Source organism: Plectropomus leopardus, chromosome 1 (assembly GCF_008729295.1).
Source record: "Plectropomus leopardus isolate mb chromosome 1, YSFRI_Pleo_2.0, whole genome shotgun sequence".
Classification (NCBI taxonomy): Eukaryota; Metazoa; Chordata; class Actinopteri; order Perciformes; family Serranidae; genus Plectropomus; species Plectropomus leopardus.
The window spans coordinates 11,101,825-11,173,202 of record NC_056463.1 but is presented as its reverse complement, the minus strand read 5'-3'; the positions used below and the strand labels follow the sequence as shown (position 1 = coordinate 11,173,202).

The window sequence follows — 71,378 nt, the reverse complement described above, 5'->3', positions numbered from 1 at the left end:
TCCATGTGTGTTATGTAACGTTGCCAGTGGTACATGCTGTAATTTATGACTTCATGTTTGCTTAGCACTTCATTAAAATGTAAAAAATGAACACTCACAGAGTTTTATGGGTAAATTATTTACGTGTCATTCCTCTTTCTGTCACTAGGTGATTCCAGATACTCCATACAGCCAGCTGCCAAACTACTAAAAACTGTAAATGAGGAGTAGAAAGGTCCAGTCATGTCCCAACATGGCATTTAAATGTGATGATTGTGAGATGATCAAGGGTATAGGAGAGACAAAAAAAATGCTGTTACACAAACATTTAATTTACCTCCTCAGGCCTCTAACCCTGTAGAACGGAGATTGACATTAGTTTTGTTGACGCCTTAGTAAAAAAAAAATGGTGAAAGATAACAAGAAAGTGACTTGAAAATAAGCTGCAGAGAGATTATTAGGTTTTATCAAAAAAATAGGGGAAAATATGAATAACATATGAAAACATATGAATAATTCTTATAATAATGTATATTTTATGTTATATTTGAAATTATGCTACAGAAAAACACATTTAATTCTATTTTTTTTAGCACTTTCTAAAGGTAATTTTCTCATTTCTTTTTTATTTTTATTTTATTTTATTCCAGAAAATTATTTTAATTGTTTATATATATATATATATATATATATATAATTATTCCGCAGAAAAAACACATAGTCAGCACTTTCTTTAGGTAATGGATGTGAAATCTCATTGGCCCGGAAGTGTCCTCGGGGCGAAGATTGGAGCTGCGTCACAGCTGTCTCCTCCAATCAACGGCTGTGACGCCAAACCCAAAACTTTTCAAACACCTGGACAGTTGTGCTGTCAGGTCCTCACCTTTGCCGTAGAATTGGGATACTTCTGAAGTTTCAGCGCGGGTTTATTTAGATTTTTAAAAAATGTAATATCAGTTCCACCTGTGCTTCTCATACTGTGACAAAGTGGAAATGTCTGCCGTGAGAAGGAAAGGCTTAATACAGAAAAATACAGAAAAATACAGAAAAATACAGTCTCCGCCGCGGCCTCACGAGCCCAACGCAACCGATCTCAACTTTGCTAGCTAGCCCACAGAAGCAAAAACAACAATTAGCTAGCTCGCAGAAACATGACGCTCGTATATGGATTAAGTAAGGGAGGAAATATACTAATGGGTGAAGACAAACAAAAGGAATCTGTAAATAGTTCCTCTTCAAGGATTTTTTCTTGTTTTTATGGCAAGGCAGACAACCTTCACCTCAAACAGGTAAGCGGAAATGATTTAAATGTAGTGATGTTACACATAGACCATTTACACGTGTGTTGTGAGTAAACAGTGGTGGATAAAGTACCTGAAATCCATAATTGAGGAAGAGTTCAGATATCTTACTAGAAAATGACTTTGGTAGAAGTTAAAGTCGCGTATCAGAATGCATTTTATACGCTTCCCATTCTTCTTTTTTTTTGTTTGTTGATTTTTTTTTGTTTATTGTTGATATTTTTGTTCTGTGTTCCTGCATATGACATACATTTTACTGCGGGCAAGCCATTTACACTTCGTCAAGCCGCGGTCCTGCTATCTGCACCTAAAAATCAATTGCGCGTCTCCATTACTTTGTAAGGGAGAGCAGAGAGGGACTTAAATATAAATTCTCAGATATTAAGGTAATGATTTTGAAGTAATTTTACTGCAGTGTCTTCAATACTCTTGAATAGCAAATATGGAAATATGACCCACTTGTGTTGATTTTCAAGTAATTTTACTGCAGCATATAATAGTAATTTAATTTCTTAAGTCATATCTCAGGTGTATAGCGTAAAATCATTATACTTACAAAATCCTTTAAAAATAATATCACATTGTTTTTATTAAACTTTCATTACTCATGATTTTATTTAGGATGTCCCCAGATAACTCTGTGTTGATTTCAAGTAATCTTATGGCAGCATTGTGTACTAACTACATTCTAAAGTCCTATCTCAAAAAATCAATAAAAATATCTAAAAATAATATCACACTTTTTACATCAAACTCCATTGCAGTCTTGGGTATCTATAGGATATCACTTTATAAACTAGTTATTTATGATGCAGTAAAATGACTTGAAAATCGACACAGAAGTACCTGAGGACACCTTGAACAAGATTCTAGTAGAGTTTGCTGAAAACAATTAGACAGTAATTTTTAAGGATTTTTTAAAAAATATTAGAAAACAATAATGAATGAGTACCTATATTATATGACTTTACCATCACATTAGTAATACATCCTGCAGTAAAATTATTTTAAAATCAAGACAGTAGTACCTGTGGCCATGTTGAACAACATCATAGTGAAGTTTGCTGAAAATAATGTGATATTAATATTTAAGATTTTTTAAAATGTTGTAATACAGTAATGTATGTATATAGAATATGACTTTATCATCAAATTATAAATACATGCTGCTGTAAAATTACTTAAAAAACCACCACAGTAGTACCTAGGGTCATGCTGAAAAAGATTGCAGTGGAGTTTGATGTAAAAACTGTGATATTATTTTTAAAGTATAATAAGTCAAACTGTGCGAGTGTGAAATATAAGTTTAGAATGTAGTAAATACACTATGATGCTGTAAAATAACTTAAAAATCAACACAGAGGCAGGTGAGGACATATTTTTAAAGGATTAATTTTAATTAAGCATAAAAAAATAATAATACTGTATGAGTATGAGATATGACAATCAAATCAAATGATTATTTATGCTTATTGCAGTACATTTAGCAATAACAGCCATGTTATCGGAATTAAAAAGCATTGTATGTGGTTTGGCAGTGGCATATTTTGAGCTCTGGTTTTGGGCTACTTTTTGAGGCTCTGCTGGTTTTGGGCTGGTTTGGTTTGGTCATTGGTTTTGTCACACAGACCTGGCAACCAGCATACCTCTTGTTATTTGTCTGTAGTGACCATAGACTTCATGGTGGTGAATTTTTTAATTTGTTCGGAGGTTCTACTTTAACAATTTGTGGAACTGAGCTATGTTAAAAATTGACTACAGACAGCCAGCGTTTCTTTTGTTAGATAAACATGGTTTAGGGATGCTGTTTTAACTGGTATTTTTTCGTTTTCACCAAGCCATTTAGGTCAGAAGGTTTTAATTTCTGCTTTTGAATTTAGAAGTTAGTTTAGTAGCTTTTGTTTTGAAGAGCCTCGTTTTGTTAGATTTACTTCTTCAACCTTTTAAAACCTACTTTGACATCAGTTTTTTGTGCTGCATGCCGAGATGTCTCACAAGCTATCTACTAACCCTTGGAAACCTGAGCAAATTGATGTGATTTCTTTCAAAAGCATGGGTAAAAAGACAAAGACCACATGTTGCAAGAAATTAATAAAAGGTGATGAAAAAAATGACCTGAAAATTAGTTTTTAAAAGTGGGGAGAATTATTACAATATTAACAAAAAACTAGGAAAAAATGTCCAAAAACTATATTCATAATCATTAGAATTGTGTTTCATTTTTTATTGTGCTATTATGTTACAGAACAAAAAAAATATACATTTAGTTTTTAGTTTTTAGTTGTTTTTTTTTTGTTTGTTTGTTTTTTTTTAACTTTTTTTGTGCTTATTTTTGGGTAATTTTCTTGTATGTGTTGTAAAGTTGTTCATTGCTTTCTCCGTATGTTTTTGAAAGAGAAACCAACCTGCTCAGGTTTCAAAGGATTTAACAGCACTCACAAGCATTCTCTGTTGTAGTTTTGCCTCAAATTTTGTTGGTAGTGGTAATTCTAATTTTCTTTGTGAAATAATAACTTTACTTTTCCAGAAACATCTGATTCTTATGTTGCTTCCCTTTCCCATCACAAGCTGGGTTGTAACAGCAGTAGTAAAATATGTATTTGGAAATTTTATGAGTTTAAAGGGACGGTTCACCCCCAAATAAAAAATACATATTTTCCTTTTACCTGTGATGCTTCTTATGAGTCTAGATTATTTTGATATGAGTTGATGAGTGTTGGAGATAAAGCCCACTGAGATTCCTTCCTTCTCTGATGTTTATGAAACAAGCTGGCATGTGGCCTTGAATGCTTTAAATAGATTAAAAAAAACTCAACAGCAATGTCTATTTGCAGAAATCATAACCCAGTTGCTCAAGATAACCCACAGACCTTGTTATGAGCAGTTTCATATAGGAACTATTTTCTATAATTTTGTAAAACAGGAAATTGTTGTAACTTTGGTCTACATTGTCAGATCTACCTGAAACTTCATAGATGAGGGTCCCATCCTGAACACATCTGTATGCCAATATTAACTAGTTGTAATAGCGCCAACTACTGGCAAAAGAAAGTATGCCTTACAAGACAGTTATGTTTTAATATGCATCACCTTTTCATGGTTTGGTCTACAAATGATTTACACCAATATGATGTGAAATTTATGTGCCCTCCAGAGTCATCTAGTGGGCGCTGCAAGTACTACATTATATGAAATATCTCACTCCAGGGTCCAGCTCTTTGCGTGCATTATCTGACATTCACAGAAATAAACCACCGCTTTAGCTGAAGTTCACCAGTACCCCGATTTATGTGGGGGTGCAAGGGCCCTTTCATTGCTGCTTGCAGCTTTAATTTTCATTGTTCTTTAAAATTTGAACTGTGTACTCCTTGCTCTGCCTTCACCGCCACACGAGGGCGCCACAGTGCCAGTCAAGATACTGATTTATTTTTTTTATTGTCTCTGGTTGAAACCGAATTGCCCTTTGGGGTGGATAAAGTTGTTTGGAACTGAGGATTTCTGTTCAGTTTTCTTAAGGTGTTTCTTAGTTTTTAAGCGCTTTGAGCACCACAAACCGAGTGCCATGTGGTTTCATTTTAATGCAAAGAGAACATACATTTCTACAGCTGATATCTCCAACACTCGACAGTTTACACCAAAACAATCTAGATTGATAAATAGACAACTGGTAAGAGAAAAAATATGCATTTTTGATTTTGGGAATTGCGAATTGTCCCTTTAAGATGCCAAAAATGCAGCAAAGTCTTGCGTCCCTCAAATGTGACTAAAACTACTATAAAACACAGCAACACTGTAGTCAGCATTGTCATTTTTGCCTCAGCTGTGTCCTCCTAAATCCTGATGCAAATCTCAGTAATACCACATTATTTTCTTGCTGGATGTTCTCTGTTCTTATTCTGCCAGTGAAAATAACACAGCGCCTCTCTGTCTGCTGAAAGCTGTGTCTCCAGCACAGAGATGAAGTGCTCTTAAATTTCATAATCTGTACATTCATATGAGAAAGGCCCTAGAAACAAGGCCACTTTAGACGGCTGTGAGTGGGCTTTGACGTGGAGAGTGATACACGGAGGCTGTCAGGTGAGTCACCGGGACCTGAGAGCTTCTCCCCGCTGACTGCCCACTTAGACAGCCTTTAAAACAGAAAAAAGAAAAGCAGTTTGAGACAGGTTTTCACCACCCACCAGACACAAAAATGCTCAAAAAACAAGGACAAATAGACAGCACTGACAGTTCTCTGCTCGTACCTGTGTTGTGTAAAAAATGTTTAAAGGACTATAAAAAACACCATAAAGCTCCTTGTAATGTATTCCACTGATACTGAGGCATCAAAGAGACGTGAAGTGTTTTCTTACAGCTATTAGATTACAAATCCATGGCAGTGATTTGTGGTTTTTGGTGTGTTTTCTGCGTGTGTGTGTGTGTGTGAGTAGATAGTAGAAGAATGAGCTGTCTCTCTCTGTTTGAGCTTTCTACTTGAACACTGACAGCAGGGGAGAGGATTTATGCCTCTGCTGCTTTTGACAACCTATGACACATGACTGTACAGGACTGAAGTTCTGCAGAGTCAGACTAACATTGCCATTAGCAAAACAGAGAAAGGCATTTTTTCTCCATATTTCCCATGTAACATAATGCTGTCTCCTCATAATGGCAAATTATTTGATCAAAACAGTTAGCATTGTATTCAAAGTGGTCTTGAATATTAAGCTTCTCAGTATTTGTAACAATTTGTATTTATTTATAGTAACATATATATATATATATATATATATATATATATATATATATATATATATATATATATATATATATATATATAGCCTGATTTACATTTATGATGTGATTTATTGGGTTGCTTGTTGTATATTGGCAAAACCACAGTGGAAAATATTTATGATAATCTGAAAGCAGTGATGCACCTGGATGCTTAACCCTTCGAAACCTGAGCAAATAGAAGAACATAAGAGGAAGGCAATGAAATAAAATAAAATCAGTAAAAATTACTATATATATGGGAACTGAAATAAATGTTTAAATAATTTAGTTGCTTGTTGCCCTTTGTCCATGTTTAAAAAAAAAAAAAGAAAAAGAAATCAAACCAATTTCCTTAGGTTTTAGTGGTTTAGCACTCTGAAACCTGAATTGATATCACTTTTCTTGTGCCGTGTTCAGATGCCTTTGCAAGTATTTAAACCTTTGAAATCTGAGCCAATTAGTTTTGCTTTATTTTGAAAACATTAAAGAAAAGGCAATGAACAACTTGGCCAAGAACTGTTCAGCTAACTGCAAGAAATTAGTAGCTTTGGAAAATTATTTTTAAAAAGACAGGGAAAACATGCAAAAATTATATTTATAATTATATATATATATCTAAATTATCTTGAAGAAATATCATTTTTAAGGTTTTTTTTTTGAGGTAATTTCTTCTTTCTTTTCTCTATTTAAAAAAACTTTTTTCTTCTAGTTTTTTTCTTCTTCTAATTTTTGGTAAGTTTTGTACTTTTTAACTTTTTTTTCTTGATAATTTTTTGGGCCCTTTTTTTCTGAAATTGCTATTTTTTTCTCTCTATGTTTTGGAAAGAAATCAAGCGATTCACTTCAGTTTCAGAGGGTTAAATGCCCTTGAAAGGTGTCTGAATGCTGCACAAGAAATGTCAATCCAGGTTTCAAAGAGTTAACCAGCCAGAAATAATGAGTAAGTATCAAGAAGCAGATTATAGCACTGATTGAACAGATGTAGGCTGAAGTCAGAGCTCATTACGCCTACCCTTCTCACAATCCAAGGAGCATTTCTGAACACCTACACAGTCCAGACAATGAATAAGAAGGGAGTCATGCACATAAAAATATTTATAGAACCTGTGAATGTACCGAGTGGCAACCTGCGAGGCTGAAAAATGAAGCCATTGCCAAAAACTGCACTTCCTTTAAAAGCCACTTGAGGCTGGCTCCAAGAGCAAGTTAATAGGGAATGACAACCATTCTCTAAAAAATTATATTATTCATGAGGCTACAAAGGATAACATAATGGAAGAAATAGGACAACTTGCCAACAAACTGACATATTGCTAGGGCGCACTAGGAAACCACTAGGATGCAGCATTAAACAGAAGCTGCCTGCCGAGTATAGAATTTAAACATTTGCATTATAAGTAAACATGTTGTCTCTTTCAGAATCAGTTTTATTTTAATATTAAACACTTAAGAGACAGCAAAACTTCATCCTACATTTCTATCTTCTTTTCGTCCTCCAGTAGTTATAGTTAATGCAAGTCCTGCCTTTCGGACCTGAGAAATCCACTGTAACAGACTAATCAAGAACTGGATTACAGTACATGTTGTGGCAGTCATCCTGCCTGCCCAAATTGGTGGAGTAACCTTTTAAGATATTACATATAAGTTCATTTAAGGGGTTGTTCATGCCTATTCTATCTCCAGTTATCCTGTGTTAAGTCTAATTGTTTTAAATCACATTATGCGATTTGTGAACTCCTTTTAAAAGATGTTTGTGAAAAGTGATTTGGGTTCGTCCAAGACTGCGGTAAATATGTCATCCTGATGTTTGACTTCAGTGTGCAGCCTCTCCTGCAATTTATAGAATTTAAATAGTCTGTACACATAGTTGGCTTAACACATCTGGAGTGGCTGTATCCATTGTAAACAGGATGCTCTGGTGTGAGTATAGTGAGATCCAGCTCCGTGCATATATATTTGTGTGTGTGTGTCCTACTTGACCAGCTGGTGGGAGTTATGCAATCTGTATCCTAATGATGTAAGACTGTTGGGTAATTAATTACCACGTACATATATAGGGCTAAGCATCACTAACCCCGCGAGCCACTTAAACGCTGGGCGTTTCAGTGACTTTGTTCAGTCAAGTGAAACCGCTAATTTGTGACTTCACTCACTTTATAGTTCCCACAAGGAAAGATAAGAATAATGTTGTTTTTCTCTCTCACTATTAAACATCTAAAAAAAACGAAACAAAACAAAACAAATATACTTTACTTATACTTTGGTGGCCCATTTGCACCTCAAATAGGAAAAAAAAGTTATTCATGTAAACTGACTGTACTCATATTGTACCTTTAACATCTGCTATTTAGATTTTATCCGCTAGTGTTGTTCAAAAGTATTTTACCACCATGAGATGTAGCCTTTCAGCTAACACAGGTGTATTTACATTTATTTTTATTTTGACTAATGTACATTGTCCCCTTTCAAATAAAACATAAGATTAAATTAAATTAAATAAAAGTAAAAATTATGAGAGGTTATGTCAAAATAATGAGAAATTATAAGACCAAATTGTGCTTTTCTTACAATGTCATAATTCTAATTTAGTGGATCTGTTAGACTTAGAAAGTAAAATTTTTGGCTCAACAGGAAGAATTTCATTTTTGATAATTCCTTATTTTTTCATGTGACGTGATATGAAAAATGTGGGGGGGATTCAGAATTCCTTAATGAAGTATGTTAAGGTGGTTTAGTTACCAAGATTGGAGACACCGTGACAAATAATATGAGACACATTCCCTGAGTTTACCTATTTTGAGCCAAAAGTTTCAAAAAGCGACCCTTTGTTCTATTCAAAAAAGAATTTATGCCTGTGCCCTTTGAGTGTGACTTTCATTAATATTCAGCAATGTAAATTTCCAGCGTTCGATCAATGAGGTGCTCTGCAGGGTGTTGATGCGCGTCATCTTGAAGTCTAATTGTAGTCTTGATGGCAGCAAGCACAGAGCAGGCTGAAGAATGGAAATTAAAATTCAATGTTAAACTCTGCTGAATTTAAGAATGGCCCTTCCTTCATACACACAAAAAAAGATGTCTTATTCAGATGACGTGCCAGGCCAGCCCACAGCACTGGTTTGAATTATAGCCATAGATTTAACTGTGGGTGTAATTATAAAGCAGCAAATAGTTACTTGCTGCTATATAAGGGTGTTGAATGTTGAATGTTATACAGCACTTTTGACCCTTAGAAACCTGAGCAAATTAGCTTGATTTCTTTCAAAAACATGGCAAGTGCAATGAGCAAATGTCCCAAATACTAGTAAGATATTAGTAAAACGTTACAAGAAAATTATCTGGAAATGAGAGAAAAAAAAACAAAGAAATTAAAAAAGAGAGAAGAAAATGACCTTAAGAAAGTCCAAATAAATAAGTAAAAAATAGATATATTTTTGTGTAACATTATTTGTATAATATAATTATTATAATAATTACAAATGCAGTTTTCTGGACATTTTTCCTTTTTTTTGGTTAACATTTAACATAGCATAATCCTCCCACAGCAAATTTTAAAGTAATTTTCTTGTCGCTTTTTATTTTTTTGTCAAATTTCTGGACATTTCTTGCCATTTGCTCGTTGCGCTTTTCCCAGGATTTCAAAAGAAATCAAAATCTTTTTCAGGTTCTACAGGTTAAATGCACGTGAAAGGCTTTTGAATGCACCACAACAACTGATATAATCCAGGTTCTGAATGCTCGAGTACATTTTGCAAAAAGTGCTTTTGTGCTTTGAATGCCGAACTTTTAAATAGTATTTTTTTATGTTGTATATTAGTCCTTTTACTCAAGTAAAGGATCTGAGTGCTTTTTCCACGGCAGAAGCCTCCCTGTGTCTTCCTGTGGAGATACAATCAGACTAACGAGCTCCCCGTAGCAGCAGAGTCCACTGTCTTTACATGGATGACCTGAGCGGCCGCATGATTAGCTTATAGAGCACGCAGTTGCATGAGCAGGGGACAAGATGTCATTAAAGGCGGTAACAATTATTAGGGTCTAATCTTAAGTCTTAGTGCATGTATGAGTGCTTGCTCACTATCTGCGCGTGTGTGTACATGTGACGGGGTGCAATTGTGTACAGATTTGTATGTACGATACAAAGCTGAGGGCGTTTATTTTAACAGAAAGAGCGCTCTGCCAGTCACAAACACGTCACACGCTACATGAACACTCCCCACTGTCTGCTGGGGGCTGCTGGCCTGGGCCAACCTTAGCCCCTGCACTCTCCAACACCAGATGTAGGTCGGCGAGTGCTGCAGGGGCTGGGGGATGTGGTGTCAGTGGGTGTGCGTGTGTGAGTGGGGAGGTTGTGGTGTTTTGTGCGAGCACGTGTATGTTTGTGCAGACTTACAAAGGGGGGAGGAGATAGAGTGATGATTGTAGTGGATGAGTTCATCATCAAGGACATGGCCCCCAGCACACTGTCTCCATTGCTGTCACATTGCATCGTCACAAACAGACCACATGAAGCCTGACAGCCCGGCAGACCAGACTGAGAGGACTCTCACTGGTCCTTCACTGTGGCTCTCTATTATTTTTCTTCTCTTGCACTCTCCAAGCCTCACTTTGCATTAACAGCTTATTAATTAAAATGTAATAGGCAATTGGTTTGGGGACATTGTGAGGGTACCTGAGCTCCTCTGCAATGACTCCTTGACTGAAAACAATGTTATAATGTGTTTTTTTTTCCTGATGTCGCAATAAAAAAAATATACTTCCACTCAAATTTAAACGCTGTATGCTCTAACAAGATGAGTGCAATGAATGAGTCAGAGAAACTTAATGCTCTGCGGCACCCAAAGGACCAGATTAAAACGTTGACCCGTGGATAGTCTGGGTAGCTGTGTGAACTTTACACAGGGTCCAGCTCATGAGGATTGTTGATGTGTCTGACTCTAAGGAACAGTTGTTTTCATTTGGACCTCTAATATTAGCTGTACATCAAATTCTGTACTCCATACAAATTCAAAGCAGGTTTTAAGTTTGTTGCATAATCACATGGAAAAGGTGAGAGAGAGTGGTGTGAAGCCTATAGCCCACTGATAAGATAAAATGATAAAATGATATTTTATTCTCATTTGGTTAAGCATATGGGATATCATAGTTATGCATATGATACTCAACTAATGACCCGAGGGCCAAATCTGGCCCACAGTAGGGTGCTGGATGGCCCATCCAATCATTTTCTAAATCACAGTAAAAATATTGATTCATACTGGGAATTGTTTTTGTACTTTTACTATACATGAGGTGCCAGAGTGCATAAAACAGCATTAAAATAGAGCTTGCTCATCAAAAACACAAATTTATTGATCTTTTTGTCAAAATGAGTCAAGTTCTTTTGTGTGAAATTCAACATTTATGATATTGCAAATTAGGGGTTGACAGATTATCTGCCTCGCCGTTTATTGGATCCCACATGGCATTTTGCTGATTATCTGTATTAGCATTTAATTTTAATGATGGTGGCTAAAACTAGTTAATTATAAAGTAGCAAAGAAAGTGTCAGCATGGGAGGAACTGTTATTCTGCAAAACTTCAGGAGCTATTTTTATTTATTCATTTTTTATTTAAATTCTCACTTGACTTTATGAAGCGAAATTGCTGGAAACTTGCTGCATATAATGTTAAAGGTTTCAGTTTTGGTTAAACATTTGCTAAAGGCATTTAAACAAAGTTTTTTTTTTATAATTATATATATATATATATATAATCTGTATGATATATATATATAATATATATGGAGATATATATATATATATATATATATATATATATTCTAAATATTGAAGAAAGATTTTCATTTTTATTGTAAATGCAAATCAGTTCCAAATATCAGTTATCAATCTCATTAACTACTAATCAGTATCGGCCCTGAAAAACAAATATCTGTCGACCCCTATTACAAACCATTAAACCAACCACTAAACCTAATACTATCTTTTTATTTCATATCTGGCAAAATGCAGAGTAACCTAACTCACTCTAATAACAATATTCCTACATAAATCCTGCCTCTACATATATCTATATCCATATACATACTACTTTTAGTGCTTAAAAAAAAAGATTTTGAAAAAAGACTGTTTTTTTGATTTGTCAAAAAAAAAAACAGTCCTAAATTTGGTCAAATCTTATTTTTAAAAGTTCTCAAAAAGCATTAAATTAAAGTATCTGATAGTGCAACAGTTGCATTTTTAGGGGTTTTTTGCCAATAAATCCCTCCTTCACTCTGACTGTTTCCATCTCTGTCTAGTAAATCGCTGCTGTGTGAAGATGCAGTCAGTAGTGAAATTCCTGTAATCTTAACTGATTACAGTGGTGATAGCAGCCATGCTCGCTGCGTGCCAGTTCCAGCACATCCCCCACACACTTTCTCCCTATCCTCCTTCTCCCTCTCTCCCTTATCATCACAGCTGATTGCACTGCTGAAGTCCAAATGAACTGTTAACCCCGTCTTCACCACGGCCATAAATAGAAACCCCAGAATGGCATTCGGGCAGCGATAAAACAATGCATGAGTGTGTCGGCTTGTTTTGTAGATCAGTGGAGTGGACCGATGTGTCCAAAGTCACCATTTGTTACTTAATGGAGATCTGCTGTGAAAGGACTGGGATACACAGGCGCTGACATCTTTAGGCAATGAGCTACATATGCCATAGCCAATGATGCATGTAGCAATAATGTATTAATGATGCACATAAATATTTTAGTTGCTTTTCACAATGTGAACTATTGGTCTTGGGTTTCTGCTGAGCCATTTACTCTGAATGCTGCTTGCCCTCCACACGCACTGCAGTTGTTCAACCATCTGGTTTAATGTGCCATCCATTAGACTGACATTAGAGAAACTACTGCTGAAGTGTGGCTTCAGTTAATTCTTGATAATTACATCTTCTGGGAAAGAATTTAGTGATCTACATTTTTTAATAAAAGAGTTTAACACTCTGGGAGGGTGCCATGGGGCCATCACAGCTTCTATCAGAGCAGTTTTAAAGGTCCAGTGTGTAGAATTTAGGGATATATATTGGCAAGAGTGGAACATAGTGTAATCATGTTTTCTTTAGTGCATAATCACCTGAAAATAAGAATCATTGCGTTTTTGTTATCTCAGAAATATTTACAAAGGGAGCTCGTCCTTGTCCGCAGAGATAGTCATCTTGCATCTCCATGTTTCTGCAATAACTCAGAACAGACAAACCAAGCACTGGCTTAAGGCAGCTTTATTCATAAAGCACATTTTTTACAAGAGGGCAATCCAAAGTACTTTACAGAGCAATAAAATATAAAACATATTAAAGGATGGAGACTTACAATCACGGATGTCCCGATCTGCTTGGAAGGATCATTATGTGGCCCGCTTTGATTGGGATCGGTTATTTTGACCATGTGCCCACTTGATCCTTTGTGTACGTCCACTGTTACATGGGTGTCGTTAACGGAGAGCATGATTGAATGATTCCATTTTTTGCAGCCTTGTCACAAATGGTTACTCCAAAATAAATCAATGTGGAAAAACTAAACTGGAAAAATTGATCTCCTGGGCTGAGTGTAACAATAACATCAGACACAAACCACATCAGACAGGCCCCCGGGCAGTGAATTTAAGATGCCTAATCTGTGTGTCCACGTATAAATCATTTGGGTTTTAAACTATTTGGCTTATAACCCTTAAGAAAAAGAACAGATTTCCACTTGCAATCACTTGTCACAAGTTAAGTCTTGCTCTTTTCTGGTCTGAACATTAGTTGTGAGGAATTCGACCAGAGTGATTTTTTTCATCTGTTTTGATTCAAGTATATTCAGTGGCCTGAAGAGGATCCAATATTTCACAAAAACTTTAAGAAAAGTCAGAAAAAAATCACCATAATTTGGTGTTACAGAGACACATGTGCACAAATGCTTAGAATGCACCAATCCAACTGTGTCTGCTGGAGCTACAACCAATATTTTTTCAGTATAGACTCATCTGCTGATTGTTTTCACAATTTATCAATTAATCGTTTAGTCTATAACGTGAAAAAATATGAAAAATACTCATCCAGTTTCCCCCCAACCCAATGACATCATCAGTTTGCTTCTTTTGTCCAACCAACAGTCCAAAATGCAAAGACCTTTCACTTTCCATCATAAATTACAGAAAAAAGCAGCAAATTCGCACATTTAAGATGCTTGAACCAGCAAATGTTTAACACCTTTGCTTGAAAAATGTTTCAAGCAAAAAAAAAACTATTCAACTAGTTGGCCAATAATTATCTTTAGATCAAGTACTTGAAATGTTGCAGACAGAGCACTGATCCCACACCTGTGCTTGCTTTTCCTCAAATTTAAAATTGGTGTATGTCATTGCTATGAAATGTAACATCAGGTTGAGGATTCTTCTTAAATCTACCTGAGATATCCTAAATAATGTCATCATCAATGCCAATATGTATCTATATATATATATATATATATATATATATATATTTATATGGATCCAAATTCTACACTACTTAATGTTATTGTGCTGACTAGCACTGACACAGTTTTGTTAAACATTAAGCCCCACAACCTTTCAACACAGAAACCACCAATTAAGAAAATACACGTTTATTGAAATCAGTTCAGTTAATCAGTATCCTTATGTAATATTGTGACACAGAAAAATAAAGCTGCATTACAAACAGACTTTCCTGAAATTCTGATACACTGTTTGCAACAATACTGTATTGTATATTTTTTTAACAATCTGATATCAAAGCATGTAAAGATGTAGCTGCAAAACTATCCAAACACAAATCAACTCCCACTTACAATGTAATATTCAAATATTGTTAAAAGCAGCCCTGACATATTAAAAGAGAAATACAAGAGAAAATGCATTATGTTTACAGGGCTGAGCAATATGACACAATATGATAAAAAAAATACAGTGTTTGTGTATAGTAAAAAGGTACGTGGAAGTCCAACAGGAACTGTCAGTTACCACTCACATTTCAGAAATAAATCTGGGAAAAAAATCTGAGTATTTGCTTTGTGTTTTTAATTAGACAATAAAACTGTGTGTTACAATATTAAAAAAAAAATTCCACACAATTACAACAATGAGCAGTATGTCATTAATATTGATATATTGCTCAGCCCGTGCTGATGAGACTGTGGTGGGAAACAGAAAAAAAATCAACAGTTGCACATTGCCACATATTGTATTACAATGCAAATTTTAATGACTGTGAATATTAAAAATACTGACAACACCTGAGAGGTTACATTAGAGGTCAGTAACGGTCATAATGTGGTCTCTGATTATAGGAGTTGTATCCCTGGTTGGAGCTTGGATGGCCTGATTGATACCCGCTCCCATGCCCCCATTGCCTGTCCCTGTCTCGGTCTCTGTCATGCCAGTGTTGCTGCCCGCGATTGTCCCCTCTCCAACCACGGTCTCCTCCCCAGCCACGGCCTCGTCGGTTGTGGTACCTACATGGAGACCGACAGAAATTACCACTCAACCTTGAGCAACAGGTACTGATGCATGCATAACATGGATCACATAAAAACACTAAAAAATGAAATGGCCAAGTTTTTTCTTGAGTAAATCTAGATGTTTCCACTGAATTTCTCTAACTTATCAAACTGAAAAAAAAACAGATTTCTCCTTTACATGACGGTTAAGACAACAGGTTTGTGGACAAAGTCGATAAGAACCGGGTTTTTAATTGCATGTTTTAAGTGCATGTTAAAGCACTTAAGACTAATTTTTGTAGAGTTTTTAGACTTGCCTTTTGGTCTTACTGTTTGCACTTTAATATTCCTGTCTAAATTTTATGACCGTTGCTTTTATCTTTTATCACTAAGCATTGATAATGTCTGCAACAGAAAGGTGCAATAGTAATAAAAGTTTACATTGTAACCTAAACGAGTTGACATCAATAAACCTCAAGTGAAGTGGAAAGAGAAACAATATTTAGATGGTTTTTATCCCCACAATATAACATAATTACACCTTTAAGATATTGAATATAGAGAAACACAATTTTAAACTGTACAGCCAAATGATGGAGTATTTTGGAAAGGAAATAGCTAAGAATTGTTTTGTTTTTTATGGACGAAAATAGAAAAAATATTCTTGTGGCTACATTTAAAATAATGGGAGTACAGCACAGCCTGTGAAAGCAGTGACTCGGGTTCAGCTGGAGCTTTTGTTAAACTCTATATGGATACATCTCTGAAAGCACAAGAAGCCAGGTAACCATACAGGTTGTAAACAAACACTCTGGTTAGTCAGAGTTGTTTGGAATTTAAAACAAAAAAAAGAGAGAGAGAGAGTAGTGGTTAAACTTCAAACAAAACTGGTCAATGTAAAATAGCACTATTCAATTAAAAAAATAATAATTATGAAACCACAGTGTCAATTCAACAGCACTGACTGCTGCTAAGTTGTTATTTGCACGTTTATTCCCATATCAAGACTGGACACTTAACTTAATTAGCACATATCAGTTGGCCCTTTTATCTTTATACCTGTAGTGGGCATTTTTTTTTTAAATAATTTACTTTCTATCAATTTTAGGGACTGTGTTTGTAGGTTTTCTGGTTTGAGGTTTACTGTATGGTGTTTTAGTGCTAGTGTCTTCTAATGATGAAACCTATTCTGCATTTTACACCTGAAATCTGAGAAATGTTTCTCATTATGCCCTGCACAAAAAACATATGGTGAAATGCCAAAAAAAACTTTAATTAAGCTTTAAATACCTATGAGATGCATTACAGTTTTGCCATAATAACATGAGATCACTAGGACTATATCACAATCTTCTTACATATTTAAATCACACTCAATAAGTGCTATATGATAGAGCGTTACTCACTTGCTTCATTATTAGACAGTCACTCCTATTCTCCATTGCTATATCAGCACTAGCCCTAACATTGAGACCTGAAGTTACATTACCTGTCCCTGCCTCTGTGGTTTCCACCTCCACGACTCCTAAAGTCCTCGACGATGGGTGGGGGGTCAGCTGGCCGGTTCAGATACTCCTGGTACTCTTTGTCTTCCGATGTGAATCTGTGGGCAAACAGCTCCTCATAGTTCTGTGGGTTTTCTGTTGTCTCGGCCATACTGCAATGACAGATGAGAAGCTGCAGAAGCACAGCAAATGGACAAAATTCCAAAACTTTTGACAGACTTTTCAAGGACCCATAATAAACACCATGACCATTCACAATGTATAACACAAAAAGATCTGTATAGTATTCTTTACTTCAAACTTTAATTATTGTGTTGAAATTAAACAGCAAGCTTGGCAAAACTCTAATAGCTCAATATGGCCGTACTTTAAATACCTCTATAGGTACTTCTACAGGCTTTAATACATTTGCCTTTTATTAAACAATAGCTTTACAAGCACTTGTATCAGTCTGGCACTACCTTTCAATATTATGGAATATTATTAGGAAAAATTATTGTAACAATTACTTTATTATAGGGTTAGGTAAAGGCTAATATTTAAAGAGCCCAAGATGTAAAACCTTGTTTGTCCTATTTTACCTAATATCCTACAGTACCTGCCTAAACCCGACACAACAAAATTCCATTACTTTCCAAAACTTTCAATGATTTTTGCTAATTCAGTGTCATCTCCAGGCCTGGAAGATTAAAGTGAATTTCCACGACTTTTCCAGGTTTTTAATGACCATCGAAGTCGTGTAATAAGACAGCTAGCATATTCAGACGTTTTATTATATAAAGTGGCAAATAAGTTTGCTTTCATGTGTCTTATTTTTGCTCTCCTGCATGCCTAATCCCCCGTGCGGAACAAAACAAATAAACTGATCTGGATGCGGTATGCTAACGTTAGCCAAACAGGCATACAACACAAAAATCGCAATAAAAGCACTATTGACGTTAGCTTGGAGACATACCTTCAATATCGCTGGATTTAGAAACAAACTGAAAAGCCACAAAACGACTTCAGTGGAGATGTGGGAAGAAGTCTATCGGTAATGGTACGTCGCTGAAACGCTTCCCTCCCGGAACAAACGAATCTATTTTAATGGTTCCGAGAGCGCGCACCTGCTAGTGATTGATGGCTGTTACCTGTCGGTTAGAAACAGGCCCAACGTTTCACACCGTTATAGTCTGTTATTTTGTAACAACGGTCGACTTTAAACCCCGATTTATTAGGAAATATATTAGTTGAATATGCTATTGAAGGGAGTTAATGTGAATTTGCTGTAAATTAGATTAATTTAGGAGAAAGTGCCAACTGCTGAACGCCGTCGTGGTTACTTGAAGGATGTAAGTGCACCTGAATTTAGAAAACTAATCATCGTTGTTGGTCAGTTTTCAACAGAGTGTTTTGTTATTTTTACGGATTTAATTATGTCGTGGTTTCGGACCACGATTTGGGATAAAACACCGACTAAAAACCGCAAACACAAACCGCAGATACCACGTGACGCTGAAGTTAGGCTCAAAGTAACAGCTTCCGATTCAGCATTTACATTTACTCTTTTAAGCAGGAATTTACCTCTTTTTGATTTAGATTAACACAAATCTGAAACTCTGTTTTTGTCGACCTTGAGCCTCTCTGGCATAATTTAGATTAGATTTGACCTGTTTTAGGTAGTGTGGTTTTTGATCAGGGTCTGGTCCAATTAAGTCTACTGTTTAAAAGGTAAGGTGAAAGCTTACTCTGCTTTTAAAACTGTGTTTTAAATAATAATTAGCCTCTCTGGGATAAATAGTCTATATCTGACCCATCATAATAGTGGTTTCCAAAAGAGACGTGGTCCAATGTGGCCTAGATGTGAAAATAGCAGTGAAATGTTTATTTTATTTTTTTGCATTTTCACAAATAGAATAAAGGTTTCACAAATCTGAAACTGTATTTTCTATCAACCTTGAGCCTTTCTAGCATCTTCTAGATTAAGTTTGACCTGTCTTAAGTATAGTGGTTTTTCATCTGGACCTGGACTAATGTGGTCTACTTTTGAAAAAAAAAACAAAACAAAACAAAACAAAAAAAACACAGTAAAAGCTTACTCTTTGCATTTTCAGAAATAGAAGAAAGTTTTAACAAATATGAAATTGTGTTTTAAATAATATTTAGCCTGTCTGGGATAATCTAGTCTAGATTTGACCTGTCTAGGTATAGTAGTTTTGACAACACCTACCTCTTTGTTTTGCGTTTTCACACAGAGAATAAAGGGTTCACAAATCTGGAACTGTCTTTCATATAATACTTAGCCTCTCTGGGACAAATAGTCTAGATTTGACCCGTCTAAGTATAGTGGCTTTCAATAGAGACGTTGTTGCAGTGTGGCCTATATGTGAAAATATCATTGAAATGCACACTATTTTACATTTAAACAAACAGAATAACGGTTTTGCAAATGTGAACGTGGGCTTCAGACAGCCACGAGGATTTACTGTAAACGTCTAACATGCTTTTACAACAGCAGTAGGTGCAAAAAACCAATGTAGCCTCAACTGCTGAATCTGATGCTAACTTCAGTGTCGTAATTTGGGCTAAAATCCTGACCAAAAACCGCAGACACACACACACACGCCGCAGATACCACAGGTTTTATAAAAGTGTGGGTGGCTGTGGCAGAAGCGTGAGCAGGTGTAAGCCGCTCAGTGTCGCTGCTGCTGCCGCGTCACATGAAACAATCCTGTTGGGGAGGAAGAAACTCTGCGCAGCGAGCAAGCAGCGAAATGCAAACATTAACTTAATTCATCAGGGCCGATTGCCTGAAGACATCGAGGAAGAAGCCATAGCGAAGTGGGATTTAATGTGTCGCGCATCTGAAGAGGAAAAACAAACAAAAGAGAAAAGAAACTTCCTGAAATGAGCGGGGTACTGCCAGAGAGAGCTTGACAACCCGGTGAATCGAGTTTACGAAGAAGTGCTCTCATATTTCAGTTGTCTCTCAGCAGCAGGAGGACTTGTTCGGAGCTGGTGGACTCTTTGGGTCATCTGTGGACTTTGACTGCGCTTTAAAACACAATTTTCCCGTGTCAACCGGCAGCAAAGAGATCCGATATATTTAAAGGAGTTGTTCCTCAAGTCCGCGGCAATGGGGTGAGTAATCCAGAAAGCGCTGCCCTTCAGAGCGTCTGATGACACCTGCGCTGACTGTAATGTTATGTGTGCGTGCGGTGAAAATACGACAAAATGCCTCCATATGACTATTTAACCCGTCTAGCCTCTGCGTTTATGTAATTGCCATTCTCATTGTTGCCAAATGCCTGTCTGTATCTACTGAGAGCGGGGGGAGACCCCAATTTACTCTTTTATAGACAGATTGGAGATTTGGAAATGTTGGTATTTTAACTCTTCGAAACCTGGATCACCGTCAGTTTTCTTGTGCTGCGTTCAGACGCCTTTCACAAGGTATTTGACCCCGCAAACCATGAGCAAATTGATTTGATTTCTCTCTAAAACAAAGAGGAAGAGGCAATGACCCACATGGCAAGAAAATGTCCCATAAATTGCAAGAAATTAGTAAAAGATGACAAGAAAACTGCCTAAAAATTAGTTTTTAAAAAAGGATTTTCAGAAAACTATCCAAAAATAGAAGTAAACTGTATTTATTATTATTAATTTTATTCTTGTTTTTTTTTTTTTTTAAGTTTGGGTTTTTTTGTAACTTTTAAAAGGAAATTCTGCAAATTTTTGGCCCATGTCTTGTTAAATTTCTTGTTTTTGAAAGAAATCGAATCAATCCACTCAGGTTTTCAAAGGGTTAAGAGGTGATTTATGCTTGTTTTCTGCGTGTGTGTGAGAGAGAGAGAGAGAGCAAGAGAGAGAGAGATTTTACATGTGTCATATTTCTAATTATGAATCTATTTATAATTATCTAATGCAGTGATACTCAAGTTATGGTCTGCGGGCAACATCTGGCCCCTGATAAGGTGCAGAGTGGCCCCAAACCATTTTCTTCAATTTTTTTGTACTTTAAGTATTATTAAGGTGCCAGAGTGCATAAACAACATCAAAATAGAGCTTTATTATCAAAACAGTGCCAGTGGAGGATCCCCTGCACCCCCTGACAGAGGTCCTAGCTAAGCCCCTAATGTCCTAAAATCCTAGAAACATCTTAAAATCCCAGAAAGTCTTAAAATCCTAGAAACCTTCTCAAATCCTAGAAACATCCCAAATCCTGGAAATGTCCTAAAATCCCAGAAACATACACAGGGCTGCTGTGACTGGCCCCTTGCCTCCTGTAATTTTGCAAAAGTGGCCCCCAAGCAAGGTAAGTCTATTACCCCTGACCTCGTGGGTGGATCTAATTCCTCTTTGAATACTTCAGCTCCTCCTCATGTGTCTGTAGGAATAGAGGGTGATGCTATGGAGGTGGTAAAATCAACACTGCCCACCAATAAGGACTTTCTTGAAGTATGTATGTATGTGTGTGTGCGCGCGTGTGTGTGTGTGTGTGTGTGTGTGCGTGTGCGTGTGCGTGTGCGTGTGTGTGTGTGTGTGTGTGTGTGTGTGTGGTTTCCACAGGGCTGCACTCCCACAGTTGTTTACAGGACACAGTGCATTATTTTGCCTCCATAGTCTACTGTGGTGTGAGTGTTGAGACTGTGGCTCAGTTCCATAGTTATGCAATCACCTGCTCGCTTCACATCTTCATATATTACTGGGTTTTCTTTCTGGAGTAGCCTTAGTTGACTCAGAAATTGCAATAATAACAGCTTGGTGTCATTTCATTTATTTCACAATCTGTCCCTGAATAATTTATGTAAACTTTATAAATTGCTTTTGTGACATGAGAAAAACCTTGATATATGTAAAAATATCAAGCAAGGTGTGAATAATAAGCAGCATTAATGCTCTGTCGTTAAGTACCACCCAATGCCACCGAGCTTGTGCCTCCTGAGCAGACATGTTTGTGTGTGTGTGTAAGAAACCAGTTCATCAGTCTCAGGAGTTTGGCGTACACTCACCCAGCAGGTTTGAAACTGACAATAGTCAGTAGTGTTGTGTAATGAAACTGGCCCAGTGGACCAGCAGCAAGGGCGACGGTCCAAGACAGGAGGTCACACCTGTAGAGACATGGTAACAGTTTCCTTTGTCCAGTTACCTGGTTTCACTCAGTGCCAATCTGCAGTATCACTTGACAGCTGAATAGTTTTTAGGAAGGCGGAGCAAATGTCTTCCAGGAAATTTTATCTGGTCAGCAACTCTTTTATTATTTATTATACTTTAGTTTTATATTCTGTTCTCTCATACAGGTTCACAAATTGGTAGGATTGGTTTAAGGTTACAACCACTGATTATTTTCCCTATCTGTTAATCTTGTGAGTATTTTCTGTAGTTAATTGTTTAGTCCAGGGATGTCCCAGTCAAGTTTATTTTGCTCCTGATCCCAATCCGAGTTATTTGATGTTGAGTATCTGCTGATACCAAGTCACAATCCGATTTTTGTATTTACCTGGATAATACAGCTGAGCATGCACATTTCAAGTACTTTAAAGTTATTAAAAGCAATCTAGTGTATATGCTTGACAATTTAATAGCCCTGCAATGCAATACAAGAAAAAAAATCAGCCTCCAAACAGTTCCTTAAGTTTTTTTAAAAAATTGATTTTATTTTTACAATATTAACAAAGTAAAAAAACTAAAAATATTTTATATGGCTCTTATCACAAATCTCAGTGCAGAATTTGTTTTATCAACAAATAAAAAGTAAATAAACTCAAAAATGTTGTCAGAAATTGCTCTCAAATCCACTAGGTGTAGCATTATAACTAAAGTACAGAATGAGTAATATAATCACAATTCTGCCTCAGCGTGGTGTTATAGCTGAAACTTTAACATTCCCAGTCACAACAAATGAAAATCTGTCACAATTCTGCTTATTACAGCATTATAGTAAAACTAGTTCACTTTAAAATGAACATCAAAAATTTCACATCCACTTAAAATGGCATAGCAGCCTAAGTTAAGCAAGTGGCAGCAATACAATAAAACTTAAATATCTGCTGCAAGTCGTGCTCTCTGTTTATGATTCCTGTGTGATAGCTGAGGATAACAAAGGATCGAGCAGGGCACGTGCTCAAAATAACCAGGCCCAGATAAATAAAAAATGCCTTGATCAGGTCCGATCCCAATCCTTTCGATCCAATCTGTATATCCCTACTTTATCCTATAAAATATCCACACACAAAAAAGACTCAGAAATGCCCACTGGAAGTTATCAGACCTTAAAGTGACATCTTGTTTTGTCTGACCAACAGCAGAAAACCCAAAGTATGTATTTTATTTGTCAAAGAAGATCAAGAAAGACAATAAATATTTACATTTAAGATACTGAACCTGCCAATGTTTGACATTTTTGGTCAGGAAATGACACCAAATGACTGAAACGATTAATAAATTATTAAGCAGACTAATCAATTATTCAGCTAATTATCTCTAGGACTGCAACAAATAATGATTAGATTATTGATTAGTCTGTGGTTAAACGTTTTTTCTGTCTCATGAGTCTTAAATTTCAGAAAAAAAGATCTTCCTACTCTGCTAAAGTTTGAGGTGACATCATTAAATGGCTTGTTTTCCCTAACTAGCACCCTAAAGTCTAAAAGTATGCAGTTTGTCATTGATTAAGACAAAGAAAAACAGGAAATTCTCTCAATTGACAAGCTGAAACTACAGAATTATTTGTATTTCCTCTTGAAAAATAACTTCAAATACTTGCTGTTTATTTTTCTGAAGTCTAACTCAAGCTTGAGCTAACATGCATGCTTAATTGTGGAATATAATGTATCCTGATTATACTTGGTGATGATTCGTTGTGTCCTGCCTATAGTAACAAGTCAATATAGATGATGGTGAGTTTGTGTGTGTTTGGCAGTGGGAACTGTAGATGTTTGTCGTGTTTTTCGTAGGATTTAGGTGTCCTTTTGTCCTCACTCTTTGCTCCTAAATGGAGTTAAAGATTAACTTTAAGTCGCACAACATATTAACACCCTTGGTTATCATGCTTCCTTTGTCCCTTTCACGCCATGATCATGTGATCCATCAGTTACCCTCTTGATCTTGACACATTTGTTATTGATCTTGTCATTTGTCACATGATTTGTAAAGCTAATTACTGTATGTATTAGTCCAAATTCTAATATTTTATGTGTGTAGCCTTAAGGCTGAGCAATAGCTTAATCAAGATACAAATCTGCATATCAGTCAATTGATAATTATTGTGCTCAAAAAGTCAAATAATTTTAAAGGCTAATTTTTGATCCCAAGTGAAAGTAGACAAAACTAGAGGGTAAATTGTGGTTTAAACTATTATTCATTGCCAGAATATGACAACCATTTGTCAAACAGCAGAACATTTCACAAATCAGATGTAGATTCAAAACAATTATAACTATTTTCAAAATAATGTCCATTAATAAAACAAATACACAAAGAAATCACAGTTCTGGTAAGCAGCATCTCAAACTCTTTGTGCATACGGTTTAAACATTTTGTGAGTGTTTTAGCAGACAATTCTAACATAATACATAGACAAAACATAAATATCAACTGTTTTACAGTTTTACACCCAGAGTATTAATTTGTCCAATTTCCCAATCCTTTATCCCATTTCTCAATAAAAACGATCACTAAAGACAGATGTTGATGACATTGTGAAGTGAAGCGGGATCATTTTAGGGCTCTGCGTTATGGATTAAATTAAATAACATATTGTTGACCAAATACCTCAATATTGATGTTGTGACAATTGTTTTTTTAAGTATAGTTTTGCAGCTTACCCTGTGCATCTCAGATTGCCTGAAAAGCCAATTCTTAAAGAATAAGCGGTCACACTGTCAGCAATGCAATCAGCATATAGCTATTTAAAATAAGCCATGCTGGGAGCAGCTCTAACACAGGGACAGATGATAATCTCCTGGCCGACCAGAGAGTGACAGCTAAAGGCTTAACACTCATTGATTAGGCTGTGTGACATGTGACGTGACAGTGGGTCTTTTGGCTGCCCGGGGAGGAGCGTATACTGTAGGCCTAATTGGAGTGTGTGTTCTCCGGCTGTGGCTGAAGGCCAGAGGAGGCGGTTTTAGAGGTGTAGTAGGGGAGCAGAAGCAGGTCTCGCTGTTTAAGAATCATGGGTAACTGAAAGGGGACATACTGACGGCGGATTGGACGTCTCTTCACCAGATGGTTGAAGCCTAGGAGGCCATCTGCTGCCATGCTGTGCTTCTGTGGAGACTTCCTCACTTCCTTTTTCCCCGAGCTCTCAGATTAAGTTGGGCTCTGCATCCTATAGCAGTGAGGTGGAGGGGGACCTGCTGTTGTTGCTGGTTTGAATCTGGCCTGCTGCCTTTGCTGCATGGGTCTGTCTCTCAGTTCAGTGTACTATATGATGCCCAGAAAAGTGTTAGTAAAAATCAAGGTCACCTTTGATAGTTAAGAACAATGAAAAAAGTCATTTGAAACTGGCAGTAAGATTAAAATGTCATACAAATGTTAAGAAAAAACACTTTCAGTGCACAGATAAAAGCCATCAACTGATCATGTAAAAGGAACAAAAAAGCATATGTTTGCCTCTTGGCATTTTATTTTAGAATACTTCTACTTCAGATTCAACCTCATTTATCTCTTTTTTTGCATAATTACATGTGCCACCTCACATGCGTGTTGTGTGATATGAATTTTAAGAATACAGCATAAAGCCATCATTGTAAAAATGCATGATAACAAGTAGGCTGAAGCTAATAATTAGATTAGTTACTGATTCATCTAGCAATTAATTTATTAATAGTTTAGTCTAGTGGTTCCTAACCTTGGGGTAAATATGGTATGGTAAATATTTGAAAATGTGTTAACAGCCCAGACACACCAAACTAACATTTAAGAACTAGTGACGACTAAGGCCAACCATTTGTTGCCTGCTTCTTGGCTAACAATCTGCACTTGAACACACTACAAAGACTACAGATATCTAGATAACTAGCACATTAGTTATGCTCCTGTGTGAGAAGAAATAACTGTAGCAGGAGGCGGCAGTCTGTAACTGTAATTCAAAAAAGGAAACTGGAGGACTAACAGGATTGAAGACTCTAGACAGTTAGAACATTAACAACACAACGCGATGTTGAAAGAACAACTGTATTTACTGTGCGCTCGTGAACAATGATACAAACATTTACAAAGCGCAATGGCTAAAAAAAAGAATTAAAAATAATTATCCCATATAATGCGTTTGTTTGGATCTTACATCCTCTTGACTCGAGTTGTTTATTTGCTGTCCTCACTTCCGTTCCTCATCTAGTCCAGAGTCTAGATATCTAGTCTAGAGTTGAACTGCCAGTCAGAGCGATGTCATTTACCAGCAGGTATTGTTGGCTCTGATGCTAGTTCAGTATACTGAAACTAGGGGGAAAAAGCCAACAAAGACAGACTAGTGTGACTGTTTACTTTGTAAAATATCCCATTCACAAGTTGTGTAAGCCCAAAATGACGCCATTAAAATTTCTTGTCTTGTTAGACTAACAATTCTAAAAACAAAGATATTCAATTAGAAGTATAGAGAGCTGAAAAAAAACAGCAATTCTGTGATGTTTAAGTTTGATGAATTCTTTAAGTGACTAATCAGTTATCAAAATAACTGTTGATTTATTTTTCTTATAATCAACTAATTGATTCATGGACTAATAATTTAACCACTGAATTAAATACAATAACATGCATTAAACAGTGATGTATTATACTGCTAAAAAAAATAATAACTACTATTAAAACAAAAAAACCTTGTCGCTGATGTTCACTTTTGAATTTTTAATCTGACACATCTGACAGTAAGACTTCCTGGTATATAAGAGGTTTGTTGTTATCTAATTAAGCTGAAAATCTTTTAAAATGAACATTTTAAATAATCTTTTATTTAGTCAAATAATCTAGTGATAAAATGCTAATCAGTGAAATTACAAAATATTTATTAAAAGACATCAAAATCAAATTCAGTCGCACTGAATGCTTGCGTCATTGGTTCCTCCCCTCCAACGTTTGTTGCTTTCAGCACTACACCGTCTAACAAAGAAGAAGTGACTCAGACAAACCTTATAATAGAGGAATGATACTGACAATAAAGACATTTACGTCAAGTTGCTGCTAAGACAAAAAATGCTCCCGTTTGTAAATGTCAGGAGAAGATAGAAGTATTTCTGTGGAGCTGTCATCATTCTCTTTAAACCGAAAAATCCATTCATTTCTGCTATTTTACTGTTAGATATTTGTCTCACTCAGCAGGGATCTTGGTGTCTAGGTTACTGCGTGCTACAATACCTGCGCACAGACCTGTTCTTCTTTGACCTTCCTGACATCATTAGTAGAGCGCTGTGTTTGTTGCGATAAAAGCTTAGGTGGATTGTAGTCTTGATTCCACTGAGCTTTCCACTCCTACTTCCTTTGCTCATTCAGTCAGACAAAACAACGCTTTCACTAATAATGCAGCCTCGCAGAGACGACAGAGAGCCTCAACCCTGTTCATCTGATACATGAACAAGATTACACCAGCTAATGAGAATCCAAGTTATTAAATTCATTTTTTTTCAAAAATGAATGCTGATTATTTGTTTCTAATTTGCCGTTTTCATATAGTCAGTCACCAGATCTGTGCACCTTGTGACCCAGATATGAGTTTTTCATTTTCCCTCTCTGACAGATTTGGGAGAAGATGTTCTTTTGTTACACACTGCCACAGGAAAGCCAATTGTCACATAGTTTATTGTCGTCAGCAACGACTGAGAAAGTGAGCAAGGATAAGTGCTCTAACTCGGTGTTCCTCCTCCTGCTGTACTGTATTTAACTGAGTAATGCAGCTTTCGTCACTTAAGTTCTTTGAATAGACAGAAATAAAAATTTCTTGTATTAGTCAGACCACTTACGTTCAAGGACAGCATTTTATACACATTCTGCTTGTAATATAATGACCTTTAGTAATTGATGTAGCCTGGTGATTATCCTGCTTTAGTGCCTGTCTCATGGAGACAAATTGGTGATTGTGGATTTAACATAACAACTTGAAGTGGTGGAGTAATGTGATGTGTTCACAGCCCATAAATTGTGCACATCAGCATGCTAAAAAGACTTGTGATGGTCCCAGAGTTGTGTCTTTTGTTAATAAGACTGTCTGTTGTGGTGCATTTCACTCAAAATGTCTGTTCAGGTTTGTTGTTTTGCCTCAGGAGGATCCAAAGGCTGAAAACATACCTACTTATATGCAGGCCAATGATCTTATGAAGTCCCACTGGCAGAGAGATGTTGTCTTGCTAATGAAGAGATCCTATAAAAACGTTACAGGCTTGTTCATATCATTGTGCCTGTAGGTCTGAACCAGATAGTACCTGGATGTACATTGGGCTGGTTTATTCCTCTTTAGCCCATTTCACACTCCAAACATGGTGTAAAGTCCAGACACTGTGTGTTGATGCTATCTTTCTGCTGACCCGTTCAGAGGGAGACTTGACACCTCTGTAACAACGCTGCCAGTTAAAGGGATATTTTGTCGAATTTCATCCAGCTTTCAATGAAAATTGTGTGGGTAGTATGTGTCGATGAACTGGTAAACTTCTCTCCACTTAACCAGTGCCTAGATATCTCTTCTCCCCCACAGCGAAACTGACCTTCCTTTTTCTCTGTTGTCTTAGATCATGTAGCACCAATTTTAAAGGTATTTGCATCTTTCTACTGCAGAAATGGCCTAGTTTTATGTGAGGTCCTTCTTTATATTAGTGAAATCCTTATTTTAGAAAAAAATGCAGGGGTGAAAGCCACCAATTTAACATGTAAAAGGAAATAACATTTTTTTATGTTTGCCTCTCTACATTTCCTTTTCTGCATCTTCAGATTTAGCCTAATTTATCTCTGTTTGCATAATTAATGTGTGCCGCCTCTCATGTATGTTGTGTGAGTTTTAGAGCTGGCAGTGACATTATGTTTACTCTCTGTATGTGGAACGTGAAGAATGTTGCAGTACGGATACCAGAAGCTGTTCAGATTTCTGTCAAACAGGCTCCAAATCCCTACAAGGTCTGATTAGTGTTTGACCTCCAATTTAGAAATCACTAATCAATAATCTAAACTGCTGACATGTGTCACTTTCATTTGGACAGAGAGGTAGATGGCTGTGATTGATGGGCGAAGTTTGTTTTAGAAATTAGCTTGAAGTGAATTCCTAAACTCAGGAATCTGGACGAGGCTGTTCTCTCACTCGCTAGTAAAAAAACACACACCTGAATTCTACAGGCGCAGCAGAACACAAATGCAACGTGACCGCAACCCTTCGCATTAAAATCACCATCCAAACTGTTAGTCAAAGATAGAAGCCGCCTGCTGTTATTCACACTTCCTCTCAGGACACGGTGTCATCCTGCATCATCTTAAAATGTCGACTTAAAGCAGGAGGATTATCCCTCCCTCAGCAAACTTCACTTAAAGTCTGCAGAATACAGTGTTTCTGTAAATCACAGGTAGTGATCAAGCAAACATTTCAAAGGATTTAAGAAAACAGGATGCAGGCACGCTTAATCGTGCATCACACAATATTGCTGAAGCTCAGAGGTATTGTGCAATTTCTTTGCAGACGAACATGGCAGCCTTTTGCAACACCTTCCCTAAACAGAAATGAAATCAGCCATTGGGTGTCATGTGTTTTTTGTAATATATAAATTAAATGTAAAAAGAAATGTTCATATTTCTAGGTTTGCCTTAGTCCTCAGGTATCTGACTGTCAGTGCATTTCTTCGTTTTTAATTTGTTCTTTCACCAGAACACAACACGACTGCTGCATCATCAGTGTGGACGGGCCCGAGGTGGGTGTGTAGGTGTACGTAGGCATTGACAGTGCAATACTTAGTCAAACACGCACCCCACACACAGAAACACACACACACACACACCTGTAAATTATTTAAAGGACCAGATGGGGACAGAGCAGTCAGCGGGAGAAAGAATCCAGTGGTCATGAAGTCCCAAATGTCATCTTCTTTTTTTTTTATCCAGTAAAATCAATCTACCTAATGCTTTTTATCTCGGAAAAGCAGATCACTGGATTCCACCAACAGTTGTTTGAGTGCATCCATGTGTTCAGCAGTGGCCTTTCACTTCTCTTCCCCTGCCAGTGTGAGCTGGCTCCAGACACTGCCACTGCAAAGGTCAGCGTGTGTGTGTTTGTGTGTGTTTTGCGTGTGTATGTAAAGCAACAACAGTGATCTGTATAATGGGTTTTGTTGTTCCCAAAGCAGATGAAGACTGAGATTAGGGCTTAAAAAGGACAGTGAATTTATTAGGCTTTCATTTCTGTGAAAACCATAATCCCAATGGAAGTAAAAGCTTTATTAGCTCATGAATTTTTTCGCTGCCTGCCTGCCCGTCTGTCTGACATTATTTTCCCCAGGACCTTACAGTAGTGCATTAAAGTAATACTGAACCGGATGTCCTCTTGACAAGTTGCTTTTGCCCGTTGCTGTACGGCATTGCAACAACAATGGCACCATCTGTACCCTGTTAATGAAAGCTCTCTCCATACAGCAAATGTGCTTATGTTTCACTAGCTTTAGCAGCTTTTTGTTTGGTATGATTTGACTTTTTAAGAGCATGCTCTCAGATGATTTTGATTAAGGCTTCTTTTTTAAAATCACGTACCCCGTGCTCTTAAAAAACACAATATTTATAATGGTGTTTATTACTGTGACCAGTTCAGCACCCTTATGCCCACTTCACGCATTGAGTTGAAATCCTTTATGTCATTAAAGTAAATGGCAGGCCAAGCAAGGAAAGTAATTGAGGATGAAGGATCAGGAGTTCACAAGGTTTACAACAAAATACTGACAATGCTGTCATGAGTTTACCAGAAAAGCTCTCTCCTGGGGCCATGTTTGTAACCAAGTGAGAAGACCATGTGTTAGTGGTCTGCTTTTTTCAGTAGCTCATTTTCAGTGATCTGAAAGCATGTAAGGGCCTTTACAGAGAATAGGTAGACCAAAATCCAGTGGAAAAATAATGCATAGAAACAAAACAATGAAAAGTACAGGATACCAAACAGCTTGTTTTGAAGAAAACAAGGCCTAAGCAGCATAACCAGGACCGCCAGCCTCAAGGGCTGTTCATGTCAAACACTTCAGACCAAAATAAGCTAATTCCAATACAATTAATGCAATCGTTGGCTTTAACTTTTTTAGTTTTTAGTTAGTTTACTTTAGTTTTTTAGTTAGTTTAGTTTTTAGTTAGTTAGTTTTTAGTTTAGTTTAGTTTTTTTAAGCGTATTCCTTTTATATTCTATTTATGTTGTTTGCTCTTTATTCTCTTTGTTCTTACTGTATGGCACTGCTACACACCAATTTCTCAGTTTTTGAGATCAATAAAGTATATCTATCTATCTATCTATCTATCTATCTATCTATCTATCTATCTACTCACTGAGGCAAATTAAATACCCTCAGTGCTTTTATGTAAAGTGCTTCATTGTAGTTTGACCATACACTGTAAAAATAATTGGCAAAGCTACCTTTATGTCATCCATTGATTTGTAGACTCCCGTTTTGAAGCATTTGGGCTGCCGCCATCTTGTTTTACAGGCTCAAGCGGCCTTTCAAGGAACTGCAGTGTTTTTGCACTTCCATGTTGTCTACATTTTTCAACCCCAGAGGTTACTGCTTTAGTATGACACAAATTTGCTCTGTTAACAACCCTTGGCAGGTGACAAGGCTGACTTTTGAGGGAACGCAAAGTAAGCGTCCGAAAGAAGTAAGCTAGCATATAAGCTGTGTCTTTCTAGATTTATACAATTTAACATCCGCACATCGCCATATGCATCCTTTCCTTTGATTATCTATAATCCGCATGTTTATTAGAGCTTAAATTGCGTTTCAGGGAGAAATTCTGATTGTAAACTTTAACTTTGTTTGTTTACAAAAAGACACCACAGGGCAACTTAAAGCCCCAGTAGGTAACTTAAATATAACTTTTAAAAATCCAACTCTTCTGTTGGTTGTCTTCTGTAAAAGTGAAAGCTTTTTGACATCAGTCTTCTTTTGTTTACTTGTCTTTGCCTTTTGTGCTGTTTTTGGCTGAGTGAGTGCATGCATGATGGAGTGGAGCTTGGTAAGACCATCTTGATCATGAGACCTCAACATTCTGCTTTTCTCCCTGTCTCAGCCTGGACTTTTGTACCACCCCAGTAAATTTCAATCCACCACAGTCTACCTGGCCAATCAGGGATCTGCTCTGTAGCTGAAAACATAGGCAGCCAATCAGGGACTGCGTTATAGTTGATGACATAGCATGCAGGCCACTGCTTTCAAACCAGTAAAGGTGACAAGCGCTGCAACAAGCGTCAACTTTAGCGTTAGCAGAGTAAACACTGCGATTAGTGAAGTAAAATCACTAATAGAGGTGAAAACAGCAATTAAACAAGGACAAGGGAATGCACTTGCAGAGTTTTTTTGAAAGTAAAGACTTTTTTTTGCCATTTTTTCTGACTGTATTTAGCAAAAGCTTGATTTACTAACTGGCTCTGTTGGTGTTGAAGAAGATGTTTTGCAGTACAAATACAATGTTTATTGTTGTTTGGCCACTGATTGCCCCAATGAAGAGCAGATAAGAGAGGCTGCAAAGCTGGGGGATCACAGCCATCCAGATCCGTGTTCACAATGCTTTGGACAGACAACAAGGATGCTGCCAGCTGGTGTTCAGCAATCCAGAGGCAGTTGATTGCTAAATGAGAAATGGCGAAATAATATTATTCTGGCAATGCTGGAGAAAAACTGAATGTTGAGCTCATGTGATCAGGATGGTCTTACCAGGTTAGAATGATGGTAGATACTCTGGCTCTGATTGGTTGTCTTCATTCAGGCGTGATGGATTCTTGCAAATGAGGATGCATGAATGAATTTCACAGTGACAGTTTTTGGTGTGACTGTGTACTTAAGATAAAACTTAATTAATCCTGAGGGAAATTGCTGTGCAGCAGTTGCAATATGGAGTGGGGATATAAAAAGTGCAAATAGACCTATTATGAAGATGAGGAAACACATCTAAGAACACATTTTTAAAGAAAAAGAGGAGACCAGGATGACTTGACATGCAAAAGATGCTAAGACAAACTAAGATTTAATAAGATAAGAATACAAAGAGAAACAGACACAAACACAGAAGCGATATAGCAACTTTTTCAAGTAGGCTATAAAGGGAAGCGTGAAGCAGTGAGTGCCCAGTAATGACACGTTCACTTCTCATTTTGACTTCCAGCAAGATAAGTATTCCCATCTGTCTCCCCCATAGTCTTCATCTGCATCCATTATTGAGTTCTTGAGGTGTCCTCTGACCCCTCTCCATCCAGCCACTCCGCCTAATTATCCCTCACTCTTAGAACTTTATAGACGAGCATCACAGCCACCTGTTCTCACCTTTTAAATGAGAACTTCCAGTGGATAATTTAAATTTGCCGGATCCCGTCATTGCAAAGCACTACCATTTAAAAAGTGCAACTGGTTTTTCACTTTCAGCAGTGGTGTTCTTTCAGTGGCAAGTCCCCAGACAGTTTGTATAGAACTGAGATTTTGAGTGTACAGCATGCAGGTGTGGTTATTTTTACTACAAACTGCACTTGAACAACGTCCTAGAAATATTCTTGGATGTGAGAACATGGCTCTTGATGTTGAATCTGGTAAAACAGGAAAAGTGTGATAGAAAATTAATGTATTTAAAATGTCTAACAGTTGTAAAATGTACATAGATTTTGCTTCTATAAAAAAATAATAAAATAAAAAAATAAAAATGAACACAGTAAATGGAAAAAGGAGCAGGCTTGTAGCCTTGCTCAATATTGGATGGAACGTGAAGATTTCCAGTCATTTCCAGTCATACAATCTGTAGATTATAAATGTTCTCGCATGCATAATTGTGCATAATACCAGTTTAAGTGTATACTATACATATGTAGTACGCTGTTTGCTTTAATGCTTGAATCAGAAAACAGAAAGAGGTGAAGGGTATTTTTGAACATATTTCACAACAGCTTTCACCTCAACCAGTCAGGCTATGTTATTTACGCATATGGGTGTGTGTATGTGAGTGACAGTGAGAGAGGATAATCACAGTGTCTAGAGAGAAAGTGATGTGTGTCCGCTTTTTTTTTTAGTCTGCAATCATTTAAGTTGAACAGGTAGTCTTATCCTGCTCCTTCATCCCCGTGTTGATGCTCCTCGCCTGAACCACACGGGCAGTGAGAGGCTCTTTGCTGGGAGGCAGATTACTTCACACTGTCAATGACATGATTTTGATCTATTCCATATGACAATGTTTCTTGAGTTGATAGCTAATGCTGCGTTCCAGTTACATCGAAAGTCGGAGTGACATCACACCCGAGCTGATAGCGTTCCAGTAGCACAAGTAGAAATGCCCTGGACATTCACACTGATATCACCACGGATCAGCTTTAGCCATTGCTAGCAATACCAGTTAAAATAACAATGCTCTGTTGTACTCGTACATACCAACAACATGTAACAGTAACAGTAACAACATGTCTAGCGATAGAAGATGAGCAGTACCATGTGTACAGCTGATTTAATGTGATACAAATAATACAGGAGAGCTAAAAATGTTATATGATCAGAGTGTTTATTACTAGTTGGCAGGGTTTCTCCGAGTTTCCAAGTGGGAAGCCCAACCTCGGGGGCTTTTCCGACTTCCTAGTTCAACTGGAATGCACCATAATTACATTTCGGATTTGGGTACAATTTGGTAAAATACCCAGATTTAGAGCTTTCTTATGTAAAACCGTAAGCTAAATGGATACTTTGCTGATTTTTAACTAGCTTTATATCATAACAATGTGGGTAGCATGTGTAAATGAACTGTGGAAAACCTCCCTCCATCTTACCAGCAACTAGATCTCCCTGGTCATCTCTCAGCTTAAATCCAGCTGATTTTTGCTAGCTCAGTGGATTTTGCTTGAAATACATATATTGTATTCCTGCATATTTGGTGTTGCAGCCACCAGTGGACCGAGAGAGGTCCACCCCTCTCTTGTTCGCCCATTTCTCACCTAAAATATCTTTTAAAAAAAAAAGTTATTTTAGTGTACTGTTTGGCTGTAATTGAGAATTTGTGAACAGGAAGTGGATATCATTCTGTGTCCTGTATTGTAAAAAAGGAGGCTGAAAATACTGAGCTCAAACATGAAAACTTAGCAGTCCTGTCATTCATCAGTCATATATAAACCAATATTCAGTTACCGCGTCGCCTATTTCGCACCTTAAATGTTTTCAGAAACATATTTTTGTTTACTGTTTAACTGTGATTTTAGATAGTTTGCAGCCAGCTGGCCGCCATGCTGTTTCTCTTGTTCAAAGCAGACAAGTAGGAGCATTTATTTGCCTGGTATATTCTAGCAGTTGTAGGTTTCCAGCGTCTTGAGCATAGGCGGATGCCACTGTACTTTTCATTGTTCTCTGGTCATGTAACACCATCTTTAAAGTGCATAGATAGCCCACTGTTAAGAAAAGGCCATCTTTCCAGCAGTGAAACTCCTCTTTAAATATAAATGGATTGTATAAAGGACTCAAAAGGATTTGGATTCAGTAAGAAGATTTGTTACTTAATTTGAAAAATGACCAGACATGGAAGTACCATTAGGAAGGACATAAACTTGAGTTATAAGAATTCTGGTTGCAGTTGACCTGCCGAGGGACTGCAGTTGCAAATTAGCTTTAAACTATAATCTGGTACGGTGCTTCAAATGGTAACATTCATGTTTTAAACTGTGCGTGGTCCCTTTTAAATAAATGAATGAATAAACAGTTGGTCACTCAGATGACACTGAGACACTTTCATTCACTTTTTATTGCCATGATGGGTGAAAGTCATGTTAACATAATGTTTCCCACTACAGTTAAGATTTGCTCTGTACAGGTAACTCACCACTGATGTTATTTTAGGTTTAAACATTAAAACTATATTTAACCATTAAGGTTAATAGCTTTGCTCCTCCTCATTGTACTCATGTCACTCATTACTATGTTGGTGCTGGAAGAACTTTGCACCCATTAGCTTTAATTGTCATGGTTTAATTTGGGTTGATGTCCTCCTCCCATGACACAAAATAACCAGTATCAACCAAAGAAAAAAATAGAAACATTGCGGAAATTGGCTAAGAGCTGTTGTGCAATGAGCCATGCAATCAGATTTTTTTGCTCTTTTTTTCAGAAAATGAGAAAATGATTTTACAAACTGTTAAAAGCTCAAGAGTAGCGAAGCAGTTTGAAGTTAGTTCTGCCTAATAGTGCTGTGTAATATGGCTGAAATTAGTAATATTATGTTAAAAAGAACATACTTCTAAATGTTAATCTTTAACTACATTAAATGTCCACACGCCATTGGCATGTCATTGCTCATTCTGACAGACTTTACTTCAAGATATTTGTTTTCCTCTTTTACACCTCAACAGTGAGTCTTCTCTCATTTAACTGTGTTATCACAAGTAGATAATTGTCTGGAACGTATGTGGTGCACAGGGGAAATCTTCCATCAGACAATAGATGCAAGAGCGTACATACAAGTGCACAGTTTCACACAAACACCCTGATATCTGTTACTGTTGCCTGTGAGAAGGGAGGGGGTGTTGATGTGCTCCTGGCATTGCTTTAAGATTTAGTGTTTGTTACATTATCACCTGCCCATCCCTGTTGAGACTCTCAGGACTCTGCTCCTCTAGAGACGCACCGCAGTGTCCCCGTCCCTGTAGTTACAGCTTGTGTGTCTTACAGTAATCCTTTGCTCATATCGCACCTCTCCTCTGTCCTCTGGTCTGCAGGGAGCAGCCGATCTACACCACCAGGGCCCATGTCTTCCAAATCGACCGAGCCACCAAGAGGAACTGGGTCCCTGCCAGCAAGCAGGCCGTCACTGTCTCTTATTTTTACGACAGCACACGCAACAGCTACCGCATCATCAGCGTGGATGGATCCAAGGTATGTGTATGCATACTTTGTGTGTGTACCATATGAGAAAGAGATGAAGGGAAACATGTAACTGCTCTCAGGAGAGAGAGTTTAGCCCGAAGAAGAGCACTCAAATACAGAATCGAACAAAATAAATTGTGAAGCATATCAGTGTAACATCTGCTGATCCCATTGACCAGCATTAACCCAGCATTAGACCATTTAATTTTACTGTGCTCTCCTTTTTCGGATGTGAGGAAAGTCCTCTATGGCTGCCTTGCCAGGATAAAAAAGATTAGCAATATTATAAGGATGTTTTTACATAAATATTCACATAAGGCAAATGCATGCGAAATCACGCGAAATACAACAACTTAACAACTGATTTAATTACATGCTCTAAATCATGAATTTAAACTACAGCAGCAACAAATTGTTGTTTTCACTGTTGATTAATCTTTTTAAGTAATCAAATCATTGTTTCGACAATTAAAATGCTCATCGCAATTTTTCACTATGCAAAGGGATATTGTCAAGCTGTTGTGCTGTCTGACCAACAACTTAGTTAACTGACAAATACATATAACACAGAGAGAAGAAGCACATTTTCATGCCTGAAAAACTGGAAATATAGAAGTACAAGCTCAACATTGTTCCTTTGTTAATGACCAATGAATTATTGATGGTAGAAATTGTTAATTTGAAGTGTATTTATTATTATTTTAATTATTAACTAATTAATTAATCAACTGATCTTTTGAACTCTAATTTGGACACAAATTTATTGGATGCCAATTATATATAATTTTCACCATGAAACAATTAAAGTTGCCAAATGATACTAAATATCGCTCAGCCCAAACTGTAATGTTTATCAGACATGATAACTGTTGTTCCCATGCATGAAAATAAGGGTCAGAACACCACATCCCGAAAAACAGGAATACTTTATACATTTAGAGACATTATATGCATTAAGAAGCACAACTATTGAAAATCGAGATACAAGAGTATCCCATTATCATTTCTATGGGGTCAAATACTGACAGTTGAATGCCTCTTGGTGTGTAAGCGTCAGTATTAGACACATGGGCTGTCAACTACTTCCAAGGTAAATCCATCCACTTCAACACTTGACACTGACAGCACTGAAAGCGCACAAAAGTGTGAGGAGGATGGGAGGTAAAGTGGATGGTTTAAAGCTGGGCTCTTATCTAGGTGGTCTCACATGTCCCATGTAAAACCAAAAGTTAGCGTCATTTAAATGTCAAGTTTTGAAAATTTTGTTCGGTCATTGCACAGTGACATCACTCACATGATGTATTTACGTCACATTAGGTAACAGACATAATTATTTCAACCCAAAATATGATATTTTTGCTATACCCTACAAATAGATTTGTTGCCTAAACCTAACCATGACTGTTTGACATGTTCCAATGTGTTTCAGCTGTGCGTCACATAAATATGCCAAAGGTTGCTGTTTGGGTTGCTATGAGATGGCAAGGGTAGTGAAAAAGCGACAGTATAATAATGTCAAAATTTGTCCACAGCCACACATAATTTTGTATGAACTCACATAGCATGACTTTAAATGTCATTTAGCCTGCTGCTGGGCTGAAATCTGTCTCTATTAAGATAGATATGAGTTTATGCAAGTCTTCCCATTATGTGTTAACACTTCAGTACAGAACAGTAAGATGTAGGTTGGAATCAGAGTCTGAACATCAGCAAACATCCCCTTTATCAAATTACCAACAGCAGCAAAGAGCTGCACACCTGTTGAGTCACAATTAAAGTCAATTATGTGTAATTTACTGTCATCAACAAACGGCTGACGGGTGTCACACTTTAAGAGCTGTAGTGCTTTCAAATATTGGTCCCAGTGGAACAGCTCTTCTTCTTTTCTGTCAAATCCCTCTGCTCTGATTTTGTGTGATTTGTGATTTGATATTTGTCTTTTGAATTTGTTTTGTGTGCGTGTGTGTGTGTGTGTGTGTGTGTGTGTGTGTGTGTGTGTGTGTTGAAGAACAAGGAATCACATGGTTCTAACATGCACTGTGTGTGAAAATTTAAATTTTCCAAAATGATTTTTGATTATTCATCACAAGATATTGAGATCAAATCCTGCATGTGATAATACACCATAGAAGCATGCCTATGTCCCATATTCACACCTTCTTCCTCTGCTAACTGAAAGAGTAGATTATGTGTTTCCATGGCAATCTTGTCTCTGTGTGAACAGGGGGAGAGTTATGACAGCGGTAGTATCCCTCAGCTGACACTGTCAGACAGTCACCTTTCACACAGTCTTAAATCACACAGATTACTTGCAGAATGAATTCAGAGACTTAACGGGTTGACGGTTGTTTGGATATGTTTGTGTCCTCGTAGTTCGTCTCCTGACCATGCACCTTGGTTTGGGTAACGGGGCTGTTGAGTTCAGTGTCAGCATTACTAACCCAACAGCTGAAGGGTTGGTATCAGAGGGATTTGACATAGATATATATGACTATAAGAATTTGCATGGCAAGCAGTTTCTGCCAATACATACCTTCCACATAAACAGCATAGAATATGGGATTAAGTTCTGTTTTGATTTTTAGATTAAGAACATACTTTCCTGAGCAAGTTAATATGTTGAAGCAATTAAAATGCATTATTTCTATATTCCCGCATAGCATTGTTGAGTCAAAACATTTTAGCTTCAAAATAGCTCTCTTCCCACAGCGAGAAACCAGAGAGGCAATACTCTAATCTGTTATGTCATCAAGCAGCACTTATGCAGCTACAGCACTGAAAATACTACTTGCATGTTTTATTTTTAGCAAGTAAATCAGTTTTCTTTGTAAGAAAGAGATCTGAAATCTACTTAAAATTCTCATTAGTTGCGTCTCTATGTTTGTATGTCCTCTATATCCTCAAGGCAGGAGTCCTCCCTCTGCTCTCCCACTCCATCACTCTCCAGTCTTTTGTCTCTCCACTCTCCTGTAACCTTGAGTAACAGAGCAGTATGTGTCATATAATGTCTGCAGGCAGCAGCTTATATGTGAGCTATACAGATTAACATTTATTCAATAAAAAATTATGTCAGTTTCAATAGAGATGACTCCTACTGATTTCAATTTTATGCTCATTTCCAGTTAATTTAAGTAAGTAAAAATGGTGTCAGTATGAGCAAAGTAACCATAAGCGAGGAAATGTTGAGTCATATCACATAAATGTTAAATATAGTTTGTATTATGTACACTAGCTGCAAGGGAGACAGGTCTGTCTAGAGGAATAGTCTGTGCCGCTGTATACACTAACTATGACAGACTGTCAGCTTATATTCGTCCATCCGTGATGGCCGGGATACTCGCTGATGATGATATGGCAAGTAGAGGAGCATATCAGCACTTTTGACTCTTGCTCATCCTGAATTGCGCTTCTCATACAGCATTGTACCACGGTGACAGCACAGTGAAGGGTTTTCTTGCTGTACTTTAGTGGGATTACTATTTGAGCTATTAAAAAAAAAAACTTTCAGCTCCCCCCTTTTTTGAATATTTTCCATACTTTTTTTGCATGATATTTTTCTCTTACATCCTACTCTCCCTTTAACTTCCTGTTTTTTCTTTATTTCTTACTACTTCACTCACAGTCAGTGTCCAAAATTAACATTTTGGCTCATGTGCAGAGGCCTGGTGAGCTAAAAGACATGTTTCTGCCAAGAAAAAGACTTCAAATCCCTCAAAGTGAGATTAAGTGTGTTTGCTGCTGATAGGTTTGCCTAATGTCAGTTTTTAACTAGGTTAATATATACACAAATATTATAATCTACAGCCAAGTCCCCCTTTGTTATTATCACCTTAATCCCCTATAAAATTGTGGATGTACCCCCAAGTGCTCCATGAAGTTTCTTTTCTCATGTGTCAGAGTTTCATTTCCACCAAGAAAAAGCTTTATTTCCACTGTTGATAAAAGGGCAGCCCAGTCACCAAAAGAAAATGTTGGCATTTAACATTTCTGCAAATGACAAATATGTTACATTTGTATCATTTTATATATCATATCAATGTTTGTAAAGTGATCTATTATATAATCTGACTTTGTCATTGGGGGGTGGAGGTGATGGTGGATGGTGTGTCACTTTGGCGAGACCAGCCAGCAACAAAACCAATATAGTGAGTCATTGCTGTGTTCTCAGCAGTTTTTTTGCCCTGAGACATGGGTGTTTTGTAGCGAACCATCTTTTTTAAGCCCAAAAAGTGATAAAAAGACATTGATGCTTTTGTTGCCGTGATTGTGGCATGAAAAGTGCTGGGATTTTGGGGTATTTAGGGCCAATGCATGATCTTTTCCCATCCATAACCTAGTGGTTTATGTGCCTTAACCTAACAGTGCCTTTGCCACAGCATTTTTAAAACTGAAAGTTTCAGTGTATCCGCTATAACATGCAAATGTAACATAAACATGTTTTGCTGAAACTTTCAATGCCAACATTTTTTTCTGGTGATTTGGTTGGTAAGGGACATGTCAGCCCAACACTTTCAAATTGGAGTTTGGAGAATCACTGAAATAAAACTAGATTGAGTACTTTGCATATTCTCATCACGATGGCTGAGTTAAAAGTAAAGGGTTGATACAGGTTCCTCAACAGTTATCCATTAGGATTACAGAGCTCTCACACCAAAGCAGCTATGAGCTAATGTGAATCTCTGTCTGTAAGTCTGTAAGTTCAGTATTTTAACAGCGTTGCACATCACTGAATATTTTGTCAAACTGGAACAAGAAATTAAATAAAAACTTTAATTGTAGTTCTGCAAAGATATGTTTCAAAGTCTCAATGGATCTATGTAGGGAATGGTGTTAGGAGTGACCATAAACCAATGCGTTGTGGAGCCATGGGGATTAAAATTGGTTGATCCAACATCTTTAATACCTTCATTATTCACATTATCTTTGCATGTTCACTTGTGCAGCCCGGAGAAGCATGTTCCAGCTCTTAGTTCTATACATATTAAGGACAGTTATATATGTAAGATTTAATAATTAACACATCATTTCTAACTTTAAAATTAGGTTTCCACTGTTCTGATTATGGGAAGCATGAGGCTCACCACAGCTGTAAGTCATTAGATCTTTAAAAGTTTATGTCAAAATACAGAAAACAGCCTTCACTTTAAGATTTTATTTAGGTGTTGCACCCATGACTAAGTTAACCCCCCTCCTCCCTCCGGAAACCAAACCTGCGTCATTGGCACCAGGGAACAACATGTTTTTGCAGTCCTTAATATACGGTGAGATAAAATGCATCAGGTCATTGGCAGAAAATATTTAACATTTCACTTCATCTACATCACACCTCTGCTTGATGAGCAATCACTATTTTCCATTTTGCTGCCTGCTTTGACGAGAGGACATGGCGACCATCATCTCGTCTTTCTTTGGCCGTGTTTCAGTTATAAAACCACTGCCAGTTCCGCCTGTTCATCATCATCATCATGACCATCCTTGCTGCCCATTTGTCACCATTAATTTGATATATATCATCTAAAAAGTAGGGTACATTCAGCTGAACCTCACCTAAGTCTGCAATTGTTGACAAATTAATGATTTAAATAATGAGCTATTTAAATTTTATGAGCAGCAATTACAGTAATATTGAACAATTAATTTTCAAGTATAAGTATTCTTTGTTATTTGTTTATTTATTTATTTGTTCGTTTATCTATGTGTTTATTTATTTATTTTAGCCCGAACCCTTCTTATGATATGTGGAATGGAGTCACAAGTTAGCCAAGGGTTTTGGCTCTCAAGATAACAAGACATTTAGGTTTCATCATCTGAAAAAAGCAACCATTCTGTGTAGAGGAGGGTGTCCTTTTTTTCCAGCTATGACAAAATCTCCTGACATTTAGTGCTTGTCAAGTGATCACAGCTCTTTCCTCTCCCATGTTCTACATCTCCTATATAACTTACTGACTCTGCAGATTCTGTGCGCTCTGCAGACACATAATCGGTCGAGGAAGATTTCTCCTATAACCTCCTGGCTGTCTCTGAGATTCTCACTGACCCTCAGGCCATTGGCCAGCCCAGCTTCGCTCTGCTCCTCCTGTGCCACTTGATCTGCAGCCCGGCTCACCACCGGCACAGCTGCCAGCGTCACTCCGCTCTCCCTCCCTCTGTGTCACCCTCCCACTCGCAATCGCTTGCTCATCAGTCGTACACTCATACATGCCACTGTACAGTCACAGGGCCCACAGATATGGGGGCAACCAGGTAGTTCTGTATGGTAGCATATATAGATCATTCATTTGGTTTCCACATCATTTGTATATAAGGCTGTCAAAAGTTTAATCTTAATCTATTTAAAAAGGGACAGTGTAAATCAATAAATACACATGGTATAAAAAGCCCCAATCAGCCATGAGGCTATTTTTCGTCTGTAGTTCCTTGGCCAAGTTGTTACTCAAGGCTTCCTAAAAGACAATAAAGCAAAAATTACAAAGAGCACACAGTTTAAAAGACGTTTTAAACTCATTGAGAGAAAAACAACAACAAGGTATTAATACTACTATATGTTTTGGTACCAAGTGCTTAAAATAATATAATTCCTGTTAATTATACATTTGATAGGATCAAAAGCACCAAAGCTGTAAAAAAAAACCCCCAAATCTACCGTCATATTTTCAACCCAAGGCTGCACATGTGAAACAACGGGGAACAAAATCAAAGGAGGCCTCATTTCATTTGTAACTGCTGTAACTGCCGCACAAAAACAGGCTTTAAATGTACTTAAATTTACTCCATATCACACATTTATAATATATCCACTTTAACATACAAATTTAAACTAGCAGTGTTAGTTGTGCTTTTGATAGTGAGCCATAGCTATTCCATAAGCACTTTTCAGTAAATTAAATCTCTTTTCAAATTCCGCTCATTATTTTATTAGCGCTGTCTCTCCTTCACATTCCCCGCCCCCGCAGTACAGTGGAGTAGACCGGGCTGTATGCAGCTGACACTCGTGGTCAGCTGGTGAAATGCCGGGTTCATTGTGGGTGGCAGAATTCAAGAAAGTCTGGTTGGCCTTTCTCCGATATTAACCTTGAATTTACTGAGTCCTTCTTGCCTCACCACATTAACTAGGCCAACTGATGAAATGATCATCACTGGTTGTAGAAATCTAAGATAACATAATAGCATGAGAGAAATGCAGAATAGAGTGTTAGTAGTTTTCAATAATATCTTTTAAAATTGTATATATCGCTAAGTATGATTTTGTGCTGTCAGGCGCACTGGAGACACCGTGGTAGCTGCCACACACTTTGCCTTCTCTAGTCACCACACACGGCACATCTTCACCCCCTGCACACGGACAGTGTAAATTAGTAAAGTCCAGAAATAAAGCTAGTGATAGCGCTCACACATTAATTACACTTCATATCCTCATTATAGGTTCCTAGTCATAATACAGGCCAAGTTTATCAAGACAAAATTGAAATTATTTTCACCTTCAATTTTCAAATAACATCACGGGGTGGTGGATACCGATGATTGCTGCAGTGGTTTTAGCGAGGTGTGAGGTAATCAGTCTGATTTCTCAAAACATCAAAATTTTGCAGTGACATGGCATGATATATGCATTAACATTCTTGGAGTGCTTTGCATTGGCCACATTAATGCCCCAAATGGCTTGTTTTTTTTGACCAACAGTCCAGAACCCAAAGAAATTAAGTTCACAATCTTAAAATAGAAAGAAATGCAGCAAATTCCAATCATTAAGAAGCAGGAACTAGGGGGATGTTTCGTATTTTTGCTTACAAAAATGACTAAAAACAAACAGTTACAATAGTTTGTAGTTAATTAATTGAGTTAATTTGTTCATTAGTCAAAACTGTTTTGTTTAAAACACAAACTTCATTATTAAGTGTGTTAGCTTTTCATTACAGGCCCTTTTCATCCAACATTGGTTGTGATTTTTTAGTAAGTTTCAGGCGTTCAGAGCAGGATACGGTTGCAGGTTTTAGGTCTGTGCGTGTGCGTGTGTGTGTGTGTGTGTTTGTGTTTGTGTTTGTGTTTGTGTTTGTGTGTGTGTGTGTGTGTGTGTTTGTGTTTGTGTTTGTGTGTGCGTGCGTGCGTGTGTGTGTGGGGTTTCAGGGGTGTAAAGTAGATCTTGCACAGCATGAGCTGCTCGTTATCCTGTTACACACTGCAGACAGTGGTGGCAAGTTCAGTGAGTCCCTGTAGCTTCAATTTGTAACTTTCCACCTGTAGGTGAAAAAAACAGGCTGTTTATGTTATGTTTTGCTCATTTTAAATTCTCAAATCAAGAGTCAGCTGCATTCATTTTCTGTTGTGAAATCTAGTAGTTGAGTCAGTTCAGTCAGGTTGACCTCCTCAGTTCAATGTTAAGTTGAATTTGAAAAGTCGGTTGTCAGTTTGAAGAGGTATACTCCACGCAGACGCTCTCAACATGATATGTAGAGAGAGCTCTGACAGGGTTTTAAGCAAATGAAGGAAATGAAACTGAGAAGAAATTTCTACTCATAATTGGCTGATGACGAAATATGTTAACTGCGATAAATTTGAGGGCACCTGCATCAGTTTTTATCAAACGGAAAAAATATATTCATACTTCCCCTTGACATGTTGTGTTTAAACGGTTGGTTACGTGTGTTTACCATCTGGTTACCTCATTTTTTCCTTTATTTTTGCTTCATCCTGCAGCAACGGCCCAGTTTCTTCACAATGATCATTAAAGTTTCATCTTATCTTAACACTTCTCTTTGAGCCAACACGGAGAGCTCTGTTAAATATTCACTCAGCTGCTTGAGATGAGACGTGTTGGTGTTTTTCAGGCTTTACTCAGGTTCCTCTGCAGGGGAAATTAGGTAACCGTTTTGATAAAGCCTCTGAAAGAGATGATTTTAAAATCAGATTACAGGCACCTTGGTAAATTGCCTCACTCTTTATAAAACCTTGATGCAGGAACCCAGTCTGAATCAGAGGTTGTGACTGTAATCTTCGCAGTATATGACACTAATAAATGTCTGTGTATGTGCACTGATCTGTCTCTTCAGGATCCATTAGTATTGTTCTGCTTGGGTCAGAAATGTCTCAGAGGGTATAGATTGTGAGCTAAAGTCCTCATCCTGTTAGCTCAGTCTCCGCTTTTTTTTGGGTATCTGTGTCCAGTAATGATGAAGTGTAAAGTGTTTTAACACCTCAGCCACTGAAAAGATGGAGCGGGAGACGGTGGGGGCGGCGGAAAGGACACGAGTCTGTCAGCAATTTGAATTCTGGAGTCCTGTGATCAGAGCTATGTTGCTATGAAACAAGGGCTGCACCGTGATTAAACTGTCTTCTATTCTTTCTTAATTGTTGGGGTAATTTGCATGCGCTGTTTTTAAGTCCTCCTGTGTCTTGGTAGTGAGGCTGGTTCTTGTGTATATGCGCAGTGGTAAATTAAAGCTGATTGTGTTTGCATACACATCCAGCTGTTCATATATGATTAGACATGTTCACATCTGCGGTGATGCAGTAAACACAAATCAGCGCAGGCTGGTCAGGCTGAAATAGTGTTGTAAGAATCTGTTGGGGTTTTTTTTTACTGTCACTGCCTCGTGCACTGGTTACAATTTTAGACTGCAGCAGATGTTTTCGAGCAGCTGATTTATTGCATAGCTGCAACAACAGGTGAACAAGCACTGTAGCAAATATGGGGACTGTAATATGACTACTTAGAGGTTAGTGGGTCAGCAGTCACTACTGCATAGTGTGTGTCTGTGTCAGTATTTTATTTATTCTTTATGTTTGTGAGTAAATATTTATTTCCTGTTGTGGAACAAAATGACGAAAAAATTAAAATGTTTTGCCTACACATTGATTATATACCTACCCCCACCCATGTCTTCCCACCACCTGGTTTCTGCCATGGACAGGAATAAAACTGAGTGGGGTGTAATGTATGGTGTTTCTCTGTTTATGATCCACAAAGCTTTATTTGCACTGCTGTATGTGACTGCATCTTTCAGTAAAAGATTTCAGGCAGTTGATCACTCAAGTTGCACAATGTCATGAAAGTATGTAAGTCATTTTCTTGTGCAAAGATTGTGATGCAACAGTCATCTCTGCACTTAAAGTTTTTAGGTGGTTAAGCCTCCATTAGTAATTTGTCTTTCATTGAACTCTTTGTGATCATGAAGTTGTAGCAAATACCTGTTTGTGTGGTCATACGTTTTTCTGCCAATTCCACAGTTCTCACAGATCCTTAAAAAGTGTTAGGCATTAAATTAAATTTATTTAAAAATAAGGCCTTAATTAGCATTAAAATGTCTGAAATCAATCTTTTAAAAGTTTTGAAAACAATGAGACATAAAATGAATGATGTTATGAATCTTTTAAATAATTTATTGAATGCCTCTCACATTAACGTCACATATATCAGCAGAGAAGGGGAAAGTTTTCAGTTTTTGTTGTTTTGTTTTTTTTTACATTTTAAATAGATCGACTGACTTTTTAAATGGATCAAAAGGTTCATGCTTTATTTTGCAGTAAACATTTGGGTAAAATTGTCCTTAATCCTGAGTGATATATTTTGGTTCATGTTTTTTTCATTACTTGTCTTTGTAAAATTAATCTTCATTTTAATTCTCATTGGTATTTAAATGTCTAAAAAATCTACCTTGCCTTAAGCTGTAGGAACCCTGAATTCAGACAAAACTTGGATATTCAACCACAGAAGTCCTGAACAGAGGAACACTCCCACATCATGTGTTGATAGTGCCCCAGTAAATTAAGGTGGCACGTTATCGGCCTGACTCTGTACCTATTTCATGTGAAACCTGGCCGCAAGTATGGTATACACTCTAGTGAAACATAAAATATGCTGTAAAAATACATGTTAAAAATGACAAAATGACTGGCAGCAATGGCTGCCTAACAAAATCAGTAAAACAAAAGTAAAATATTGCAATTTAAACAAAGTGCAAAGATAGAAATAAATTGTAATTTTTATTAAAGGTTTTGCAGAAAAACACATACATTTTACAGATTTTTCCTTAATTATTATGATCAGACACCCTCATTAGAGTCAATAAGTTATTTGACATATTTTCCCTGTATCATTATGATAAGACACCTTCAACAAAATGGTGAAATGCCTGTTAGGAACGGCTGCCAAACAAAAACTGTAAAACAATTTTAGTCAAATTGTGTAGGCTAATATATGGGCATATATGATGTGATTAAGCTGGTGGTTCTCCCACTATTTGCCATCCTGCATCATGAATTTTCATTTTTTAATTTCTTTGCTTTTAACATATAAAATATGTTCTCTTCTAATCGAGAGGATAGAGCATTGTTTTTTGAGTACCTCCAGAGATTGCCTTGTATACAATATAGCTTTGTACTGTAGATTGGCTCTCAAAAATGCATAGAATACAAACTGTATTAATGAAGTGGATCATCCATAGAAAGATTATTACAGGTTTACCCTGAATGAATGAAGCTACAATCGGGAATTGGCCTTGGTGGAATCAATAGGACTTAATTATGAATGCAGAGGCTGAACTCCTTTAAAGGAATATTTGATCCACAAAATGCCAACTTGTGTATCACTTACTCAGCCTGAAAAAAAAAACAAAACACAACTTCAAACTCTTGTTTTCTTGCATGCCTCAATGGTGAACAAAGAATCCAAAAACGCAAATGTTCTTGATGAATCAAAGTGATAGGAGGCTGCTACAACAGCAGAACTATATCAAAACATACATTCCCAAACTCTGACACAACTTGTGCAGTATAATCCAAGTTTCATTAATCCAGTTGTATCCACAGTACTTCCCAAACACAATCGCTAAAATTTAACTATTCCAAACACATAGACAGTCTCACCCAGGGACGAATGGTGCTCTGGGCAAGCTCATGCATTTAACTCTGCTCAGTGGGATTGACAAGCAGAGTTCAATGCACCATTCTCATGTGTGGAAATGTTTTAAATTGTAAGGTTTTAGCAAAATGCATGCGTTTGGGAAGTCCTTAGCATACAAATGGACAAATGAGACTTAATTTGTGTTGTGTGAGAGTTTGTAAGTAGAGTTTTAGTTAAGGTTCTACTGTTGTTAAATGCAGTCCCCTTAATGTCAGACTAACATTTTTTCTGTTTTTGGATACTTTGTTCACCGTGCGAAAAAACTTTCTTATTTTCCTCATGTATTCACCGTAATGTGGGAGACTTAATTGATATACAGAAAGTCATTTTGTGGGTGAAGTATTCTTTTATCATTTCTTGGCTGAAGGAGACAAACATTTTTTTCAAAACCAGTCTCAGTCAGATGGACCTAAGAACCATGCTGAGAGACTATATATCAGCACTGATTACCAGTATGACCTCCAACACGGCTAGAAAATTAATGAAAGCTGTTTTGTCCTTACAGGTGATCATTAACAGTACCATCACACCTAACATGACTTTCACCAAGACATCGCAGAAGTTTGGCCAGTGGGCGGACAGCAGGGCCAACACTGTGTTTGGACTGGGCTTTGCTTCAGAGCAGCACCTAGCCAAGGTGAGAGAAAACATTTCTGCAGCACCGCATGAAATCAAAAAAGCATCCAGTCCAGATGTGACTATTTATGCAATAGTCACTAAAACTGGAGTGTGATGGTGCACAATCTGTTATTAATTGAACATCAGATGGAAAAATGAAGCAATCTGAAAGGATTTAAAGGTATATCTGGTTTTTAAATCCTCACTATCATGAGATAATTGGCTCCATGATCTTCCAAAACATTTTAAGATGAGCCACACTGTGTATGACATTTAAGCTTGTATTACCTCTAATCGTCTGCTCTCTCACGTTTCCCTCATATTTCCAGTTTGCGGAGAAGTTCCAGGAGGTAAAAGAAGCCGCCAAGCTGGCAAGGGACAAATCTCAAGACAAGGCGGAGACAATGAGCAATCACTCTGAGGTAAATTATATCTCTCTGCTGTCTGAAATTCTGACTCAGTAACACCTCTGCTTTCCAATTGTTTCCCCTACAATCACTGTTCACTGTCCACAAAGAAAAAAGTATCAAAATTGCATAGAAAATAAATCATGAAAACATTTTAATTTTGCTTGCTTTTCTTTTGTTTTTAAAGATGATTATATTCGAACAAAATAGCCATTTCTTCCCTAAAGAAATACACATGAAAAAGACACACCCACGGCCCTAGTATGGTAGAAATTTCACCCTTGTTCACAATTGGAAAAATAGAAAACAAAGAAATGCCTTCAAGTAAGCTATGATGTGGAGATATCTCGTTCAGCAAGCCTTGGTCATAATGTTCTTTAATGATATGAGCATGTCAGTGGCAAAAACAATCATAGGGATTACATTTCAGCCTGTTTCACTGCTTCAGCTACAGCTTTCTCTTTCAATACTGGACAAACTTTTAAAAAAAAATGTTCTCCATTCGCCACTTAATACTACAACATGGAAAATAGGGTCGGGGTTCATAAATGCCAAAGTTCCCCTTCAAGTACTACCTCACTTTTAGAATAAACCTCTTCTCGTTTAAGATTTCTTATATCTTTTCTATTGATAAAAGGATTTTCCTATCTGCTTTTATGTGTGCTGATAAAAGGACTTGCCCTCTCATATATGCTTTTAAAGTCCCATATGTTAGTGTGGATAAAGGAATAAGTATGTTTCCATAAATAAATCAATATGACCATTTAGATAAATATATCAATATGACCATTCATAAGTCTAAAAAATGTGGTGATGGTGGTTGTGTAATTTCCATCTCCAAAATGGTCTTTGGTGGATTCTCTTTGGAATTTATGGCCACATAATAGGAGCATGCAGTAACTCTGGAGATTATACTTTGTGGTATTAGTAACACGTTAATTCTATAGCAGGAGCCATGGATGTTTGAGAAGAAGGAAAAGTGCATTACATTTGGAATAAAAAGACACCAAATATCTCATATCCCCAAGTTGCTTATGCCCATTGACTCACAATGCTTTTTCAATGATTAGAGCCCAGTTTACAGGTATGCAGATATTTTAAAAATAGATGTTTTCCTCTTTGTTTAATAAAAATCTGTCCACACCACCTTGATTTTACAAAATATCCCCGTCCAACTAAGAACACAAAACCAACCCTAAATGCTTGCCACTGTTAGCTGTTTCCCACATTTTCCCCTTATCACAAAGGTAGTAAAGCGTACAATGTTATACCTATTTTACTTGGTTTGGTTTCATCTCCATGTATTTCTGTTAAATATAACAATGAAGGAGCTCTCTCAAACAAACAAGTGATGTTCTGGACATGCTTAAGTTCATTCCTCATCGACAACAATCCAACTCTGAAGAGTGTCCCATCATCTGCTGCTTCGACTGGTCATGATCTAAAACTGTTGTTTTTTTTGTTTGCTTTTTCTGTCGAAGGATGTTGCAGTGGAGCAACTACATGTTGCGCAGCAGATGCCTCCATTACCTGTATAGTGGTGCAGCAATACTGACTTTAAGTGCAAAGAAGTCATTAGACCAAGCAGTGCTGACAAATTGTCACTAAGCTGCTAGTCCACCAGTATTGTTTCTAGTGTATGCTCATAAGACAAAGCAACCATGGGCATGCATGAATTGAGATTATGTCATTTTTCCCATAATTGATGCATTTCACATGTCAGCATATGGATAAATGAGAACCAGACTTTTAGAAAATCTGCAAAAAAAGAAAGCGTTAAAAACATCTCAGTTTCGGTGACCTAAAAGTCTTTGAGTGTGGACGAGACCCCATAATGTAGTGGAAAATAACTATTTACAGAAATAGCTGTATACATGTAGAGAGGGCCTAAAGTGGACTAAGTTGCTACTGCTGCCACATATTTAAAGAAAGCATGGTGGCTGTGTTATACATTTAGTTCACTTTCCTTAATCAAACACCAACAGGTACAGATTCTGTTTCGAAATAGCTTCTGACGTAGTCGAGTATTCAGACGGTTAAGTTTAAATATTTATGGGAACACAGGCCTTTGAAGCTTGTGTTGAATATTATATTACAGCACAACAGAAATCAACAGTGTGAATCATTATGAAAGAAAGGTCAAAGGTTATCCTAAGCTACCACGGTTATTAAGATGACAAGGAAGCCTGTGAGAGTAATAAAACAATAAAAGTTTATCAGTTCATACAAATGACCTCGAACTGATAATTTGGTCAGCAAGTAAACAACATAACAGTAAACAGCATTGACTGGAGGTGGATCCAGTAGTCTGGCCTGCTCTCTGCCTACACTGACTCCAGATGGCAGAAATCATACTCCAGTCTGAGACACACAAAGCTGTTGGGCCATATGACATGATAAATGCTGGCATCAGTTTTTCACTCTCCCCTCCGCTGTCATAGCTGACGTGTCCGGGGTGTTTACAGTGTTTCACCAAAAGCAGCCCAGAGCCCTTTATCACAGTCATAGCAGGATTTATGAGACACATTTATAGATTGTTACCCATCAGACCTTTAGAGAGCTGCAGGTAGACTGAATCAAAACCTGCCCAGAACCATGACACGTCTCCCTCTGTGCCCTACCAGGAGTCTGGACGTGAGACACCCTCAACCACCCAGGCGTCCAGCATTAATGGGACAGATGATGAGAAAATCTCTCACGTTGGTCCGGAGGCTGCTGTGCTGAAGACAGAGAATGAGCGTCTCAAGAGTGCAGTAGAACAAAGGTAAGGTTTGCATTAATGGAAACCTTTAATTTGCTTGTAATGTGTTTCCCCCCTTTCATGACAAAATCATACACAACATCATCTTACAATACAGATAAAACTCCCTTCAACACGCATTATATCATTTTAACTCACAGCAGCTCCTGATCATGTTCACACTGTTTTTTGCGTCTTCTAATTGTCTCTGCACCAAAGTGTGCTCAAATGTCCTCCCTCTTCATTTTATTGCTGCTAGGATGATATCATGTCCTCCAAGGGCTCAGAAATCATCTGATTTAATCTAAAGAGTGACGCTGCTCTACTCTACCTTTTGGTTATATGGCCTTTATAATCCAGATGCTTAGTCTATAAATCGGTAATTGCATGAAACACCAGATGTGGTTCCAGATGGGATTAAAATGACCCAAGGGTATCTGAGTCTACAAAAACCACAGTGAGTAAATTTAGCCAGAATTAGTAACAAAAAACACTCACATGTTTTATCCAGATGGAATGAAAGGCCTGAGGTAAAAAAAAAAGGGACCAATTAGCAGATATTCCCTGGCAATACTTCAGACCTCACACACACAAGAAAATAGAAATTAGACATCTGCATGAGCAGTGTGTATAATGCCTGATTTCAGTTTTTCATTTTCCTAGAAAGTAACTAAATTTTTTAATTGTGAATTCTTAAGAAGGTTCATGGACAGGAAATGTAATTTGGTATTAATTATATAGTCTTTTAGTCAATACACAGCATGTAAATTTTTCATTTGTCAACAGTGAAGTATAAAATTCAATAACTATGGAGTTTCCAATGCTAAATGACAAATATATATATTTAACTGGTCAGTTGATATCTGATATGCTGTATGTCCTTATGCACATCCTGTATTTTCACTAATATGGGACCAAATTACTTACTATATGATATAATTATTTTGCACATGAATTAGCTTCTGTTTCAAAATAACTTCTGTTTCTGGTCTGGTCAGTTTAGTTGCATCTAAACAAAGAGTTTCTTATCTACTTTTATTTACTATGATGTGGTGGTCTATTATGAGTGATATCATATAACACTTCTTCCTCTAAACTTTAAGAGGAGGTGCATTGTTGCCAAAAATCCTCCTTTCTTCTTTGACAGCGACTATTCTTGTTTTTTTACCTAAAAAATATTTATGTTGGTTTACTTTGACCAGATCAATTCAAAAAATTCCTCTGAACAATTAACTAAACTCAAGTGACAATCCCTTATAATTAGTACCAAATTAGGAAGTTTCTTCCAGAAAACATCAGAAAATTATTATTATACATTTTTAATCTGTAGAATTGAGCTTTATCAAGGTGAGTTTAAAATGGCGATTCTAAACATTTGTTTCAACCCTGTGCATCAAGTTTTCATGTGTCATTAACCCTTTAGAACCTGGATCAATAATAATATTATATTTTAAATTGTCTTACATTAAAAAACAGTATCATAAAAATATTAAATCTTTTTTTTTTTTTTCATTTTCAACAATTTTTAGGTAATTTTCTTGTTTGTTTTTTACTTTTTGTTTTGCTTATTATCAGGTCCATTTTTTTGTAAGCTTTTACCATTTTTTTTTGTGCTAATATTTGGGCCATGTCTTGTTAAGTTGCGTGTTGCCCTCTTATTTTTTTTGAAAGAAATCAAACTGGGTTGTTATTGTTAAAGGCAGTTTGGTCCAGCATTGCTCCCTGTCTTTGTTGGCCCTTTTTCATGCCTTCAAAAGGCTTTGGGATTTTGTTCTGTGGAAATGTGTCACAGCAGTGAAACAGCCGAAGACTGCAGAATGCTGCGATGCAAGTCTGTCCGCATTTGATGGAGAGCAGCAAACTTCAAACCAGTCATGCATAAGAAAGGGAACAGCGATGCATACTAAATATACATCACAACCTCTCCAACTTTATTGATAAGACAGAAACACACACACTGTGGTTTGAAAAGATAACAAACTGTACATTCGTACGTACCAGGGCTACAGCTCATTAGACCTGAGAGACTTTTCCAGCTTATTTCTTTTTTTTTCCATCATCTAAATATCTTTTGGCAGTGTGATGTACATCACAGCTAATTAAATAGTCATGACGAGAAGGATTTTGTAGCATTATGTGCCATGTCAGTGGGCACAGGCCTCAGGCTTTTCAGCACTAACCTGTCAAAAATTGTCCTCCGTCAATAACTGAATCTCTCTCTCTGTCTCTCTCTCTCCCTCTCTCTTTCTCTCTCTGTCTCTCTCTCTCTCTGTCTGTCTCTCTCTCTCTCTCCCTCTCTGTCTGTCTGTCTTTCTCTCTCTCTCTCTGTCTCTCTCTGTCTGTCTCTCTGTCTCTCTCTCTGTCTTTCTCTCTCTCGCTGTCTCTCTCCCTCTCTCTCTCTGTCTGTCTGTCTCTCGCTCTCTCTCTCTGTCTGTCTGTCTGTCTGTCTGTCTCTCGCTCTCTCTCTCTGTCTGTCTGTTTGTCTGTCTCTCGCTCTCTCTCTGTCTCTCTCTCTCCTGTCTGACAGCAACACCAACGCCAAGAAGTGGGAAACCGAGCTGCAGACTTTAAGAGAAAATAATGCCAGGCTGGTGGACGCACTGCAGGAGTCCTCCGCCAATGTCGAGAGCTGGAAGAAACAACTTAGTGCCTGCAAGGAAGAGAGTGACACACTCAGGGAAAAGGTAATACAGTCAGGGAAGTCAAATAATGAAAACAAACCCATCAATCCTGCTGGCAGAAAATGTGACAGGTTAGAAAAACTTTTGCCTGTTTTGTAAAAGAAACAAAATTACAAACTCTCACTAAATGAGCAGAATCTCTACGCTAGTTAGATTAATATGTTACTTAAAATCTGTATAGTGGAGTGAGTGAATCCCTCAAAAAGTTCTTCACTATGAACGCGTCAAGTATTGCACATTTTGGTAGCTTTTGTTCTCCCTGCACCAGAGTCTCACTATTAATAGAATTATTTTAGTTTCATAATCAATGTGGACTGTTACTGCAGCTGGGCTGCTGTTGCAGTGATACTCTGTTTGCAAGTTTTTTTATCTAATAGCTTGTCAGTTTTCAATACAATTATCACTAATAAGATACAGCATCACTATTTAGGATTCCACAAACACAAACTAGCAAATATGATGGGTAAATAAAAGGGAAATGTGCTCGATGAAGCTGTTGTTTTTTTGTATTGTGTCCTGTCTTTTTGTTGTTGCGTGATGTCTTGTGTGGTGTGATGTGTTTGTATGTTACTGTGAAGCAAGCAGCACTGTGTCCAAGACAAATTTCCCTTCAGGGACAAATGAAGTATAATCATCGTCTAATCATCTAAAAAAAACAGTCCTCATTGATTTACTTTTAACAATGAAAACTTGTTATTTTTCATAAATCCTTGTGCAGATTGCAGAACTTGAAGCTCAGTGTAATGAAGCCAATCAGGAGAAGCAGAAAAACGCCCAACTGTCTGTGCGAGTGCAGGAGCTGGAGACTGAGCTGCAGGACAAAGAGCAGGTGAGACCTCTGCAGTATTTTTTTTTCTTAAAAAAACAGGGCCACTGTTAAGAGTTTGGATGTCTGTAAGTTCGTAAAACAATGCTTTTTTGAAGGAGGGTTTTTTTTTTTTATGATTCACTTGGGTCCCCTTCATTCTTTCTTCATCATATAAATCACTGTTTTTAATACAGTTTTTAACACCCCTCCCATCTCTTGAAGTTCCAGATCTACGCCGTCTTCCTCATTCCAACCTTTTAGTACATCTCTTCACTGTACACCAGCTCTTCTCTTCTTGCTCTTACTCAGTACCACTCTTCTCCCTCAGGAGGTGATTATACCTCAGCAGGAAATGATAGGTTTTGTTTTGGGATCTTGGGTTTTTGTATGGATCCGTCTTGTTATTTTCGCCTACCCAGCTAAACCCAGACCTGTCTACTGCCCAGTGTTTTTCTCTCAATTTCCTTTCAAATTATTTTCTGCGCTGCTTGTTTTCTTTTTTCAGCAATTTACTTGATATTTGTTCTTTTTTGGTACAGTTGGGCTCCACTGTGAAAGTAGTCCGACTGGGGGAATGTGAATTCATCCACTGACTTTGTCTGTACTCAGAGCAGCAGGGAATTTTGGCACAAATGCCATTAGCTGCATCGCCTTATGTCTACTGCATCAGTCATTCATAATCCAAACTAGCTGACCGTCAGCTCAGCAGAGCCTAATGGTGCTATTATTTCTAATGAGGATGAGCCCTGCGCAGCCACACAGTCTTTTGACCTTTGCTCATCACTAGTTAAATGCTGTTTCTGTCTGCAGACAAATGATTTAGGCTGACTTTTGGCTATCGCCTTTCCCCGTAGTGGCCGTGTCTCCCCATCAACGTCATGACAGGGAGACCCAATCAGCTGCATGTGAGGCAGAGGGAAAGATTAACAAAACAAGTTCAGAAGTCAGTTTATATTTCTGCTCCAACAGCAATATTTCTCTCTGTTCATAGTTGCCTTTAAAGCTACAGTTGATAACTTTTATAAAATAACTTAATTTGCTGGAACTGTCACTACATCCTCACAATTGTACACAACAGACGGAAAGTGGGGAAGCCATTGTCCTCCTCCTCCTCCTCATGTCAATCGCTGCATGTGAACTGCAGCCAAAGTGTCAAACTAGGTAGGACTGATAAATACAAAACAAGATTTTGTTATGCATTGCCTGTTTCCCTCCTCAAATGTTTCAGAAACATATTTTATTGTGCTGTTTATTTGTAAAATAAGAAAGTTTGTGATCTGGTTGCCACGTTCGATACAGGTAAGCAAAAAGGAAGCATCCCCACTGGCCAGGTCACAAACTCTTTCATTTTATAGCTAAACAGTACATAGAAATATGTTTTTGAAAATATTTGAGGCGATGCATAGGCAATACAGTAACAGAATCTTGATTCATTTTTGATCAGTCTTGAGTAGTTGAAGGAAAACAACCAATCAGAGCTGAGAAATCTGTAACGCAGCTGTCAGCCCCGCTAAATTCTAGCAAACACCATTTTAAGCAGTGGGAAGAGGAGGAGGAGAAACATGACTTTTTTCACACACTGTCTCTTATAATGCTCTGTGACAGTTTCAGCACATGACAAGAAGTTACTTTCATAGAAGTTACCAACTGTAACTTTTAAGTATGTAGTGGGTATCTGGCTATGTCCTTGTAGCTGTTTTCAAGTTTGAGCCCTAAAAAGTGACAAATAGACAAACTGCACAGCAAGTCAGTCTCTGTATATTCTCTATTAGTCTCTATATATGATGGTCGAGTCAATCAAATTTTATAAAATACTGAGAGTAAAGAGTCTGGCATAATTTCCCAAAGCCAAAGATGACATCTTCATCAGGGCTTCAACTTTTATTTTCATTATCTGTTCATCTGCAGAAGATTTCATTTATTAATTGTGTTGTATATAAAATGCAAAAAGTGAAAAAGCTATTTTTTTTGGTTTAAGTTTCTTTGAGCTAAAGTTGATGTCAATAAATGTCTGTCTTGTCTTAATTTGTGAGACCAGCGCAACAGTTGCTAAAAATGTGCAATAATGGAAAGACAAGGAAAGACAGCATATTCACATTTGAGAACCTTGATGCATCACAACTGAAATCTTTGCTCGAAAAATTACATGAAAGGTTCTATTATTGAGTTGCAGATCTATTTTCTGTCAATGGACTATTCTTTGAAGCACTAGTCTTTATGTTGCTTCTCATTCCTTAAATATGTCGTTGATTCATTTTTATGTTGATTGTCAAATCACGTAATTAACTGATTGTTTAGTCTGAATGAAACAGTGTTTCAAAACAAAGACACCCATGGCTCTGCTTCATAAACAGCCCTATAAATTCCCTGAGGTAAACAGCCTGTCTGGGATATTCTAGTTTAGCACCTGGCTGCCTGAGTATTAATAGAACATATAAGTCTTTCCTTGGAGAGCAGTATATCTTACACAACAACAGGAAGGAAGCAGTTCAAAGAGCTGGAGCTGATTTTGAAATATTATAAGCAAAGAACTGTGTCCTTCGGGGGCTTCAGCGTCTCTACAGCGCTGTGTATCAGCCATGATGCTCCTCGCAGTGACCGTGGAGCCTGCAGAAGGAAGTGTCATTGTTTGCAGAGCACTGGCACAGCAGACGGCCCACAGAGGCTCATCTGCAGAGTGACTCAACCCCCCCACCCCCTCCCAGAAAGGCACACGCTTAACTCCTCCAATTAAAAACGTGCTTATGAATTATTAAGCATTCACTATGGTGTTGACCCCAGCGCTGGCCAGACACGAACCAACAGAACAAACCTGCTGCAGGTATGTGTGTGTGTGTGTGTGTGTGTGTGTGTGTGTGTGTGTGTGTGTGTGAGTGTGTGTGTCTGCGTGCGTGCGTGCGTGCGTTTGTGTGTGTGTCTCAGAGCAGCAGAGGTGTGAAACTTTCAGAATGATAATAGATATTGAAGTGGAAAACAAACATGTAAGCACAAGGCAGACACAGAATCAAGGCTTTAGTATTCATAATCTGATTTTATTTCTCAACCCTTTTGCGTTGTTTTTCATTGTCCCTTAGCTGCTTTGTTTTGCCACCATATTTGTTTGGTGCAGCCTGAAATGTGTCTGTAGCACCGAGTATTGAAAAGTTGGTGCATGATTCATACTCTTTTTTTTTTTTTTTTTTTTAACTTTAAATAACAAAGTTAACTTTGTATTTTAACAAGACAAAGTTCTTGTTCTTGTCACCTTTTCCAATTTGTTGAAACATTTCTTTAACATTTGATAAGTTTGGCTTCTTCTGTTTAATGACCTGTGATGTTCCTAAAGGAACAGTTTGTAAGATTTGGGGGATTTAGTGGTGTCTAGCAATGAGGGTTTTAAATTGCATCCAGCTAAAACTTCTCCTTGCTGAAATTCCTTCAGTGTTCATTGTTCAGGATGTTTTTACCGGGAGCTAAATTATCCACAGAGGCTGCTTCTCCAAAACAAACAGACCAGGAGTTTGTAACCTCTAAAATACTGAATAAAGCACTTTCATGTTACAAAACAGTGTTTCTCCTAATCTGTTTGGCACATTACAGACGAGCTCATCCAGCACCTGTGTCTGTGTCCACTGTTTTTCTGAACCAGATGTTCAGGAGGTTTTTACAGGGAGACAAATAATTTATAGAGGTCTCCTGCACCCCAAAACAAAGGGACACAGTGTCACAAGTGGTCAAAACACTGAATAAAGCAGTTTCATGAATTTAAAAAAAAAAAATCTTTGTTTTTGTGATACTATCACAGTCGAGGGGCTCATAACTACAGTGGTCTACTGTATGGCAGTGAAAAATAGTGATCTCCGTAGACAAGGGCCCACTCCCTTTGTAGATATAAATGGGTCACTCTAAAGTAATGAAAACACAATGTTTCTTATTTTCAGGTGATTATATACTAAAGAAAAGACACCAATTCTATTCCATTTTTGCCAATATAGCCCTTAAATTCTACACACTGGACCTTTAACAGATCAATATAGAAAGAATCAATTTTGGGGCGCCTGGCGGCTCAGTGGATAGAGCGGGCGCCCCATGTACAGAGGCTGTGTCCTCGCTGCAGCAGCTGTGGGTTCAATTCTGGCCTCGGCCTTTTGCTGCATGTCACCCCCTCTCTCTCCCCCTTTCATGCTACACTGTCCTGTCGAATAAAGGCATTAGAAAGCCCAAAAAATAATCTTTATTAAAAAAGAAGAAGAAGAATCAACTTTTGATTAACTGTTTTTTGTTTCTGTATTTCCCAGGAACTGGAGAATTTGAGGAAGCAGGCAGAGATAATCCCTCAGCTCATGGCAGAGTGCGAGAGCATCACCACTAAACTGCAGGTATGTTCAAATCACTCAGGAATCCCACAAACCCCCACAGTTCTCTCAGGTGTGATTTACAGCGGAGTGTAAAAGCTCGAGCTCACAGCACACGTGATAACCAGTGTCAGTCACGGCGAGGTAACACACAGGCTCTGAGGCGAAAGCAGTGCTCTCAGACGGAGGTAAAGAATGAGAGCTCCCATTCACCACTCTGCCTGAGGGCTGGTGACACAACATTCCTGTCACGTGTCTCACTAACGCACATTGTGGTTACTGTGTCTATTAATAAATGTCCATCCCCAGTACATCACTGAGTGGAACATTACCTCTTCGAAAAGGTTTCCTCTTTGAAACAGAGATACTACATCTCTGTCATGGCTTATTAGCTTCCTCACGTTGCAGATTCAATCTGTTTTGCCGACTACAAAAAACAGCTGAAGTTGTTTGAAAGCTTTAAATTCCGTAGGGGTGTGTGTGTGTGTGTGAGTTTTTGGGTATGAGAATCAACTGTTGTCAGAAACCCTACAGATTCCCACCCATCACCTCCTGTCTTGTTGTAACAAAGAGCACCTGTTCCTCAAGTCTGGTGCCTCATTGAGTAATATCAAACTTTCTGTAAAACCAGAAGTGCCAGGCGGAGAATGACTGTATGCCCCGATAGCGCCAAGTCTGACATGAGCTGCATTGATAGTGACGCTCATGTCGCCTTCGTTCTGACTGACTCAGAGCTGGAGTTTATCATCCAAGCTGTCATGCATGTGCTGCCTCTCAAGCCGGGGCAGGGAGGAGAATAAAACCAACAGCGGCATGCCTGAAGTTCTTGTGCTTCACAAAGCTCGACCGCCTGGTTTTGTTTCTGCAACAGCCAACTGGATGAATGACAGTGACAACAGAACGGCTGCAGTGGGAGTTTATCTAACCAGATACCCAAACTGAGGAGCAGCACAGACAATGGGATTTCTCAAATACCTCCCTCTATCCACAAGACCCAACAGGAAAACTCAGCCGCACTTCATTCAGATAAAAATTAATGGGGGAATTAAAACTGTTATTTATTTATTTATTTTTTTTTGCTGTCACTTCTTTTTAAATAATGAATCAACTTGCTTTCACCTCTGTGCTTTTGGTCCTGGCTCCTCTCTATTTAAAGATGACACCCCGCGTGGAGATCAGGTTTCAGGTGTCAGCTGGAAGATACAGTCATGCAGGCGCAACACCCATTTAGCACTCCTATTTTAAACCCCTCCCTTCAATGGTATCTTTGGCATTAATGTGTCACTCGTGTCGCCTGCTAGTCTGAAAGACTCGCCATACCCCCCGATCCTCTTCCAATCCAAATTAACTTTCCTAAATGTAAAGCTTGGTTTTCTGTCTGGATGATAAATAGGGATTTTTTTCTGTCTCACAGCATTTTGGCAAAGGTTCCCCAGAACTCAGTGTAAAGGAGTGAAATGCTGAAGGGCCAGTTTTACAGCTTATATCTCATTTCTGACAGTAGCTGTGAGAGTCTCTGTCTTTGGTTTGGCACCTCTGCCAAGATGAAAACAAAACAACATACCTGCACTGCTACATCAAATCCTCTGACATTCCTCTTTGAGGTTCAGTGTGTAGGATTTAGGAGGATATATTGGAAAATCACCTAATAAGTGTGTTTTTGTGTCTTTAATGTAGAATCACCTGAAAATAAGAGTAGTGTTTTCATTACCTTAGACTGAGCTGCTAATATCTTCATAGGAAGGGGGTCCTTGTTTATAGAGATCACCATGTTTCTACAGTAGCCCAGAACAGACAAACCCAACACTGACTCTAGATGAGGCCATTTGCCTTTTCATGTCAGCCGCCATAATTTGAAGCCTCTCTCCAATGACATTGGAAAACCTTTTTTTATGTAAAATTGCTTTATTAAGTGTTTTTATCAGTTCATATTCAACTGTCCAACGCTCCTGAAAGCTGTAGCCCTCGCTCTCGACTGTCTGCTCGTTTCTGCTACCTTGCAGGAAATATCTGGTGTAAGGTCACCATTAATTTGCTTATTTACTGTCTGTTTATGAAAACACGTTAGTTTCGCCTACGCAGTTCTTACTTGGTTCATGTTTACGAACTGTATGATTGTCCTGCCATTGTGAAAATAAATGCAGTGATTTTGCTTGATTAACCAAAATTTTGTCAATCATATAATAGGCCATATTTAGTGCAGAGTCCTGTTTACAATCTGTCTGAGGGCCACAATTGGCCCCCGGTCCTGACTTTGGACATGACCACTTTAAGATGTTAATTTGATTTCCCTGCATCCAGGATCTGCTGTAATGTAACCCATGTTTTCTTTTTCCTAATATCTGTCCACAGACTGCTGAGACGAAGAACAAGGACCTGGAGGGGCGGATAGAGGGTCTTCAGCTGGACATAGACGACAGTCAGCAGAAGCAGCTCCACATGAAGGGGGAGCTGAAGAAGTTCATGGATATGCTAGATGGAAAGATAGACGAGCTGCACGAGTTCAGGCAGGGGCTCTCCAAGCTAGGTGTTGATAACTGAGTGAGGTGGCACTGAGCTGAAAGGGTCAAAAGTCAGGTACGAAGGATTCACTACAGTATGTCTTCAGGGCAGAAACTATGTGGCACCTACTCCCCCAAAGTGATGTCCACTCAGACTCTATCAGCTTTGGCTTCTAATAAACACTACCATGTGAGAAAGAGATGTTTTGGGAGAGGGAGAGAGAGACTGGCAGGAGAGGGCCAGCGTGCTCCACCAAATGGCTCTGTGTTGTGCGCTGGCATTCAGAAACTAAATCAAGAGTCACACTTTGAGCTTACTTATCCGTTTCTGTGGGGGGAAACGGCTTTAAAAAGCTGGTGGTGGGTTCTTAGATTCTGTCTTTTTTTCTGAAGGCTGCAGCACTTCTTCGCAGGCAGTCTGAACTTAGAGTAGGAGAGGGGACTTAAAAGGGCTAAGACGAATAACACACAAACACAATGCTGTTTAGCATCACTCAAGTAATAATTGGTGTTAATCCTTGTGGCCCCCTCAGAGAATTAGAGATGAAATCTTTCTACAGACTGTCCTCGCTGTTGCCTCTTGTCTATCTCAGGTGTGTTAGAAGACAGTTTGTACTCATTAGATTATATGCACATACAAGACAAACGGCCGTGACACAAAGTGCCTCCAGGTGAGACTAAATCTACCTGGCAAGGAGAACTGGCCAAGTGATGACCATCACCATAATAATAACTTGATTTTTTTTTTGTGAGAAAACCTGATGAAAAAACATCTTTGCTAATAACATAAGAGAAGAAGGAAGGTGATCCCATTGTGAGGATGTAACTGGATTTTGATGTGGTGATAAACTCAAAGGACTAAACAGGTGTTTGCACAAAAACTAGTCTGAGGAGGGACCCCAGCAGGAAGTCATCAACTCTCTCTGTAAACACTCGTTTTGATTATATTTGCATTAAGAAGGAAAGCGCTCTTGTCCTTTAGAAACATCAGTAACAATAATAATAGGAACCCCATTTTCCCATGAGTGTACTGTAGTGTTCAGAGGACTTTGTGTGTGCAATAGTATTGTCGTCCACACGTAGAACAAAGACATCTCCGAGGCTGTTGATGTGCTTCCGACACACAGTTTTTGTTATGGTGGTGGTTATTTTTGGGTGAGGGGACTTGGTGCTGCTCGATGGGTGAATAATGTGAAAGTGTACTTCACTGAAAACATTTAGATGGCATGGGCCTTTTCACTTCAAACCCTGTCAGATTCTTTTGTTTTACATATTTATTTATTTTGGTGCCTCTCTGCAACTCGTGTTTCTAGAACATACCAAGTAAATCAACCTAATGTCTCTAATAGATGTACAATAATATATAAAATATACCAAACTGTCATGAGGTTTTATAATCAAGGCTTTTTTGCAAGATGGTGTCGCAGCTGCTTTTTTGGGGAAGTCCATCTTGAAACATTTGAAATCAAAGGCATATGTTGTAGTGGCATATTTACTGGGTGATACTATAATGTTATATTTTTTCATCACTGTTTTGATTGATGAAGGGACATATTTGCTTCTTTCTCTGTTTAAACTTTACTGTTAATACATCACCTGAACCTGGAACACAAAGTATGATCCTTCCTTTTGAACCAATGCCTCTTGTGCACTTTTGTGACTCCTGTTCAATATTGTACAATAGAACTGACAATTGTTAAAATTTAGTTTAATTACAACGCCTGAGTTCAGTGTCTTCTTTTCAGCTCGAGCAATCAGTTACTTTTTGGTGAGAGCTCAACAAATACCCTTTTCCACAAGCATGAAACTGGTTTAATTTTGAACTTTTCAGAGCAGAGGTGGAACCAAGTCATTGCCTTTGCACTTAAGTCCCTAGTCAAGACTTGCAAGTCCTAAATTTTAAATTTGAGGCCTAAACAAGTCATAATGAGCTCTTCAACAAATGTAATTGCAGGTCACAAACATAGTAATAATTATTAAATTTACAAAAATTGTTAATGCTTTCTAAAATTTGGACTTAACTGTTCAATCATATTTGTTCAAAGCTGTTGCATCTCTGTCTGAAGTTTTGGAACCACATGTTATGCATACTGCCATTCGTTTTTTGTTTAACCACCTCGTTTTTATATGTGAGATTAATTTCTATTTTTTTTTCTCAGCTGGTTCTCATGTGGTGCTAAAGTGGTGAAAAAGGGGTAAGAGAGGAGAGGGGAGGTTTCCCTAATCTCCACTTAGTTGTAAATCAGTGTTGTGGGTTCTGTGTGGGAAACTAAGATAGTGTTAAAGCTTACAAATACGCGGACATTATTTTAAAGTCTGGAGGCTTTATTTTCCTGGATGAGAAACTAAGAGAAGGAGGTGGAATGATCCTACAGCGCCAGAGCTGCAGGAGTACAGAAGCTCCGCCACCGCACATCTTTTTCTCTGATGTTGATTTACATAGCACTAAATATAGCTGTAATCCTAACAGAGACACACATAGCCAGAGCAAAAGAAGTGGATATAATCACCGTCACTGACACGTATCTGTGTCTCTGTGAAACAGACAGGAGCTTGTTTGAGGGGCGGAAAAACCCTTAAATTCAACATGATCACAGCTCTGAGGAAATAACTGCAGGGGTGGATCAGGGGACATGTTGCCTTGGCAACTTAATCCCACACTCTCCTTTATTTTTGTGAATAACAGTGAATGATTGACAACAAGAAGAAAAATGCAGCCTTCCAACATTTAATTTTTTAATTACACAAGAATCGGTCATCCTTCTCAGCGAATGAGTGTTTGTTTTTCTCCTCCTCAGAGATCAGCTGTTTGGATCAGGTACATTGGGGTGAGAGATTAATCAATATGCAGACTAAGAACCAATTTAAGGCTTAAATGGTTATTTAATTTATCGATTAAGTCAGTTGATGGAAAATTAACGGCTGTAGGACTGCAGGTAATGGTTATTTTTTACAGTGAATTCATTTTGATTTTTTTTTTCTTCAATGTTTTATTGAATTTCAGTAAAAATAGACGGATGATTGATTGAGTTGATTACACAATCCTGCTTCAGCTTTCTCTGCAACAGCCCTCCACCTAAAGGCACAGTGACGCCCAAAAACATAAATAAATAAAATTTAAAATTGTAATTAAATTAAAGGGTGAGAGAGGAAAAAAAGTATTAAAAAGTTACATGGTTTGATTGATATTTTGCTGTAATATTTGCACTGGAAATTTTTTTTCAAAAATTATTAATGACTCAATCTTTAAGTCTATAAAATGTTTTGAAAAAAAAATACTTCTGAGCATAATATGATGTATTTGCTGAAATTGCTTCTTTTATCTGACCAAAAGAGCAGAATCCAAATTATATATAAATATCTAATTTACAATGATATATAAAAGAGAAAAGATTTTTACAACTGAAAGCCGGAGCCATGGTTTTGGTTTTATAAAATGACTTAAACAACTAATTATTGAATTAGTTGACAATTAATTCTAATGAGATTTTCTGGTTCCAGCTTCATCAGCTGAATCACTGACGCTGTGTTACGAATAGCACACTTTCTCTTTACTTTCAGTATCTTCTGCAGCTGCTTACCTGTAGTTGTATTTATTAAAAGGCTTGAGGAGCTGCTGATGTTGGCCTGGATGAAAATAAAACCAGCCAAGTCCCGCAGTTTCATTTCGGAACGGAATCAAGAGCGACAACATCTCATTCGCGGTTTATGGTGAGAAAATCCCGCTCTTGGTGCACAATTTAATGCGAAGTCTTGGAAGACTTTACATTGCCCACCTGTTGGAAAAGCACATGGCTGCCTCTGTCATATCCCAGCTAAAAGACGGTCTCAGCAAAATCGACTAATGTCACCTAACAGGATAATTCAAGGTCTGGTATTACCAGTTCACCTTGTACAAGCGTCTGACATGGCCCCTGAAGTTGTGTGACATTGCTTCAACAATAGCGCAGAGGATGGACTCGAAAGCCAACAGCTACATCCACAAATAGCTGGGCCGTCCTCGATGGTTCTCCAACACTGCACTGTTTGCAAGAAATGCCCTGAAGCCTCCACTGAAGTCCATAACCCTGAAGCTTATGTTCGACCTGAGAGACTCACCTGACCTTTCTGTCTAAAACACCAAAACCCAAGTTTGTACAGGACAAAAGTGGAATATTTCCTGAAGTCCAATCGGGATCACGGCTCCAATCTGAGGAAGGCTCTCAAAGACTGAAGAGGCAGAGCAAGGGAGCTTCTGGCTCCATCTCCAAAGAAAGGACAAGGCGTGGGGAAAGCAAGAATCCTAGAGTTGGCTGCAGGGGGCGGTAGGGAGATGTCCCTGCCGCTGCTTCACCACCTCGTGATGTTTGGGGATTAAAGGAGAGAAACATCAGTGAAGGGTGGCTCCCGGCTCGTGACCCTGCAGCCAACATAATGACACCATTAGAGGTGCGTCAGGCAGCAATGCCCAGTAGTTGGACCCATCACATTTAATCTAGATTGTTTGGTGTGCACTGAGTGTTGCTGATATCAGCCATATAGATGTCTGCCTCTCATAAATATAATAAAACTTAAATGGCACTCAGCTTGTGGTGCTTAAAGCACCAAAAAAATAAATCTGAAAAACTCAAGAGCAATGTACTCTTTACAGAAATCGTGACCTGATTACTCAAGATAATCCACACACTATGTTGTCAGCAGCTTCATCATGGAACTATTTTCTTTCTCCAGATCTCCAACTGCCAACTGTATCACCGTGCAGAAAGACGAGTACATCAACTCATGGACGAGAGGCTTGTACTCATGACAGCGTGAGTTGTAAACATTGATGGCGTCCTCCTCGGCTGAGCTGTGATGTTCTCTAGTTCAGTGGTGCGAGGTGAGCTAGCAGTATTTTCACACTTTCTTTATGAAATTTTTGAAAGAGACACTGCTGTTGAGTTTTTCAAATGTATTTTTGGCACCGAGCACCACAAGTGGAGTGCCATTTAGTTTCATTATGTTCAAGAGAAGGCTGAAATCTCTGCAGACGATACCGCCAACATTCGGCAACTCGTATCATTTGATCTGGGGGTGAACTGTTGCTTCAAAGCACCACTTTGACGATGTACACCCTGACTTGTCTGCTGGCGTGGCTGTTTTTTGGCAGTTTTTTGCCCTTAGTAGATAGCGCATCTCTCATTTGCACAACACAAAAGAAAGATCTGTCACTTTTCTGACTTTTTATAGAATAAATTATGAATTAATTCAATAACAATAAGAAACATTAATGAATATAAAAATAAGTTACCTTATCAATTATCAATCGCACTCAAATTGATACAGAGGCACTGATGCAGCAAAAAGCAGCATCTCTGCTGTTCATGGCTGCGTCTTCAACTGTCTCAGCGAGGCTCATTGTGTGACTGGTTATGAGTGGGCGAGTTGGTGCTGCTCTGTACACGTGTGTGTGTGTGTGTGAGAGAGAGAGAGAGAGAGAGAGATGGCACTGCAGGCCACTACCACGGAGACTTCCTGTTGCCATAGTAACAGGCTGCGGAATTTCATGTTGACGCTTGATTGGCAGGTTTAGTCTTAAAAACCTGTGTGTGTGTGTCTTCCCCAAGGTGCATGACCTGTCTTCCACCTGAATGATACCAATAAATTGCGTGTACCCCCCCACACACACACGGACACACGTGCAGAGTGCTGCAACCCTGCAAACAAGATGATGTTCAAGAGCAGCCACGACCACCTTTGCTATCAGCTGCTCTCTAAAGTACACAGAGCTGAATAAACCCAATCACAACTGGCTGGGGATGTCTGAGCCGTCACTGCAGGACAGATATGTGAGAGCGACAGCTGCCGCGATGGATATTACAGCGTATGAGTCATCATCATCATCATGTGGGCGACAAATCTGCCAAAGCACAAACATCAGAGGTTCACCGGCACAGGTTGATCAGACTCCTCTTTAGATGATGAGACTCAGTAAAAGGACGGGGGGGCGGGGGGTTGTTGGAAAGCAGGGAACACCGTGAGCAGTCCACAAGAAAAGGACACATTTTTAAATGTAAAAGAAATCACCAAAAGTCTGTTAATGATCTAACGGCTCTTCATTTATTATTAAAATACAGCAGAACAAGTGTGTTTTAGCCATCATCAGCTCATCTGCAAGACAGTGGAATAAATTTAGTATCTTTGCAGCAATTAATCACATCATCTGTTAACCATTTAAACATTTTTTGTCACGGTATATCTTTTTTGTGCATAATACATAATAGCCTTGTCTTTTTAGGTAAATGCTTTGTCACAGGTTCAAAGGTCAAACCAACTAAACAACAAACTGTCTGCAAATTCTTCAGAGAATTCAACCACAATTAGAGACCGAGATGTGCATATTAAAGAGGAAAGCCATGATTAAAAGGATGTTTGGTTATTTCAATGAATGCATCTAGTCTTTACTTGCTACTTAATTTGTTATGGCATTATAGAGAAACAAATAACACATCATGAGTAAATAAGACATAAATTAAGTCAAATACATTCCCACATTTCAGAGCAGTGCAACAAACAGCCTAAAATACAAACAATGATGTAGACTTTACACATGTAATAACACGGCTGCACATCAGGACATAACAATTTTTTTTTTAAGTTTAAAGTTTTGTTTAATGCTAAAACTACAAAACTCAGTTTGCTGTAGCCCTTTTAGGGAAAAAATCAAGTTAAAAAAAAAGTTCAGATTTAAAGGTCCAGTGTGTAGGATTTAGGGTGAATTAGTGCCACCTAGGGGTAGGGATTGCAAATTGCAACCAGCTGAAACGTCTCCTGGTTAGAATTTCTTTAGTGTTCATTGTTCGGGAGGTTTTTACTGGGGGATGATTTATTCACAAAGGTCTCTTTCTCTACAAAAATAAACCGACCAGGTGATTAACACCAGTAAACGCACTGAATAAAGCAGTTTCACATGCTCTGGGCTACTGCAGAAACATGGCAGTGCAACACAGTGATCTCCGTAGACGAGAATCCACTCCCGAACTGCATACAAACAACTCATTTTAAAGGCCCTGACACACCAAGTCGATAGTTGGCCGTTGGTCAATGTTGGGTTGCTGGTAAGCGTCCGTTGCCCTAGTTGCTGTGGTGTTTTCCACACTATTGACCGTGTTCAGCTTATTTTTCTGGCGATTTGGCGTGTTGAACAAAAGCGAGGAATGAAAACAAATGGCTAAAGTCAAGAGGGAGAGAGGTTGAAACAAATTTGTGTATTTAGGGTTCTTTATTTTTTTTTTTAGACTTTGAGCTCTTTCTTGTTGATTTGTGTTGTTGCTCATTTTCGGATGACAAATACGCTTTGTTCTTTCAACATTAGATTGTGTTGTTAATGTGCTAACTGGCTAACTAACATCAGGACAGTCTTCCGGTTTCCCTTTTTGAATGGGATTGGTGCATCTGGGCCTTAAGTTAATGAATATTAATGAATAGTGATTCTTATTCCCAGGTAATTATACACAAAGCAAACATTATTGTTATTTTATATATTTCATTTATAAAGTTACTGTAACTGACATTGAGGAACAAGACCAGGCTTCTCCACTGGTTAGAATCAGCTGCACCGCGGTAAGTTAACCACCTGTGCCTCATCAATTCAATCACCTGCTGTGATGTATATAGGTGTGACTAACCACGTCTCCCCTTTTTGTCTCAGTTCTCAGTTGCCTCACATCAGATGTTCCTGGCGATGAATCCCGGAGGGAATATGCAACACAGAGCTGATCGAGACGTGTCGCTCTCCTCTGAGTCTCAAAGGTTCGTACATGCTTCAGCCTCTCCACAACTCCATATGAGACATCCATCATCACAGACTCGACCTTCCTCTTCATCTCTGCTCCTTGGCTCCCCCTTCATCAACCCATCATATATGACCCTGATAACCTTAGGGTCTAACTCATTCCCTGACCAAAGACCCCCTTCTCATCCTTCCCCTCAACCCCCATCATCCCATCGAACTCCACTCTCTCCTCATCATCCCCTGATCCCTCATTCATCCAGTAAAACTACTTTTCTACGATTCATCAAGCATGGTGTTTTTAGTGAACTGCAATATATCCCCTAACTACTACACACTGGACCTTTGATTACATTCAAAAAATAGAAGTAAGCCAAGATTAAAGCGTTTGTGACAGTGGAGTTGTACAATTTCGTCACCGCCTGCAGCACAGGCTTCTCCTGCTGTGTGACAGACTCCAAAAAAAAAGGCCTTCAGATGCGAGTTGGGAGAAATGTAATCATTTACACACATGACTACAGCTTCACTTTTCTTCTTAATGAAGCACGACGCAGTTTGGAAATTCTGTTACTGCAGAGGAGACTAAATCCTGATTCTGCCGCTAC

General features: G+C 38.0%; 2 protein-coding genes across 3 annotated transcripts; one reads left to right on the top strand and one right to left on the bottom strand.

Moving 5' to 3' along the window:
• Positions 1-14,647: 14,647 nt before the first annotated feature.
• LOC121944969 (RNA guanine-N7 methyltransferase activating subunit-like) lies at positions 14,648-18,094 on the bottom strand. 2 transcript variants are annotated; one of them, XM_042488960.1, is made up of 3 exons: positions 17,976-18,094; positions 17,005-17,192; positions 14,648-15,530 (listed from the first exon to the last, which is right to left on the bottom strand). In XM_042488960.1, the coding sequence occupies exons 2-3, from the start codon at positions 17,169-17,171 to the stop codon at positions 15,332-15,334; spliced, it is 366 nt and encodes a 121-aa protein (XP_042344894.1). In that variant the 5' UTR covers positions 17,172-17,192; positions 17,976-18,094; the 3' UTR covers positions 14,648-15,331. The 2 variants fall into 2 exon arrangements, with proteins under 2 accessions (XP_042344894.1, XP_042344888.1); XM_042488954.1 differs by having other exon boundaries at positions 17,005-17,172; positions 17,976-18,086.
• Positions 18,095-19,652: 1,558 nt separating this feature from the next.
• homer2 (homer scaffold protein 2) lies at positions 19,653-64,741 on the top strand. The gene is made up of 9 exons (XM_042492357.1): positions 19,653-20,140; positions 36,888-37,044; positions 49,440-49,571; positions 49,882-49,974; positions 52,584-52,723; positions 55,227-55,383; positions 56,099-56,209; positions 60,466-60,546; positions 62,875-64,741. The coding sequence occupies exons 1-9, from the start codon at positions 20,136-20,138 to the stop codon at positions 63,061-63,063; spliced, it is 1,065 nt and encodes a 354-aa protein (XP_042348291.1). The 5' UTR covers positions 19,653-20,135; the 3' UTR covers positions 63,064-64,741.
• Positions 64,742-71,378: the final 6,637 nt, after the last annotated feature.

Excerpts from the sequence above, each read along its gene's own strand:
- LOC121944969 (XM_042488960.1), bottom strand. The coding sequence starts at position 17,171 with ATGGCCGAGACAACAGAAAACCCACAGAACTATGAGGAGCTGTTTGCC. Across the intron at positions 15,531-17,004 it reads AACCACAGAGGCAGGGACAG|GTACCACAACCGACGAGGCC; the intron begins GTAATGTAACTT and ends GTCTCCATGTAG.
- homer2 (XM_042492357.1), top strand. Across the intron at positions 49,975-52,583 it reads CAATGAGCAATCACTCTGAG|GAGTCTGGACGTGAGACACC; the intron begins GTAAATTATATC and ends GTGCCCTACCAG. Across the intron at positions 60,547-62,874 it reads GCATCACCACTAAACTGCAG|ACTGCTGAGACGAAGAACAA; the intron begins GTATGTTCAAAT and ends ATCTGTCCACAG.